General features: G+C 36.8%; 4 protein-coding genes across 4 annotated transcripts; 1 reads left to right on the top strand and 3 right to left on the bottom strand.

The window, feature by feature from the left end:
* Positions 1–12,450: 12,450 nt before the first annotated feature.
* Positions 12,451–19,934, bottom strand: LOC127947436 (actin, alpha cardiac muscle 1-like). The gene is made up of 9 exons (XM_052544554.1): positions 19,799–19,934; positions 18,598–18,740; positions 18,183–18,311; positions 16,520–16,630; positions 16,347–16,431; positions 16,090–16,251; positions 15,499–15,690; positions 13,657–13,838; positions 12,451–12,764 (listed from the first exon to the last, which is right to left on the bottom strand). Exons 2-9 carry the CDS (start codon positions 18,724–18,726, stop codon positions 12,621–12,623), a joined length of 1,134 nt encoding a protein of 377 aa, XP_052400514.1. The 5' UTR covers positions 18,727–18,740; positions 19,799–19,934; the 3' UTR covers positions 12,451–12,620.
* A 6,481-nt stretch (positions 19,935–26,415) lies between these two features.
* On the bottom strand, positions 26,416–27,782 carry LOC127947475 (guanylyl cyclase-activating protein 2-like). The gene is made up of 4 exons (XM_052544632.1): positions 27,585–27,782; positions 27,256–27,405; positions 27,086–27,176; positions 26,416–26,864 (listed from the first exon to the last, which is right to left on the bottom strand). The coding sequence occupies exons 1-4, from the start codon at positions 27,780–27,782 to the stop codon at positions 26,734–26,736; spliced, it is 570 nt and encodes a 189-aa protein (XP_052400592.1). The 3' UTR covers positions 26,416–26,733.
* A 3,094-nt stretch (positions 27,783–30,876) lies between these two features.
* Positions 30,877–51,722, top strand: LOC127947497 (transmembrane protein 263-B-like). Its single transcript, XM_052544660.1, has 3 exons — positions 30,877–31,045; positions 32,175–32,268; positions 50,014–51,722. The coding sequence occupies exons 1-3, from the start codon at positions 31,040–31,042 to the stop codon at positions 50,292–50,294; spliced, it is 381 nt and encodes a 126-aa protein (XP_052400620.1). The 5' UTR covers positions 30,877–31,039; the 3' UTR covers positions 50,295–51,722.
* A 4,022-nt stretch (positions 51,723–55,744) lies between these two features.
* LOC127946787 (carbohydrate sulfotransferase 1-like) lies at positions 55,745–58,784 on the bottom strand. The gene is made up of 2 exons (XM_052543547.1): positions 58,236–58,784; positions 55,745–57,466 (listed from the first exon to the last, which is right to left on the bottom strand). Exon 2 carries the CDS (start codon positions 57,405–57,407, stop codon positions 56,145–56,147), a length of 1,263 nt encoding a protein of 420 aa, XP_052399507.1. The 5' UTR covers positions 57,408–57,466; positions 58,236–58,784; the 3' UTR covers positions 55,745–56,144.
* Positions 58,785–72,089: the final 13,305 nt, after the last annotated feature.

Raw genomic sequence — 72,089 nt, 5'->3', positions numbered from 1 at the left:
GATAAAGATTAGCATTAGCATTAACTTTTAGCTGCAGCATGTGATTAATATTATTATAATTCCCAAAAAACATCCAAATAAATGTCTTTATAAAATAGCAGTAAAAATTTAATAAAGAAACAACTTTAGAATGAACTTGAAAATAAAATACTGGAAATAAGAATATGAATTGGGAAATAAAATGAAATATTGACCGACATGCTATAAAATAAACTAGCAAGAATTATAATATATAATGAATAATCACTTAAATATAAACTCAGCATAGAAAAACTAAATTAAACCACACAGTCAACTCAAGACCTCTAAGCGATAAAAACGTTCTTGGTTAGAAGCAGGTCGTTTGATGGACCAGCCTATTGACATCAGCTGAAAAGCAAAGTCATTTCAGATGGTGCAGCAAGTTATTATATTTTGATGAAAGATTACCAAGACAAACTTGTCTTTAATTTGGAATAATGAGATTGATGAATCATGCATAATAACACAAGGAACACATCAATAAACTGCCTGTTGACTTGAGTGCCTATTATTCCCATATATAATATCTTCGTATTACTGTCTGGTCATTTAGCTCCTATTGTTTATCTCTCTGTGGCCTTTTGTGAATTCACTGGGTTCACCAAATGTTTCTGAACAGTCCCTATCTGTCCAGACTGAGCGTGTTTTTATTTAGTCTGCGGATGACTTTAGGAGCGCAGCGGGACACTGAAATGTCAGACTGTATATCACGTCATTTTAATATTTCTACTCCATCTTTTGCGTCTTTGCTACCTTGCAGGGATAACTGAACCGAATCACCAGAAGAAAATGAAAAGGCCTTGTTTATCACAAACTTGGTTAAATGAACAAATCAGCCACATTTGACTTAAAATATACATTGAAACCTTTGTTTATTTTCGCTAATTGCTTCTAAGAAGATCGAAGCAACATTATAGTGTAACGTAAACATGCAGCGTTTACATGCACATAAAATCAACTATAATTTATTATGTAACGGTTTGTAAGCACTTTCAGCTGTAGCATATGAATGAATATAATCAGATCCTAATAGACATCATAACCCACCTTGACTGGCCTATTGTCTTTATTAAATGGAAGTAAAAATAAAATAAAATAAATACTTTAAAATCACCTTGAGTGTCCTGTTGTTTGAATAAAATGACAGTGTAAGAAACCAAACAAATTAACAAAGCAACTGAAAGAAGAACTGAAATACAAAATACAAAAAAAATATAATAAAATATAAAATAAAATATTATACACTTATTAAATAAAATGAGTTTCCTATTGTTTTTATAAAATTACAGCCAAACTAAAAAAACAAACAAAAAAAAAACAAAAAACAAATATATATATATATAAATTGTAAAATAAATTGAAATAAAATAACCAAACTTTTAAATCACCTTGAGTGTCCTATTGTTTTTATAAAATCACAGCAAAATATTAAACAAAACAAAACTGTAAAATTAAACATAAAATAAGTAAATTAATAAATGAACTGGAACATAAAATAATTAATATTCTGTTATAAATGAAATGAAATAAAATATATACAGTGAGGTCTTTCATCTTTAAACTTTGTTGATTTTGTTGCTAGACTTTAAATCCCACTTTATTGGACTCACAGACTCTTGGACCCCATTGTATATTTTATTGCTTGTTCTTTTATTATAGTGGACTTAAGGTTTCCAAAAGGGCCAGATGGAGTTATTTTCTGTGTTTTGGGTTAGCACACTTCATATTTCTGAAGTGTACACAAGCATTAGACATCACAACAGGATTTCTGAACGGCAAACAAAATGTCTGGGTGTTCGGGGGGAAGACAGTAAGCAATCTCAGACAGTGACAGAGACAGAGAAAAGAGACAGAGAGAGAGAGAGAGAGAGAGAGAGAGAGAGAGGCTCAGACAGTAACTAAAGCAAAGAGGTCAGATGAAATATCTGACTAACGGCTCCTCGCTAAAGCTTAAATCACAGCATACGCAAACAAGACGAAGATAGCTGAAGATTAATTATTAGCACTCACCACATTCCCTGTGCATTTTGACCCATGAAAGGTTTGACATTGCCATGCTAGCACATCTAATGCTAAACTAGCATCTGTAGGTGGTCTAATAACTGCTATTGTTTAAAAACACCACTATGTGATAGTTAAGGGTGCTTCATGTAAGAATATACTTGTACAATATGTTACACAATCTAGAAACTTACAATCAGCTGTGTAATGTGGTAAAATAATGTTTATAAAATATACTTTGAATACGGCCGTGCTTGTTAGCTAAACCGAGCCCAGTGATTCATACGTTAAATGTTGCATGCAATAACGCACCGGTGAAAATCAGCCACCCTGGTGCCTCTCTCCCCAGTGGCTCAGTCAAGCAGCCGTGTCATTCATCAGGACTGTCAGTGTAGGTTTTCTTGCTTGACCTTTACAATCACCCACCACCAAGACAGGATTCAAGAAGCAGGAAGCATTTGTCGACTCTCGCGTGAAAGGTACCACCAATTAAAACCTTACAGCAAAGGGTGGAAATTGCACCCACATATACGTTAGTGCTAAAAAGCTGCCAGCAGATTTAACACATAACTCTAGCGTTGACAGGAAAACACACGGACACTCACTGAAGTCCTACCACAGCCGTGTCATTGTGTGCTGGGTGATATATTGGTTTCCTATGAAGTAAATATTATCCACTTGTGGGCATTTAAATAAATTACACAGTACAGGATTTCATCTTGCAGCATTAATTAGATCATATTTGCTTGTAAGTAGTTCAAAGCAACATTACATGTGTAACTTAACCTTGCAGAGGATACATGCAGATACAATCAACAAAAATAGATTACATTTATTGCATTAGAATGCACTTTAAAATGAGTAGTCTGCTGCTTTATTAAAAAGGCAGCAACAAAAACAAAACAACACAACAAACCTAACCTAACCTAACCTAAACTTAACTTAACTTAACTTAACTTAACTTAACTTAACCTAACCTAACTTAGCTTAACTTAACTTATAATAAAGCATAAGCAAAGCAAGGCAAAACAACTACAAAAAAAAATCTAAACAAAGCGTAAACAAAGTGAGGCAAATCATATAAAACAAAACAAAACAAACAAATACTGAAAAAAAAACAGAATAAAAAAGCATAAGCAAAGCAAAAACAAAAAAAATAAATAAATAAATAAAAGACTGGAAAATAACAAAAAGCAAAACAAAAAACATGGGAAATACATAGACAATTACATAAATATGCTGGAAAATAAAATAATAAAATAAAATGAAAAGCAACCTGGTGCACTAAAATAGAAAAAAATGGTCACAGATGTGCATTCATCAACGGTTAATAATGTGGATTAACTATATACTTTATATTTCTTATTTTGAACATTATATACACGCAGAATCAAACACTAGATTACAAAATCATACACTGGATTTTCAGACTTCATTATTAGTACAGAGACAATTTTGTTGTCTTCCTATTTTGGTTATTATTTATTGCACTTGGTTATGCAAGATCCTTATATATGGCAGCAATTCTCAAGAAGGATAAAAAATTAGCACATACTGACCTAGAAACATAATTTACTGTACTGTAATAAGTTAAAGTTTTGCATTTTCCCTGTTAACTTTAAAAACCCAAAGCCCAATGTCTTTTCATTACAGCAATTATTTATTAAAGGTAATGCCAAAATATTCACTCTGAATGTCTGCCACTGTTGTCACGACAACTACTAAACACATTTGCATTGTTACCGTTAATGGAAGTGATGCATTAAGCACTGTCATAATGTTTGAGGCTTAAAACACGCGTCATGCCCTTCGTAACTTAATATCCTACGCTCATCAAAGAAAAAGAGGAACACAAGAAGGATTCAGGAGGGAATTAAGCCCCCCCTCCAATATCCTGAAAAACAACAGAAGATTTTTCTTCTTGAGATTTGTCGAGGAACATCTCATATGAAGCTTAGTTCACTTCTACAAAGCCCCTGTATCATTTTACAGCAGCAGTAGTGGTGGTGAACACTAAGTTGCTCTCTTCTAAAAGCCTGCCTGAGGGCAGTCAAACTTGCTGTTTCAGAAACATGGACAGTACTAGGAACTAACAGCTCTTCGAGAGCTCAACCTCCCCATAAACAGCATTTTTTTTAAGCATCTAATACTGTACCATTCATTAATCTATGCACAACCATTAATATTTCATGACCAATTTACTTCTCATCAAAAAGTACTGTGGAGGTTGCATCAAAAGCTCTTGGGGTCGCTCTCTCTCTTTTTTTTTTCTTGCAATATAGCAATTCTGAAAAAGAAAAGGAGCAGTGACTAGATTTTAGTGCTTGTTCATGCAAAACTCACCATTATAATGCTAGGATGGTTGCCAAGGCATTGCTATAGTGCTCTAGATGAACTAGGATGTTATTTAGGTGATTGCTGTTCAATATTTTATAATTTTCTTTGAGTAGCACAGCTGTTTTAAACTTTACTGTATAATAATAATTTTCTGAGCACCAAATCAGCATATTAGAACGGTTTTTGAAGAATCATGCGACAACTAAAGACTGGAGGATTGATGCTGGAAATTCAGTTTTGCCATGACAGGAATAAATTAGAAATAGAAATAGAATAGAAATCAGTTATTTTAGATAACTGAAATATTTCAAAAACAGGGCTGCATGACGATTATTTTGCTCGAAAAATATGATTACTTTCATTTGAGTAATTTCTTTTCACACTTCGCCAGAATGATTGCACTTTCACATGAGCACAAACCAAGAGAAATTCAACTCATATGCATGGTTTATTTTACTTCATCTAAATTCCAGTTAATTATGCAGCCCTATCACAATATTTCCATTTTAGCTGTATTAAAAAAAACAGTATACTAGTTTAAGTTAACTGATTTTATTCAAGTCCAAACATTATTTATCATCACTGAATCAATCTAAATGTGTTAGGTTCCAACAACAAAGCTAAAGGTTTAGATCGCATTGCTCTTTATCAACTCCAGGTTTCCACTTTTTAAAGTATTTAAAATATCGGTCTGCAAATATGGCTTGGCTCCCTCCTTCAAAGAGATTTCTCGCCCATTTTATCATCCACCAGGCAACAGTCCTAAGTCCAATCACTTAGAAAAAGAAATAGGACAGCTCTCCTCAACAAACTGCACGGTGTGTGCTATCATTCCTGTCCACGGCCGTTAGATGCCGTATTTGAATGAGCAAAAGAAGTGATGCTTGCTTCTGTGAACGGTCTGGAAGGAGAAGCGTATAAAGTGTGGGTTTCATCTGGGCCAATGTGTAAACCGCAGAGAAGAGAGGAGAGAAACAGAGCTGTGGGACTCAGAGTGAGCAAGAGAGTTCGATAGCGAGCAGGCGAGTGAGACGGACAGATAGACACAGAGGGAAAGTGACATACAGAGGCGAAAAGAGAGGGAGCGCGAAAAGGGGACGGGCTGGCCTGGATCTGTGTCCGCTTGCCTTACCCCTGGTGTTTTCACGGCAACAACACACAGCAGTAAAATAGGGCAAGACTGACTCAAATACGTTTGATAATACAGTGGTGTGAGACTAGTAGAATCACAGCAAAGCCGTTCCGGAGCAGTCTGAACATCAGCGTTATAAACAAGCGAGGTGAAGCTGATGAAAAATAAATGAGAACCAAGGCCCAGTTCTATCACAACATGTCATCTACGTTCAATCTGAGCTCATCAAGCAATCCGCAAGTCAATACGGGGAACAATTATTGCTCCCGGAGGACCGCCGCTGCTTTACACCATATCAGTAGAGTACAAACAATGGCAGTATATTGCTTCTCAGAGAGGTTTTCATCTTTTTATTCATCCATCCATTCAACCGCACACTCTCTAGGGAAAATTAAATCAATTCAGAGGCCCCATATAATGATTCCTTCCCCTAACGTGTTGTCAAGTACATGCCGGTCCTTAACTGAAGAGCATATAATATAATAATGAAGCCATCAGATCTTAATGAAATGCACTTATGCCCATTAATTTGATAAACGGCTATTCAGATATAGTTTGCAATGATACAATCTAATTGTACTATGAAGCAGATCAACAAAAAATAGCACTAAAGTTACTTAAGCAAAAAAAAATTTTTAATTCTCTGTATTATTGTTTTTATCTCAACTTCGACTGTTACTGCACTAAACAAAAACAAATGTTTTTTAAAATAAAACTACATCCATTTATAATTTAATATGAGACATTTTGCTGGCATAAATACAACAAGGGGTTTACAATAAATTAAGGTAACAATATTGAATTTGAAGAGGTACATTTATATAAATAAAACAAAAACACCCTAATTTTAACATAATTGAGTTTTCAATTTATGTCAGTATAGTAAATCAATGGATAAAATGCACCGTTATATTCTGTAAACAAACATTTACTCAAAAATGGAGAATCCCATTTTAACATTAACTCACCTATGCACGAGCGCCGTCAATCATCCACTCCTTCATTATGCCAAATATAAGCTATGTTTACTTTTTCATTTTGTTTCATTCCTTTATTTAAACAATATTTTGTCTAAATTTGAAGTGTCTTTGCGCCTGAGAGTTTGATGATACACTAATGTGATCATGATGAAATCTGACAAGCCGCATTTTGGTTCTGAAAACCAATGATGTTGCGTCATTTGAATGTCGATTATGATTGGTCGGTTTCACGAGAGATGCCACATTCACGCATTGTTTTTAAAACTTACCATGGGCTAACGTGTATTAAAGAAAAATAATATTTAGTACAATACACGCACACACACATACATAGTTATGAACTTCAGTGGGTAAACTTATTAAAAAGTTAACTTTATCAGCTTCAGTGTTTTGCTCAGCCTCATCTGACGAACAGCCACTGAACCAGTTCCCCAGAATGAATCGTGCTGTCAAAGGATGTGTATAAAAGAGAAAGGTCTGTTTAGGAAGACCCGATTCACTAGACTGAATCAGACTTTCAAACGCACCATGTGAGAGAATGGGCCTTTTGCAAATTTTTTTTTTACGTCAATAGAATGAATTATACTTTCAAACATTTCATACAGTTTGAGAAAGGAACCAGGACGAACCGGTTCACTCGAATGAATCATTTTCAAAAGCTACATATGAGAGAAAGAAGAATTGATTCACTAGAATGAATTAGACTTTCAAACGTTACATATGAGAGAAGGATTTAGAACCATTTAGGATGAGCCGATTCACATACAGTATGAGAAAAGGAACATTTAGGATCAACCAGTTCACTAGAATAAATCATATTTTCAAAAGCTACACTTGAGAAAAATAGCTAGAACCGATTCAATAAATGAATTGGACTTTGAAACCTTGCATGAAGATCCGTGTAGGAACCGATCCGACTCCCTGGAACGAATCTGACTTTACATTTCAATGAGAGAAGTGAATGATTCAATGATTCGATTCACTATAGAATAAACTTGACTTCCAAATGCTGCATTCATTTAGATAGTGAGAGAGAAAGAACTGTTTGGGTGAGTAGGTACATTTGATAATTCCCTCATCACAGACATGCCAGAAGTAGCTCAATTTTTGTTAAACCTATAGCCTACTACTTTTAGTTAGTTACTCTCCAATACTGCAGCTGCTATAAACCAGACAGACGGTCACAGACGGAGTCCTGGAATCATCTATTGGGCCCGCTTATGTACATAAATCGCTTAGAAGCCTGAAGTGGACAGTGTGTGGCTGCAAATCCAGTCTGCTAAAATCCTCCTCTCCGCTTCTTATCTCAGTGGGACACAGGATAACAGAGAGCTTCCAACCCCATCCCCGTAATGGATAGATTGCCACAGCCGCACAGCTGCAGCTCCTATTTGCTATAAGCAGAATCCTTGACCCGGATGCTTTAGACGCATTACAATACTGATAATGTTGTTTGTCTTCTAATTACCGTTTTCTGGAGGCAGTCTGACTGGGATCTTTTATGCTCAATCACAACAGCAATCAAACACATTGTGCTTTGAATGTCGCACGCTGGTCAAAAGCCCCAAACGACTGCCTCAGAGATGAAAAGAGGGCAATGATGTATTTATTAGGACTCTTGAGAGCAAAATCACATCTTGACATGTTGCTGAAGTACGGTAGGCTGTGATGGCAGCAGCAAAGGCAGAATTTGCTGAACGGAGCTGTCACTGTACATCAAGTTGAAAGCTGAGGTGGATTTCCTGTCTTCTGACATCTCCTGTAGTCCTAAACTTTGCCTTTGGTATACAGTTTCTGAAGATAACCGAAGAGAAATTCTCATCATGAAATTCGGTTTCATATCAAAACATCAGGACTCGAAGCAGAAAACACTTTTTGAAACCGGAACCATCACTGAACGTACTGATAAAGCCACTGGATGCTGAGTGGTTGAGTTAGGGCAAGATGTCTTTTAAAGTCTCCTGATACTTATCAAGGAAGATACAATGGATTGTGGCTCCGGAGGCCCTGAGAAGTGTCACTAGTGGAATCTTTTCCGTTGCTATGGAGTCCCAAGAGACCCGCGGTACCCAAGCAGTGGATGGGAGAAAACCTGAATCTGCGCATAATGTGGCGTGTCTGAATAACGCTGACCTAAAAACTCTTTTAAGAGGCACATAAATTACTGTCAAAACTCCTAGCGGATGTTAAGTTCCCAAAGGATGCTTGAGACACTTAAGCTTTGAATTTTACAAACATAATTTTGGGGGGTTTTGTTTTCTTTAATAAACAGAGAGTTTCCAGCTTAAAAGTATATGCAGATAAAAAGCATGTATAGCCTCCCACTTTCCATACTGCATCACTTGTCTTCCTGTAGATGTGTTTATCTGCATCAGGTAAAGAACGATACACTGGATATGACAGTAAATTGGCAACAATTTGGCCATTCTGATATCAGTAGTGTCACTTTGCATCACTAGTCTTCCTCAAAATGTGATTAACTGTGTTACTCCAAAACTGATATGTCGGCTAAACTCATAAATCGGCCACTAAATGGCCATTTTTCTGTCAATGGAAAATGGATAATTTGTGCAAATATGTTTTTGTTCAATTTGAGGTAAATTAAATTCAGGGTACATGTACACCTCAATTGCTATAATTAAATAGGTTATCTGTAAGAATTTATTCTTAGTCTATCAGTCCTTATATATTCCCCAAAAATGACCATTGCCCATGGCAACACTGTATAACTGACCTCATCTTATAGCTGTAGCCTATGCCTCTATAACAAAAAGGACATTTATAATATATATTATTAATATCCGTTTAATGTTTCATATTTATTTAGTAGCCGTCTATTAAGAGATAGTGTAGTGTTTAAGTTATTATATATATATATATATATATATATATATATATATATATATATATATATATATATATATATATATATATATATATATATATATATATATATATATATATATATCAGCCACTCTCCAGTTGGTTTCAGCAATTTAAAGTACATTTCAGACTGACCCATTACCGTCTTAGCCTGCTTCTTCTTAGCACTAAAAAGTTTCTTACAAAATAATAAGGTGGAATCAAATTGATATTTCTCAACACATCTGACTGATTAGGTAAGGTTCGCATCACACATGTCGTTGTCAAAAGGCTTTTTTCTTCTCACCTTCTTATACTGTATATAAGGTCTCTAAACTTTGGGGATTGTTTGTGTATCTCAGTAATACAGAGATCAATTAAACTAACCTTTAAGTTATCGATCTCGACAGAAGAAAATGCATTTTTCTAGTTGTGTCTAAACGTCTTTGTCATAATTCTATATGCGTTGACTATAGAAAGCAGTCCATCAAGACAACACGCTTTTATGTGTATTCTGCCTGTGATATAGAGGAGAGTTACCATGAGCCTGTCCGTCACCAGCCTCACATCTCCAGCATCACCAGCTCGTCAAGTGTGGGCTCTGTCCGATAATACAAAACTTCCAAGTTCCTTGTCTTTGCGTTTAAAGTAAAAAAAAAAAAAAAAAACTATAATGAAAACTGCGTTCGGTAATGAGGAAACTGCAGGGACAAAACGGACGCGTAGTGGAGAGAAAACAAAGGTGCGTACTTACAGCATGCAGCGCACTTTTCCCCTTCTTTGGCTCTTTATCAATTATCCTTTGTCCAAGGGAACAGAAATCTCCGTAGAATCGCTCGCGTTTGTCGAGTACTCCGAGCAGAGATGGGAGTGACCCCTTTAGCACTTCTTCGGGGGAAGAGGACTGTGTATTCCGCATGTGTGCACAGTGTTAAATGCGCAACATCGCGCAGCACACGCGCAGGAAATATTAGCGCTGGATTCAGGGGCTCTTCTGACCACCGTATCCAGCACCAGAGGGGTTCACTAATGCAGGCGGGGCCACAAACCCCGAGCGCACCTGCATCTGGGACAACAACGTTTGAATCGGATGTTTGTAACATTTACAAGAGTAAAAAAAAGTGTAAAATAAAAAAGACATTTAGATTAAAGACAATAGATTATGCATTTTTAAAGCATAACAGTCCCCAAGAATGTTAAAGTCATTTTTGCACATGCCCTCTCCTGAAAGCTGACCCTGATAAATTAAAAAAATAGATAGATAAGCATGCACAGAAAGATAGATAGATAGATAGATAGATAGATAGATAGATAGATAGATAGATAGATAGATAGATAGATTACCATGTACAGATAGATAGATAGATAGATATTTAGATATAATGTCAAATGTATAATAGATATAATGTATACTGAAATGAGTGTTTCATATGTACGAGCTGAAAATCTAAAGTGGCAGGACTGATTTCTGCCTCCTCTCAGCATGACAGATCCACTGTGTAGGAAGGGATTAATTAGTAAACATTCTTGCATTTAATCAGTACGTACAATTAGAAAGTTTGGTCTGTATCAGTCCCCACGCATACGGTGGGCTATTGAGCAACACTTCCGAACCTGAGCAAAACACTAGAAGACTGCAATGTTCTTCTCTAGTAATGAATGTGTTGCATTTTGTGCGAAATAAAGGAGCAGTGTAATAAGATTTTAATAAGCATGAATAGATTTCATAATGGATCTGAGCCGACTCTCTTTTTCTCTTTCTTCCCCTCCCTCTCTCCCCATCTCTCTATTTCTCTCTCTTTCTCTTGTTGTCTAGATGCATTAATCACTGTAACCTCCTAGATGTCTCCACCTTCATTTGTCTTTGATTTTTCCGTCAGTCAGAAGTGGGGCAGCGTCTGCAGTAATAAGTCTGGCTTCTTAACCCTCTCCTACTGTACACTCTTTACAACCCACATCGTCCAGAACCCAAAACTGGGTCTCTGTGTTATAATTAGAAACTCGGGGGTATATGATACATAAACGGGAGCCATTCACTCAACTTCATGTTGTTCTGAAGTGGTATGAATATCTTTCTTGTGCTGAACACAAAAGAAGATATTCTGAAGAATGTTGGGGATCGGTGTTGTTTTGGACAATTTCTGGAAGAACTGTCCCTTTAAAGGAATAGCTACTGGTAGATGTACTAATTTTACCCATGCACGATGAAGATGACTTTGTTTCTTAATCAGAACAGATTTGGAAAAATTTAGCATTACATCATTTGTTCACCCATGGATCCTCTGCATTGAATGGGTGCCGTCAGAGTGAAAGACTAAATAAAGATACAGGAGAAAGCAATATTATGCATACAGGATTTGTTTAGCAAGAAGCAACATGCATATTTTCACTTCACAAGATGTTGATGGATGGATGTTTTCATCAGCTGTTTGAACCCTCATTCTGATGGCACCCATTCACTCCATAGGATCCACCAGTGTACTATTCCTTTAAGGTGGCAGCGTTTGAAACATTTTTTGGTTCATTTCTGAAACTTTTCTCTCAGAAGCAGATTATAGATGTATGAACAATATGTAACAGTATGCTTCTAGAATGATTTTAAGAGTATTTAAACAAAGCTCTAAAAAATGTTTTCGCACTGATTCAATAATAGATGCTACTGCAATAGTATTCTTTACCTCCAATATTTTTGCCCTAGATTGTTGGGTTTCGGCTGTGAAACACAGTGTACTGTTCTGTTGCTCAGCCACAGAGTATCAGCTGTGCCTCTGGCCTACATTAAACTGACCTGTTTTCTCATCATCATCATAGGGCTATTGATGATTATAATAAAACCTCAGAGGGCAGGATCAAATCTGCGATGTTGTTAGAGTAAACAGGCATTTTGGTTCAGACAATAAAATGACATTATAATGTGGTTATAAGCAGGTAATTTTACAACTTAGGACACTGATCTCAAGGGTGTTTTGTGGTAATATCACAGCAGCAGTCTGCCATCCGGTGGCCTCGCTGAAGAATGATCTCAAACCTGAAAGCTGGATAACGTACTGTACTGTCAATTCATGTCTAAGAAAGCGCTTATATATATATATATATATATATATATACAAAGAGAAATTTATTGAAAATATGTTAATGTATTTATTGAACAATTTATTGTGGCTGTAGATGTGAATCCTTGTACAGGGGAACTTGAAACAAACATCCGCGGTACAAACACAAGATGGGAAATGGTGCAAAGACTAGAAGGAGAGTCCAGGACAGAGGAGAACGAGAAAAGGAGGGATTTAGAAGCACTTCCTGTGGACAATGGAGGGTCCGGCTTCCTCGTACTCATCTTTGCTGATCCACATCTGTTGGAAAGTGGACAGGGAAGCCAAGATGGAGCCGCCGATCCAGACAGAGTATTTACGCTCAGGAGGGGCAATCATCTGTAGTTGACAAAGGAAAAATGTATTATTATTGGTACTACCATTATCAATAATAATAATAATATAACAACAAATTATTGTAACAAATTACAAAACAATAATAAAATGTACATTATAATTATGATGATGATATTATTATCATTATCAAAATATCCATAATATAGAATGTTTCATTATTTTGTGAATTGTAATAATAATCATAAAAAAATCAATAATCCATCAATACAATAATACATTGTACATAGTACTACTACTGATAATTATTATTATTACATTTTGTATTAAATTTCAATAATACATATTTTCAATAATACAAAGTACATTATAAATGTTTTATTATGATCACTTACACTACTACTTGTGATATAATAAAAAAATTACAATATCCATTATTCAACGTTGTGCATTAGATCGTGATTTAATATAACGATAGAGATTTAATATATAAGATTAAATAAAATAATAGTTTTTTTTGTTGTTGTCGTTATTATTATTACTACTTAATATCCATAATGCATTAAGTATTATTGTCTTGTTTAATTGTTGTAGTCTGGCTATTATGAATTTGCTTTTGTATCTGGAAATATAACAACAATAAAAGATTGGTTATGCATTTTGGTCTGTATATCGGACACTTAAAAATATAAATAATCTGTATCTGTCATACAAAAATCATTTAGATGACAAAAGAACTTTGCATAAATAATAATAAAATAATAATTAATGATAATTTACACATTCAGTTTATCAATATTCATTCGTTTTTTTTTCTTATGATTGCTTTATTTATTGTGTCAAAAAAAAAAACAGAAATATATCATTAGAAATCGGAAATTGTACATTTAAACATAATCTAAACATGAAATAAAACGTTCATGTAAAAAAACTGTACCTTGATCTTCATGGTGCTGGGAGCCAAAGCTGTGATCTCTTTCTGCATCCTGTCACCGATACCAGGGTACATGGTGGTCCCACCAGACAGTACATTGTTGGCGTACAGATCCTTACGAATGTCAATGTCGCACTTCATAATGCCGTTGTAAGTGGTCTCATGAATACCAGCAGACTCCATACCTACAGACAATGTCATTTCGATGATGAATGGGATTATACATGAAACAGACTTCCATTTAAATACATTACATATGCAGAACCATGTAATTCATGATAACATAATAGCGCTGATTTCATTTTGGGAAGAACTTCTGGTTAGCCGTTGTCCTATCAGGTCTACTGGATAAGGAAACAGTGATTGATGTACAATGTCAAGGCTAACAATCCTGTACACCATAAATAGACCCTCAGCCTTTGGGCATATACTGAAACACTCCTAATTAGTTCCTGACAAAAAGTGATCCGTCACATGTCACCTCTCCTAAAAGTGCACTGTAATGTAAGAAAAAGCTCTAAAAATGCAGTTGGATGAATTGTTCTCAGTGGGAAAACTTGACTGCTTCGCTGTGCTCATGAAAGGTGGGTTTAATTGTGTTGCTACACATAGACTGATGTGCAAATGATTGAGAATTATTAATAATGTGAATTTTTCATCATGGGAATCTAAGCTTGGCAATGGCTCAAAATGGAGAATATATTTTGAGTGTGGGCTTAGTGTTTCATTGAAGGCCCTGTTTCAGAATTGCTAGAAACTTATATGAATAAATGATAAAAAAAATAAAAAAAAATAAGACAAAATGTAGGGATATGCAAAGCGTGTCTATCATTAAGAAGAAATCTAGTCAAAAATCCTAAAGGAATCCAAACATGATTCTATGGAACCCTAAGAGGCCATTTATTATCATTTTGTCTCGTCTTGTTTGCTTGTTAACTCGACATAACAAATGTTGTTTTTTCAAGAGCAACGTGATCATGCTAATTAAATCATCTGTGACTGACTAGCAAAATAATGAGCAACTATTTTTTTTTCTTGTGAGAAGATTAAATTGTGATCATGAGAAAACAAATAAATAAATAATTATTGCATTCATTTAGAAACATATACTTTAGATCCAATCCTAATTAATATATATATATATATATATATATATATATATATATGTGTGTGTGTGTGTGTGTGTGTGTGTGTGTGTGTGTGTGTGTGTGTATGTATATGGGTGGGTTTTATATATTTATAGAGAGAGAGAGAGAGATAATTAATTAATTAATTAATTAATTCCTGATGGAATGGGGTAAAATGATTACTCTTTATTAAATGATTTGTATTTTTAATTATTTATAAATAATCATTGGATTCTGGTTTATCCTAATAATTTAGGTCCACTTCTAATTAAAACAAATAAGAGTTATCGATTTAAGAACATTTTAATTTATAGTTCTGGAAAAAAACAAAATAGTTACTCTTTAAGTTATTTTATTATTCATTATTTTATTTTTAGAAATATTCATTAGATACCTATAATAAGATACATTCATTCTAATCGAATCAAATAAGAATCATGTGAAAAAAAGTGAATTAAAATCATTAATTTTTGTTGCTGAATTTTTATTTATTTTTATTTATTATTTTTTTATTACTATTTATTAAATCATTTATACTCTTGTTTGATTCTTATAGTTGGATATTATCTTTATCAGACTCCTCATAGGCAGCTGAAATTCACAGGTGAGTTACAACACAATATTATTTTTGACTAGGTTAAATCAAACAGAACAACTACCTACAAGGCGGTGGAGATGAATAATGTAGGAATATTCCAAAAACAAATGATAAACTGACCAATGAAAGAGGGCTGGAAGAGGGTCTCGGGGCAGCGGAACCTCTCGTTACCGATGGTGATGACCTGACCGTCGGGCAACTCGTAGGACTTTTCCAGTGATGATGAGGAGGCGGCAGTGGCCATTTCATTCTCGAAATCAAGAGCCACGTAGCACAACTTCTCCTTAATGTCACGAACAATCTCCCTCTCGGCTGTAATAGCGAGTTAGAAAGGTATTACACGCGTTTAAATTATATATATATATATATATATATATATATATATATATATATATATATATATATATATATATATATATATATATATATATATATATATATATATATATATATATATAAACAGCTGGTTCAATTCACTTTTAACTGCCGTTACTAGCGTTGACCAAGAGGTGGTGCTGTTTAGCTAATGACGATTTCATTACATCGTAAACTTTAAAACCAGAACGTTTACGCGACATATAAAAGATGAATAATTCATTGATATTTTACATTTAAACACACAGTTTATTATCTATTAAGTGAGTGCATTAGAATATAACCTTCACATCATGTATAATTTATGTGAAAGCTGCAGAGAGTGAGGTATATTACCAGTGGTGACGAACGAGTAGCCTCTCTCAGTCAGGATTTTCATCAGGTAGTCAGTCAGATCTCTGCCGGCTAAATCCAGTCTCATGATGGCATGTGGAAGGGCATAGCCCTCATATACGGGCACATTGTGGGTCACACCATCACCGGCATCCAGCACAATACCTGGAACATATCATAAGAGCATGACAAAAGCAAAGAACAAAAGAGATGCAGTTTAGAGCACCTACTGTATGATGGGCACTGTAGGCAATGCTGACCTGTGGTACGGCCAGAGGCGTACAGTGAGAGGACAGCCTGGATGGCCACATACATAGCCGGAACGTTGAAGGTCTCAAACATGATCTGAAATACAGAGAGAAACCAATATATCTTAATATTATGGAAATAATACCATTAATGTCATGATTTTAAAGTCTTCAAAAGGACTTGCCTGGGTCATCTTCTCTCTGTTGGCCTTTGGATTCAGTGGAGCCTCAGTGAGAAGGACAGGATGTTCCTCAGGAGCCACACGGAGCTCATTGTAGAAGGTGTGGTGCCAGATCTGAGAAGACAGTATTGCATTTTTTGTTATATATAGAGAAACATTGGTCACATTTACCACAGTTTGGTGAATTTTCACGAGCAAAATGTATGGGATTCCATTAGTGCCAAAAATGATTCATCTGTTTTGTACCATACCTTTTCCCATGTCTACATTCATTTGTTTCCACTGATATCTGTTTTTTTCTCTCTCTTAGTAATGAACAGCTGCGCTGTGTCCTCTAGTAGACACTATGGGGGACTGCTGCCAACAGGAATGGTGTCTGAAGCACGCGTGAAAGAACTCCAATCGCTTTGGCCCACGTAGCCTGTGATGTCAAATAAGTGTAAGAGTGCCTGCCAAATATGTCACCAACTTTTGTTGTCTTCAGGAGTCGTTTGTTTGCCAGTGCATGTAAAGACCCTATGGGGAAAGTATGTAGCGGCGGGTCAAGCTGGCAGAGCCTTGCACACAATGGCCGTGTTACAAGCTTACCAAGCTAAGAGATGTAGACGAGGGCAAGGGTTTGTCCCCTGAGGTAGACGAGGAACTGTGCCACAAATGCCTCTCCACAGATAGATCCACACCACAGCCTTGGCTCTTCACTCCAGTAAATAGACTGCTGCCAATGGGTGTGCGATGTCAGCAATGGTGATTATAGAGAGGCATTTACGGGTAAATCTTGCCGACATCGGGGAGGAAGTAGAAAGCCTTTTTGGCACTTCCGTTGAGGTGTTGGTCGAGAAGTTTAGGGAAGCAAACATGCAGTCCGCTGCCTTCAGGAAGTTCATTCCCCACAGTCCCAAGTCTTCCTCCAAAACCTAGGCAGGATCAGAAGAGCAGTATGGACACTCGCACCCCTCCTCCTTTTAGGAGTCGGTTACAGAGGTGGGCAAGCACTAAGAGGAAGAGAGCGTATACTAACACTTCTCTTCTCAACAGGGATTTGTCCATCCCTACTACCTGACACTGCGTCCCCTTGCCATGCCTAGGGTTTGTATGTTTTCTCGTCTCCTTCAGACAGCTAAGCTGGTGATGTATTCTGCAAGCACCCTCTTATACTTCCGGGCGCCTGCCTGTGACATCATGGACTATGTGGGCCAGTGGGACTGGAGTTGTTTCCCATGTGCTTCAGACACTAGTCCTCCTAGTGTGTCTCGTTCCCTCTCAGGGGAGCCATTGTTACATGCGTAACCTGATACATTTCTCACCATCTTTCTAAAACACTGAATAATATGACAAAGCATGAAGATGAACTCTAAGGACTATAGATTTAATTGTTTATTTATTAATTTTTTTGACGCCAATTGAACTCCATAGAAATGCATTAATTTCAACTGAAATCCACATGATTGGGAACAAAAAAATCTACAGATTTTACAATAGATTGAAGTTGTTTATATGAATTTTCCTCACTGACCAACAGAAAGTTGCTTTGTTTTGCTAAGTGACCTCTATATGAGTTTCGCTCAATGTTTGCTTCATCGCTACACTACTGACAATAGACAATGGACCTTTTTTCCTAATGTGACCAAACTTTTGCTAATTAAACCATAAAAATTGTATGGTCTACCTTCTCCATATCATCCCAGTTAGTGATGATGCCGTGCTCAATGGGGTATTTGAGGGTGAGGATGCCTCTCTTGCTCTGGGCCTCGTCTCCTACATAGCTGTCTTTCTGACCCATACCGACCATGACACCCTAAAGAAAGAAACAATAATGCAAGCTTTCAGTCACAATCCACACATTCAGGGCAACTTTTGGTCCTGTTTTTGATATAAATTCTGCAGCACTCACACTCCTTTTCTAGAATTAATGCTTGCTTGTTAACATTTGAAGCAAGGATCGATGCTAGCAGAGTATCGCCTTTACGGGTCAAAGGTCAAAGCTTACTGTGACTAAAGTACTGTGACTTAAGAGCTGCTTTACTAATTGGATCAAAATAACACTAAATCCCAGATGAGGTGAATGAACGTTGTCGTCTCACCTGATGGCGGGGTCGGCCCACAATAGAGGGAAACACTGCCCTGGGTGCATCATCACCGGCAAAACCAGCCTTCACCAGACCTGAGCCATTGTCGCACACCAGAGCGGTGGTTTCTTCCTCGTCGCACATGCTTACTTAGACAGCTGGCATTTTAACAGAAATGGCATGGGAAGCAAACACATGACATGTCCATTAAAAAGCAGAAGGATTTTCTCCTGCCTATAAAAAATGCGTGTCTTTGCTTGTTGAATTCATGTAGCACTTGAAGCTAAATGTAAATTATTCATCTCCACTGCTTAAAAAGAGCTTTCTGACATCTTCAGTTATGCAGACTTACCCTCCCTACGGCAGACTCGTAATGTGCAATAAATAATACATATTTTATTATTATTTGATATCTTGAGTTGAGCATAAAAAGCTTTAGTTTGTAATATTATTATAGCGCTGCTTCTGAATTCAAAAGGTTGCTTTAAAATGCAAAATATAAGCATTTCATTGGTCCACTGTGTACTGTATGTAACAAATAATTCATGAAATAATTCATTATTAAAAGGATAGTTCACTCAGAAATGGAAATTCTGTCAACACCCTCGTGTTTGTTTCTTCTGCTGAAGATAATTTGAAGTGATTTTTACAGTAAAAGTCACTGACTTTCAACATACACTACCGTTCAAAAGTTTGGGGTTACTTCGACTATAAGTCTCTTATACTCAACAAGGCTGTATTTATTTGATCAAAAATAAAGTAAAACTGTAATATTTCAAAATATTATAACATTTTAAAATATAAATTTTCTTTTTTAATATATTCTTATATATGATTTATCCCTGTGATGGCAAAGCTGCATTTTCAGCATCATTACTTGAGTCTTCAGGGTCACATGATCTTTCAGAAATCATTTTAATGTCCTGATTTGATGATGGGGAGGGGGTTCTTTTTAAGGTCAAATTTACTATTTGAAATATTCATATTTTGTATTATTATAATTGTCTTTGCTGTCACTTTTGATCAATTCAGTGCATCATTGCTGAATACAAGTATAAATTTCCTTAAAAAAATAAAGAAATCTATCTTCTATAAGAAGTATCATCACTGTTTTCCACACAAACATCCCCAGTATATCCAAAAACCAAGCTTCGCTACACTATCTGCTGTAGTCCAACAAATCATTTAATATAAACATCCATTGAAGTAGACTCACCCAGGAGAGCTCGCACAACAGGCCTGGAAAACTTGCTCCCTCAAGAGCGGTAGAAAATAAGAGAGTGAGCGGCCAGTTCACCTGTCCTGTATTTATATAAAACCTTGTCACCAGGGCTTCAGAACCTCAAGCCTTTTAAGGACACATTACAACCCTGCATCAATCAAAGGTGGGCCGTCCCATGCGAAGATGGGGTATTGGAACGGATCTCACAATGGAGACTGTTGACTGACAGTTGCATTTAATATTAGAAGATAATTTATGGCTCTCGAGGACATTGTGGACTATTGTTGGAAAGAGAGGTGGCCAATTCACTGGGAGAGAATGGCATCCCACCGGCCGTTATAAATAAGACACAGAGCATTGGTTATAATGGACGAATGACCATTTGGCTGTTGTCTGTTGTCTGTCAGTTGTGAGGAACTTCTAGCTGGCCTTCAAAGGAAATGCACATTGCCGCCCCATATGGGTGTGGACGTTCCACCGGGAACCAAAGCCTACCAAATGAGGAATGATTTTCAGTGTCTCTTCCCAAAAGAAAATCAAGGCCTCTAGGAAACTGACAGTGTGCCACACTTTGTGATGATTGTAGGGCTATTGTACGTGTGGGTGGTCTAATAATTACATGAACAACACAAAAGCAACTTGATTGCATAGTGTCAAGAGAACGGCATGGCATGCTCTGTAAGTAGTTTCGATGACTTTTTAAACTCCACAAATCCCATCTTTTACATCGTGAGAACTCTTAGACATGTTTGATAAACCATTATCTAACATGCAATTAACCTAGCATAAAAAATATCTAGTTTTAAAAACATCAAATAGTGATGTTGTGACCTTCTCAACTGTTTCTTACAATTCATATTTTGCAACAACATAATTTGAGTATTACTTTATTGGTGTAAAAAACGTATTTCCATTGTGAACTTATTTTAGTGAATGATAATATATTACATAAAGTAAGCTAAATATTGTATGTAGTGCAGCACTGTTACACAGAGTTGTTATTGTTAACTAGAACTAAAACTATTAAAAAAGTTTTTTTAATCATTGACATACAGCCAAAATATAATTTAAAATATAAATGTTAGACAAAAAGCTTAAATTTGAATTGTAAATCTGAAATGAAATAAGTAACTGAAATAAGTTCAAGAAGAGACTGGGTTGAAAATGTAATAAGAAAAACAAACTAAAGAAAAAGATGAAAGCACATCACATAATTACTAAAACTTAAAACTGAAATAAGCTCATTCAAAATATGAACAAATACTAAAATAGTTCACAAACAATACTAAAATAATACTGCCGTGTTAAAACTGTGACACCCAACAACTATCATTGATTGGTGGGAAGACAAATAAAAAGTTATTTCATTAAATTTTCACAAAACGTCTGTTGACTAGACAGATACAGTAGCTAACTAGATAGATAGATAGATAGATAGATAGATAGATACTGATATTTCATTTTTGTGTTGTTGTTATTTCTCAATATTTCTGTTGACCACTGTAGCCTTCAACCGTTACCAAAGATACTGTAAGAAAAAATTGCTTTTATATTCAAAACATGTCTATTGTTATCTACAAAACCAACATTTGGTCCCAAATTTTTTCCTATTGAGTAACTATAAATTTAGGCAATTTTTTTTTATAAAGCTAAAAATATTGTGCAATAGCTTTCCGTTTTTCAAGCATACAGTGTATATGTCTGTACTTACAGTACATACATGCATATACTGCATACTGAAAAAAGTTTTAGGCCGTTTTGCAACCCTGCAACCCTGTAGTGCCACATCGTCCTAATGCAAAATGGCCTACTGGAGGTCATAACAACAACACTGGATGACTTGTATTGAGTCTTAAGGTCAAACGTTAGTCAAAGTTTTCATTCTCAAGGGCAGCTGGCCATTTGCATTCTTCAGCTCACACAGAGATGAACCACAATCTCTCTCATTTGTCTCTCCAGAGGCCTAAAGTTTGGCAATGTGTCAACTGGAGGCCACCCAGTAATGTACAATTGTGACGGCCTGCCACTTGACCTTACATTCTGTTAATGACACACTGACAAACCCATCAGCATTGACTGTAGATGGTAAAAGAGCCACTCTCTCTCTCTCTCTCTCTCTCTCTCTCTCACACACACACACAATCACACACACACACACACACACACACACACATACTTCCACAAGGCATAACATGTTTTCACAGATACCATTCTCTCTTATAATATTATTTCAGGTTAAACAGTTATGCTGTGTCAAAAAAACCAATGGCATTCCAGTAAAGGCACAGAAACACATAATCGTTGTAAAGGTAGGCTTGTAACCTGAAATATTCATTTACATAACTGACTGGAGCTTATGATTATAAATTTTATGATTATAATTTGAGTCAAGATAGGGATTCAAATAATTTAGATAGATAGTACACTGTACTGTATACTGTATACTGTTCTAATCATAGTAACTGCATACATAAACTCTGACATGTATTTCTTCTGTTTCCCTTAGTCCAAATGTCCCTGAAGGGACAACGGTAGTGTTTGCAGCCAATCAAATGCACAAACATACCAACAGCAAGTTAAATATAAAGACTCTCGCTGCAGGATTGCATGCAATATTAAACAGTAAAAAAATGCTGCTGATAAAACTGTGTGACTGACACTTTACTTTAGAGTTGTCACACTGTCCTGTCATCTGACTAGAACGTCAGCCTCCTCAGCAACAGTGACACATGATTTGCACATTCACATGCACACATACTGTATATGGCTACAATAAAAGGTTTTGTCAAGTCTAGCTAACTTTTGATGGCAAATTTGACCCCAAAGTAAAGCTACACACTTGTGTTCAAGCACACAGGAGTCCGTTCCTGCCAGGGTTTCTCTAGTGAATAAAAACAAGCATCATTTTATAGTGGTTCCACACTGAAGCGTTTCTATCACTGTGGGATCATGTGCCCTCAGTCCTCTGCTCTTCTGCTGCCATTGCCTTTGTCTCATAACTGAAATTCCTCTTCACTAAACATAGATGCATCCATTCGCAATGCCACAATGGTGCATTTGGGATTCAGATCAGAATTAGTTTCACAATGTTATCTTCACAGGATATTTTATTGCTCAGAAGTCGCTGTTCATAGCACAGGAGTTCTCAGACATGCATCAGAGGTTTCCCCAAGCATTCCTTTTTAAATTAAAAAGATATAAAGAGAATTGTGTGTGTGTGTGTGTGTGTGTGAATATTGTTGAATATTATGAATGAATATATGCAAAATACTAAGAAGAAAAGTCTAATTAAACAGTGTATTTTGTTATATGTATATATTTTTTCATAATGCATTTTTTTTTTTGGTATATTATAAGTATCTGTACTCCCTGTCTCTGCACAGCATTTATTTTATTTTTTATTTTATTTTTTCAATGTGTTTTATTGGTACACAGTGTCTAGCATCTTCCTGGTGACTAGGAGAACGATGTCATGGAGAATTATAATGCGCTTGTTATAGAGGGCCAGGAATTTTGAACAAACTGCCAGGAACCGCTTCAGAAGGCTGTTAAAAAGATGTGTTACAACAGATCTGTTTCAAGCTCTTTGATGCTGCAGAAATGCTTTTGAAAGCAGATTGAAATGTATTTAATCCTTCAGGAATACCAAACCCCGGTGAGTTTGAGAAAATGAGATACAACAAGCTACAGTTGTTTTGAAGTGATGAGTCTAAATTTAGTTACATGTATGCAGATTGCTAAAGTGAAAACTGGAAAAATAGGACAAAACACAGTCAGACATTGAGGCTGTAAAAAGTTCACCACCATTTCACTCTATAATTTATATTCTTTAATCTAGCAACAAATCACCTCTGAAATTACAAATAAATGTCCTATAGTAAATGTTAATTAAGAGTAACACTAGTAACTTATTATTGATGTTTATTTGAAAAATAGAAATATATAACAGCGAGGTAACAGCGCTGTAAATTTAGCTTCAATTTAGATAAAGATATTTGTGTTAATTTTATGTTACGTTAGATAAAAGTGTATTAAATATGTGTAGGTCTTTTTTTTTTTACCATTGTGTTAGCATCTGTATGACTTAGGGCACTTTAGGTAATAGTGCATGATCTGCCAAACTGTAGTCAGACAGACTGACAAAAACCCAGTAAGTGCATGAAACGACATTGTTGGTATTTCACAAACATTTATGTTTAAAAATGATATTTTGCCTAATGGCTTTAAAAGTATAGAGAACAATCAATTGGGTAATTCTGGAACATGCTAACCTGGCACCAGTTAGTTAATAGTTAACTGTTCATCACAGAGAAATCAAGTGAAGAAAATAAATGAATTACAAATTAAATTAATTATAAATTAATTTGAGGAATGCAGTTTCATATAAGGTCCCTAAAAATCTGCCTAGATGATTTATTGGGGTTAATTATGGTTTGGCCAAAGGATGGACCTCCAAGGGTTAAAAAAACATAGTTTGAATTATGTCACTGTTAAAAATAGTTCATTGCTAAGCACCATCTGTGAACACATCACATACTGGGAGGCACCATGCTGGAGTAAATCTGTCTTCCAATTCAGGTCAATAAATCATAGAGAAATAAGGTTTAATTCTGTGCTGAAGATGCATGCACATGCATGAGTGGCCTGTGTGTCACATGCCCTGTAAACCTGGCATGTGTGAACTCATGCAGACATGAATTATAAATGAGCTTCTGGCTCCAGGCTGGGTTTTCTGCAGAATTTGTTTGATTACAGCCCTTATTCATGCACAGATTCTACAACCCTGTATAATAAGCTTGAGCATTCAAGCATTTTTTTTATCCTCAATATTGCTAAGATGAGCTGCTCAAGATACACATAAATCATTTGTACATTAAATATAAGCAGTTTATGACATTTACCTGATAAAAGAACTCTAAAGCGTGTACATGACTTGTAAGTTACTGCACAGAGACACAAAGGCTGAGGATTCAAATGCAGCTTTTTATTTTAAAGGGTCAGACTGATGAGGTATTCCTGTGGCTCAGTGGTAAAGCATTACATTGGCAGTGCAAATAATTGAGGGTTCAAATCCCAGGGAACAAACATACCATTTTAGAAGATTTATAACCTGAGTGCACTCTAAGTCACTTTGGATAAAAGAGTCTGTTTAATGCATAAATGTAAAGGTGAAGAGACATAGGTAAATGAAATCAGTGATGAGTCCAGGCAAAGGATTATGGTAGTCTGTGAGAATGTGACAACTGTCTGGGGCAGAGTGCCCCCAGGTGGTTCTCAAGGGCACTCCAGCTGGTGATCATAACAATCCAGTATTTTTAGCTTCCAGACGCTCCTCAACAAGAATAGACTTAAGTCCAGGAAGGCGGTGGAGCAGAGGCGGAACGAGGGAGGGATTGAGGACCAGGCCCATGTGCTGGAGGCAGAGGATCTGGAGACTGAGGCAGAGCAGAAAACCTCCAGGTCAGAGCTGACAGAGCAGGAAGCCCAGGCGGAGCTGAAGAGCACCACAGCAGAGCAGACGGGACCAAAGATCCCCACGGCAGAGCAGATGACCACGACAGCAGAGCAGACAGGTCAGACGTTCTCTACGGTGGAGAAGATAAGGCTTAAAACCACTTCAGCTGGGCTGATGGTGCAGGGGACCACCAAGATGGCGCAGGTGGGACTGAAATAGGGCGCAGAGAGACCGTTCAAGGACGGCATCTTTGGCTGTAACAGGGCAAGAAGAGAGTTAAGGAATGGCCTCCTTGGCCGTGAAAGGACAGGTGATTCGTGGACTTGAGCAGGCTCTGGAGGAGTAGTAGAGCAGTGTCCAGCCCAAACAGCAAATGCTGGTGACTGTGATATGACAAGCTCCATGGCCACTGGACCTTGGTGTGTGGTGTCCCCTCCAGAAAAAAATTTAGGGAAAGTGTTTTCCTTGATGGAAGAACCACTTATTAAAAGGGCATAGTCAATGTTCTTTTCTGAAGTCAATTAATTTATTCCAGTGGGCATGCAAGATCTTAAAGGATAGTTTAAGCCAATGCTGTAGCACTCATTGTTCAAAATATCACAGAATCGGACAATGCTCATTTGCATATTGATTATACACTGCACAATGGGAAAGCATTTTACATTGAAAAACGTACACATAGCACCTTTAAGTTATAAATATAAAAAGCACAAAAATGAAAGAATCTTCTATAGGCATTACAAGTTATATGTTATCAGTTAAATAAATAAACAAACAAAAAAAAGACATTGTCATAATATTACAAAAAAAATATTTTAATAATATAATAATAATTTATATATTGTATTGTTATAATCTTATTATAGCATAATTGTGATAAAAAAAGTAAAAAATATAGATTCTTACATGAAAATTAATTGGGTTGAATAGTAAAATTACATATGTACAGTATGAACGTAAATAATATATTTTATGGTATAAAAATCAGCACAGTTATAATACAAGTGAAATATAAGTGATTGTTTTTACATAAAATTGGGTTAAACAGTAAGATAACAGATGCACTGTAAAGACAAATAAATAATGTATAATATAGAAAAAATTATTTTGATAATAATATTAATTAATGTAATATAATATTACCAGGACTGCCTATGCCTGAATAATAACATAATTGTGAAATAAAAAAAAAAAATGCTTCTTAATTACAAAGGATACAAATGGGTTATATAGTAAAATTTACTGCAGAACATGATTATAGTTCCCTCTATAAAAATACGATTCACGCTCTTATATCAGTTTTAGCACCAGACGAAGAAGGAAATGTGAGTTGGTTGAACATCAATGAGCTCAATGGTGAGGCACACACGTCACTTGTGACAGAAGGCAAATATTTTCTGACCTCCATACCAGGTCTCTCCCATTTGCAGTCACCAACATTTGAAAGACTGTAAGAGGTCCATGGGCCTTGAACTCATGAAAACTCTGTTTTTTTCGCCCAGTTTTTCCTGAACCAGCCACGTGCATTAGTGTCCAGTTTTAAGAGGTCCATAATCGAGGCATCTTTTTTCGCCCCTTCCATGAACTCTGACAGGGAAATTTGACCTGTTGGTGAAGAGGAAGAGGAAGAGTGTTTAATGAGTTCTTTCTTCAGCCCCCACGCCTCTCCCTCCCTGACCACTGACAGGCTTAATTTAGCAACAGTCTAAGCCTACACATATGGTCTGTGTCTTTGGCTATATAATGTACCTTTAGCTGTTTACACCAAGATATTACACGTTTTAGTCTTTATCTATTTATTTGAGCAAGGAAAAACAGGCTCCTACCATCTTTGTTTTCATCCAAATGTTCAAATATCCTGTCGCAAATGTCACCGGGTGTCATGTTGATGTGGTTTCTCTGAAGTTGGCAAATAATCTCCAAGCAAAAAGCAAGAAACCCATTAGAAGAGGGGGGAAAAAAAGATGAGAACGGCGAGACTCAAGACCACTCTTACCTTTATAACACGTTTGACCTCTTGCCTGTCCAATTTTCCGTTGTCATCTTTGTCGTAAACTTTAAAAGACCATTTCAGTCTGTCCTCCAGTTTGCCTCTCAGAACCAGGTGGACGGCTGCTACAAATTCCATGAAGTCTATAACATCATCCTGCAAAGAAACATGAATGATTTCCAGCCGATTAGCAAATCAAAGATTATGCATAGAAATTGCTGCTTCGCAATCAGCACTCAATTTTTAAGGAAATTAAACATTTTCATTTTAATAATTTAAATGAAATTCTGTAAAAAATAAAAAAAATAGTTGACCTTTTCAACTCGTGCGCTTACCCTGTTTGTGTCAAAAGATTTGAAGAGGGTTTCTATGTACAAAGCCTCGTCTTCTGATGTGCTCTGAATCCCGAAGATCTTGCGGAATTCGTGAAGATGCAGGGCTCCACTTGGGCACTCTCTCATGAACTTGGTATAAAGAGGCTGGATGTCTGATAGTTCCACTTCTTTATCTTCATCGCTTTGAATCTGACCCATACTGAAACACAGTCTTTGTCCACAACTCACGATGCTGATCATATGAAAATGTCCACGATAACTGAGGTGAACGTGCGGTGCTGCATTCTCCTCGCAGGTAAACTGACATAATCTACTTACAACTAGAAACATGCTGTCTTACTATGAACACACTGGTATTTTTAGAAGGCCTAAATCTCTTTTGCTCTTTGATCTGACGTGAAGAATCTTCACAGTGAAAGTTCCTGATCTAATTTATCATATATCTAATATGAACTTACTGTACCTGTTAGAGAAAGATGTGTCAGGTCTCTTCTTAATAAATGAATAAATACTCAAAATCATTATATTCTATTCTATTATATTATATTATAAATATGCATCAATTAACATATAACAAATACTATCATGGTGTAAAAAAACATATATTCAATTTGGATATGTATTTTATTGGACAAAAGTGAAATATGACCCAGACAAACAAAACATTTACTCCAAATCATTATATTATATTATCAAATGAATAATACTTTTTATACAAATTACAGTATTCCACATATTATTATTATTATTATTATTATTGATTTACATAATTTGGTTTTGGAGTGAGATATGACATGGCCCAAAACATGTTTAAACATCCTTTGTGAGATTTGCTCATCTATACCCAGACACAGCCCTGAAACTTTCTTCCGATTAGTTGGCCGAAAATGTTTTGTCTGCCAGTTTCGCAGACAAGGCTTAAGCCTAGTCCCAGACTAAAATGTAAATCTGAGCTGTTTCAACTGAAAGAAACCTGTACTGGTTGATCTTAAAATATGTCACTGCCCTTGTTTTGTCTCAAGATGCACACCAGGAATGTTTTTTTTTTTTTCTAAGGCGTGCTTTTAAAAATTACTTAAATGTCCTAATTGAACTACAGCCTAATACTGGCTTAGTCTAAGCCCTGTCTGTGAAACTGTGGATTTAAAGGACCAAACCATTCTCACCAGTCTTACGTTTCCTCTATCTCAAGTGGCTGCCCTTACAGGACATTTCTGCCCATACTGTTGATTAAATACTTGATCTACATAGAATAAGCATACTTGTAAATAACTAATTAAAATAAATAAATCAATAATCTGCATAATCACAAGGACAGAGCAAGAGAGAATTTATGTATTTTACATTGACTGTTGATGTCATGAATAATTAATACATTATTAGGATTAGGATGCTTGATACTTGACCTATAAAGAATATGCATTGTTGTAAATAAATAAATAAATATATTCCATATGCCATATATTAAGAGTAGTTACAGTTTAATAATTGCTAAACAGGTCCACAAATACTTCAAATATAATATTGTTAAGATTAAAAACAATTATTATTATTATTTGGAACAAATATATGCCATATGATGAGAGTAGCATTACAATTTATAATTTGCTAAATAGGTCAACAAATACTTCAAGTAGCATTAAGAAGTAGGAAAAAAATATATACATATATATATTTAATGACTGGGAAAATATGCCATATGGTAAGAGAAGCATTATAATTTAATAATTGCTAAACAGGTCAAGTCCATCAATGCCCTCTTTCCAAAACATTTCTGAACACCGTTTTAACAGCAAAGCTTAATGCCTTGTCAAGTGAACTTTGGCCTAGATCACATCAATTTTACTTCCGGCCAATAAAACCTAAATCCACCCCATTTCACCTCTAGTCTTCTTTTTAATGAGGTGATACATTATTTAGCAGCAAGTAAGAGATAGTTTGTCAGGACTGACAGTGGAGAGATAAAAGGTGAGAAACCTGTCATTAATGTCACTGTAATCCTCCGCTCTGAATCCCACATGCTCAGAAAACACAGGACTGTAAGGTCTGTAGCTAGTATGCAACATGCATTTTTTTGTGTATATATATATATATATATATATATATATATATATATATATATATATATATATATATATATATATATATATATATATATATATATATATATATATATATATATATATTTGGTCAGTACAGACCAAAAGTTTGGACACACCTTCTCATTCAAATAGTTTTCTTTATTTTCATGACTATGAAAATTGTAGATTCACACTGAAGGCATCAAAACTATGACTTAACACATGTGGAATTATATATGGAATTATATACATAACAAAAAAGTGTGAAACAACTGAAAATGTCATATTCTAGGTTCTTCAAAGTAGCCACCTTTTGCTTTGATTACTGCTTTGCACACTCTTGGCTTTCTCTTGATGAGCTTCAAGAGGTAGTCACCTGAAATGGTCTTCCAACAGTCTTGAATGAGTTCCCCGAGAGATGCTTAGCACTTGTTGGCTCTTTTGCCTTCTGTCTGCGGTCCAGCTCACCCCTAAACCATCTGGATTGGGTTCAGGTCCGGTGACTGTGGAGGCCAGGTCATCTGGAGCAGCACCCCATCACTCTCCTTCTTGGTCAAATAACCCCTTGATGCCTTCAGTGTGACTCTACAATTTTCATAGTCATGAAAATAAAGAAAACTCTTTGAATGAGAAGGTCTGTCCAAACCTTTGGTCTGTACTGTATATATATATATATATATATATATATAAACAACAATAATATACAATAATATAATACAATTATAACAATAAAGTGTATTGTGCCACTAATCTTTTACAAAGTAATTTAGATCTGAACATAAATGCTCCCCTAAATATATGTGGTGTTGTAAACCTTACAAAACTACACAAAATAAAGCCTTAAACCATAAATCTTCTAAAATAAATACATAAAAATAAAGACCATTTATGTAAACATCGTATTTGTTTGCTCTGTTTTGCAATCATTGCCTTAAGTTTGATTTTGAGAAACAAAAAAGGGCCAAATATGGCACCCAAATGTATGTCACAATTCTGTTTTTTGTAAAGAAAGAAGAAAGAAGTCAGGCATAAATAGATAAATAGGCAAAAATAAAAACGTACTTTCAGTCCATTATGAATCATTTACTGTGATGCATTGTGTCAAAATACCGTAGTTACTGCAGTTCTTAACAGTCAGCTTCAGTGAGTACAATTAACGCGCTGCTGCCCCCTATCGACCAACACCTCAACGTCATCCCCAAATTCCGTAAACATGCCAACGTCACATCCGCTTAAATACGCATGAAAAAACGCAGCAAACGCTGTATTTATTTCGTATTAAGCGCTATTTCCATTCTACGTTTTTGCGCGTCCGTCAGTATTGAAGTGCAGAGACGCACTTTTTAAAGTACGTCTGTATTAATAGCCTCAGTAATGAAGGTGAGTGGAGTATTTGGTTTGTTTTGCGAGACTGTATAAAGGCAAACCTGTTCTTACATGATTCTGCACGCACAAACGGTTGAATAGTTATATTTACATACGGGCCTTTTTGATACTGTGCCATTAAACGCGGCTCCATCGGATAGATAGATGTTGTGTTATCTCGCTCTGATAAATAGATAGATTGGCAGCTGACGATAAGTCGATGCCCATAGATATAACGTAATATTTCATCAGCATGATAAATAAATAGTGCAAAATACACTGTATGAGCTATGCAATTGTACTTTTATTTATTTTTGCAGCCATAAAGTTTATGATTTTAGCTGCATCACAGGCTGTACAAGGGAAGAGATGATGATTATGATGATTAATGTTGTAATTGGGTCATTCCTGCTATGCAGTATCTTCTGCTTTCTATAACTTTGCAGAAATAAGTATGTTTTGTTTGTAATTTGAAGACGTATCATATACATTTGCACTACATAAATGTGCCCAAACATTTGAACTTAGAAAAAAAAAAAAAAATCTAATTATTACTTGATTTACACAATGACAAGAATCCCTGACAAGATGATAAATTAAAAAGCAATTGTTTAGTGATGGATTGGCAATTAAATTAAGTGAGGGTATCAACTTGAAATTAATTTTTATATTTGATACATGATGGGAAGTTTTAGAGTGGAACAAAAGTAATATTACAAAACATCACTGAAATCATTGAATGTATTTTTATTAATTATTCGTACTTGCAATGATTGCCCACCAAATTGATGTCACTTCTTGCAAGGTTAATGATGTCATTGGTCCTTGTTTAGCAACTATCAAAGTTCACATGTAGGTATGACTGCGTGTAACTTATCTTGTAAAACCAATATGGCTACTAAGAATAACTAAAATGGTAAAATAACTATATGATATAAAGAATAACAAATATAATATGATGGTCTTTTAAAATAGTGAGTTTAATATTTTATCAGATATGATATAATATTTTAACAGATATGATAAGACTTGACTTGGGGTACATGAAAATGTACAGCATAACAGGAATGACTGTTATTGTTTGTATTGTAGCGTGTGTTTTTATGTACTGACAGTGTGAACTGTGTAATCATGTTAACTGAAGGGCCCAAGTGCAGAGACTGAGGTGATCGAGGACGCACCTGTTGACCCTAACAATGAAGAACTCCCACCTTACCTGCGTGAAGAACCACCTGAGGGTATGTTCAGCTTTATTCATGCTTATTGTGTTCTGGAATATTAATTGGGATATGTTATTGAATGCATTTATTTTGGTGTAATGTGTACATGGATGTTTTTTTTTTTAATCCAAAAAGGTTTTTATGTATTTATTTAACATTTAATGCTGATGTGGCCACAAAACCTTTTTTGTTTATGTATTTAGGTCACTTCATATGAAAGTACAAAGGAATATATATATATATATTACATTTTAGACAACAAGCACTGAAGTCTTTCATAATTTGTCACTTTTCTTCCCCCATTGGTTTATTTTAAAGATTTCTGTTGTGTAACAAAAGGCTTTTCAAAAGTTCAGATGTCTAGAAATGTATAGTATATATATATTTTTTTTTTCTAAAGAAAAATGTATTTTCAACAAGTATTTTTTATGACCAAGGCTGCATTTTTTTAAATCAAAAATCCAATGAAAACAGTAATATTGAGAAAAATTCAATTATTACAGTATAAAATAACTATTTTCTATTTTAGTTTATTTAAAATGTCATTTATTCCTGAGATGGAAAATCAATCATTTTCAGCGTCCATTGCTAAAGTCTTGAGTGTTACACGATCATTCAGTAATCATTCTCAAGAAACTTTAAAAATATATATTTTATGAAAATTTTTTAATATTAAATATCAATACTGCTTAATATTTTTATCCTTTTTATTTTTTCAGGAATTTTTGACATAGAAAGTAAAAAAAAACAGTATTTATATGAAATAAAAGTGTTTTGTGTCACTATAAATGTCTTTACTGTCAATTTAAGGTGTCCCTGGTGAAAAAAAAAAAAAAAAATATTCATAAGTGATTCTAATCACTGATTTTGTCCACCTAATTAACACTGATTTTAAAATGCACAGAAATCCTCATGGAAATCTGGTCAAAAAATGAATACACCATCTATTACTTTTTAATGTTGTAGTAAAGTACAGTGATCTGCAGAGGGCCACACTGGCCAACATAAGATGAATAAAGATTTCTGTAGTTAAAAATCGCTCTTAATATTTGGAGTGCTACAATGAACGAAGATAAGTACAATTCCTAAATCCATTCATCTTTCCACTTCGCAGAAAGACCTGCAGGTGTTCTGTGGGACACACGGGACTGCATCTGTAGTTAATAACGGGCACGTAGGCTCTATTAATACCTAAACTCTACAAGTTTAAGTTAAAGTGGGCTTTTGTGCTCAAACCATGATCAATGTCCTCTCTTTGTTCTCTGTGCTATTTGATCTGTACATGCAGGGATGGCACAAAGAAACAAAGCTCTTTATGAAAAGTCTATTCGAGGTGAAGGCTCTGATGCCGCTGCTTTGCCAGAAACAACCTCTTTAGTTTAAATGGCTGATATAAATTGCTTTGAGATGCTCTGTGTCTGCTGCCCACCAGTGCATCGCAGGTGATTGCATAACAGCAGACGCCTGCTCTCTGGCCTTTTGGCTGCTACCTCAGTGCAGATTCTGAAATAGTTTATCATATCATTGAGATGCTGTCCATCTTTGATGCTGGGAACCACTATAGAAGCCATGTATATGTTTTATCAAGCCAGTAAGTTTTATTTCCTGAAGTGTTGTAGACAGAATGAGTCCCTTTAGGGCGTATGGTCGACTGAGGTCAGACATAGTCACAGAGGATTTGGAGTGGGACCAGACAGGCTAGTACACATGCTAATATTCATGTGGAAAAATGGAGCCAAAATGGAGCGGTCCTCACAGAGGCGTTCACGCTGCTGTAGACAGTGTACGGTTTACAGACCGTTTCTTCTGTTGATGCAACATTTGCACCTGATTTTGATTTTTACTTCTCAAGCTTGTACAGTTGCCTCGTCTGTAAATGTCAAATGTGAGGACAGAACGAAAGCCAGGGTGGTAATTTTCAGCAAATTATGGCTGGTGAACATAGTTGTTTCACAATTATGTCCTGTAGTGTTTTAGTGCAAGAGTGGGACGGCGAAATTCAATCAAGGTTAGATTGCAAGCACACAACAGATCTTGACACTTTATTTGACACTTCTGAGCGAACAGGCTGGAACTGACGTAAACCTGAGAAATACAACACCATAGATTCAGTCTGTCAGCTAATTTGAGCTTCTGGTTCCACTGTTTATCTGAAGCACTACTCGTTGAGGTGTCCATTTAGACATCCATACCCTGTCTAAGTGTTTTTATGTATGTCATTGATTCTGTTGATCCAAATGTGTAAAATATCAGCTAACTGAGATTTTTGACAGAGTAATTACAGTACTGCTTTGACTTTCATGGCCTGTTTTTGAGCATATGATTGGATACGTTCACACAGTCCTTGCTGGGATTGACAGCTGTATTTATTAGCAGGTGTGAGTCTTAAATTGTCTCATAATACCTGTAACTATAGCAACCTGTGACTGTAGGAAATGTCTCAAAGCACTTTAATTTGCATTTCATCCTCACAGTCAGAATGCCAAAAACTCGGTTTAGTTCAGTTTCTGTGCTTTTTGTTTTCTTTTGCCTCGCACCTTGACTGCACGATACCCCCTTTTTCTGACATTTTTCATTACCTTGTTGATATTCATCATATGCGACCCTGGACCATAAAACCAGTCGATTTTTCGAAATTGAGATTTATACACCATCTGAATAAATAAGCTTTCCATTGATGAATGCTTTGTTGGGATAGGGCAGTATTTGGCCGTGATACAACTATTTGAAAATCTGGAATCTGAAAATATCATTTAAAGTTGTCCAAATGAAGTTCTTAGCAATGCATATTACTAATCAAAAATTAAAGAGCCAGTAAGATGAAAATTCTAAGCTTCCTATCACTGTTTATAAGTCCTGTACATTAGGTTTAAATCCATCCAAGGTTAAAAAACATTGTCATTTTGTCAAAATATCATTTTAAAATTACCTCAATTCTCAGAGATCCCCAAACGGTTCGCGCGAAGCTGTTCAAAAGATTCAGTTTCCTTAAACCCCACCTTTCGGTAGCATACTGTGTTCTGATTGGTCAACTAACATAGTCAGGTTTGATTGGTTGTTCCGCACACACCTCCACGGTAAACTATGCGTTAGCATCTGTTTGGGGTGAATTATGTCTTATTCCTCTCACCACGAAGCAAACAGTAAAATAAACACTTGAACATCTCGCTGCTTTTTCTTCTGTGTGGGTGTATTCAAGCCGCGCGCTTCAGTTTGAATCTGAATAGCGCGTTCAGTGCGGGGGCGTGGTCACATTAGATATAACAAGGGAGACATGAATAACAGACATGCCATTTCATATGGATTACTTTATCACAGAATATCTGTTAGCAGCACTTGTTTAGTTTTAAAGTAGACATGTCAAGCTTTCTATAGATATCTCTCTCATATCTCTTCGTTGAGTATTCACAGAGTTACACTTCATTTTAATGACGTGTTTGTACATGACGATCAGCGCAGACAGGCTGCAGACATACTGATAAGACGCTCGGGAGAAAACAGACACATAACTTCATAATCATACTTCGCGTTGTGATTCGGAGATGCTCGTTGTTCTAAATAAAGTTGGTAATGAACCCTCTTTTATGGCCAAACGCTTTGAAAATCCCGCTGTACTCACCGAGGTTAGAAAAGCAGTCATCAGTGAAATGTTGTGAACACAACAAAAGGGATTTGTTGTACTGCTCTGGTATTGTGGTAAAAATGAATTTTAGCCATTGGTTCTTCTGATCTTCATTCTTTGGCAGTGAAAATAAAACAAACTTGCCTTTACAATTAAAAACACACTGTCTCCTCGACATGATGCTCTCACACCAACCAGAGCATCTGTGGGGGGGGGGGGGGGGTCGACTCCTTACTTTAGAAGCCAATAACTTTATAAATCGTTTATTTTTTAGTTTAATTATTTGCACATTGTTTACACAGATGGACAGCTACATCATACACTGTAATACAGGTAATTTTTGATTTCCCATCTGTGTGGCTCTTTAAGTTTTGATATACTTACAGTTGGAAATTTACAAAATATCATAATGGAACATGATCTTTACTTAATATCGTAATGACTTTTGGCCTAAAACAATAATCTATAATCTTGACCCGTACAATGAATTTTTGGCTATTGCTACAAATATACCCCAGCGACTTAATACTCATTTTGTGCTCCAGGGACACACATACATTTTGTGGTCAAATGGTTTAAAACACTAACAAAGTAGTAGTGGATTATATTCAGATTTAAAATATAATTTAAAAATGATACTATGATACTCCTATATTAGTGTAATTTGATACAAGTTATAAAGAAATTAAAATGAGAAATGTTTCCTTGGTAATTAGCTGAAATAAAAAGTATGTTTTTATTATTATTATTATTATTATTAAAATTGTGGCTTTAGTTGTATTTTTATTTATTTTTTGCCATTTTGTTATAAAAACTATAATAACCCTGTTTTAATTGTCTAAAAATAATTGGTTAATTTGTTTTCGAATCAGACTGCACTGCTCTGCTCACGGTTAGCCCATGAAGACAACTCGATAAAACAACTTTTATTGCCATTAGTTCATGAGATATGATACATATTTTTATCTAATCACAATTAATTCAGAAAAAAAAACTGTAGATTCATCGGCGAAAAAGAGATTCAGTAGAAAAGTATGTTTATTCACTTAGAAGTGCATTTGTTCAGGTACATTTTGCTGTTGTCTTTGGCAAACAAAAGCACAAAGGAAAGTATTTGAGTTGAATAACATTTTTACTAGTCTCAATAAATTATCACAATTCGGTTTTGATTTTCAAATTTACTTTACTTTGGGCACAGAATGCAGTTGTTACTCTTTCATAACCAAACTGTCTATGTACATAACTGTATTCAGCACTCCAGACAGGACCGCCAACCTGTATTTTGCTGCTGTAGCCACACGTAGCCTGATGCTGAGCTTCTCATCTAACCTCACCCAAGCACAAACCCAGCAATCTTTCAAACCGCCCTGTGCAATTACAATTCAAGGTGTGTATTTGCCTGAGAGAGCAGCTGAAATTAAATAAATCTTGCCTTTGTGTCATAAAGAAAAGAATCAAGTTAATAATAGCTACAAAATTATGTTTTATTGAGTTTGTGCACTTCTGTCCTGTTTGCTTGGAGCTGTGCGCCTGTTCCATCATCCTGACAGATCCAGTGCGCATGAGGGGCTCAATCTGATGTTGTGTAAAAGGATGATGGATGGACTATCAGCCGCACGAGGCTCCCGGTGCATCGTCCACCTGTGGTTCTGCCTCGCCGTTTTCATTAGGTCCCCATAGCCGAAAACACAGATCAACATATGCGCTGTTCAAAGAGCCCCGAACGGGATGATGGATCGGTTCGAGTGCGGAAAGAAGCCAGTAGTTTCAGGTTCAGTCTTGCAACTTGTTTTTCATAGTAAGTTATGCGTTTAATTAAAAGTAGGTTGGCGTAGATGGATTACTTAAGAATTATCAGATGTTGTGGTGCAAAATAAATTGCATCCTCCCTGTGTAGGTAAATTAAATTCCAGGTAATTTGGTGTAGATTTTATAATTTGTCTAGTTAATGTTAAAACTGATTCTATTGGACGGTTATTTTTGTTCTGCTATCCGACACCTGCTATATCCATCATATCCATCATCATTTTAAGATGGAGTGGGTCGTTTCTGCACAACTAGTGTCAACAAATTGCAAAAGTAATGACTTTTCAAAAAGGTTTCCTTCCTGGTTGGCCCAACACATGGCTCCGCCCCCAAACTCACACTATTGATTGAGCCAGTGTTAACATGTTGGGCAAAGTTTTGATAACATCGGAGTCTAACACTTTTCAGTTAAATCAACCTATGAACAGGGAAGGGTTATTATAGTTAACTATAACTAAAACCATTAGAAAAAGTTTCTTGAAATAAAAAAAGATTATTAACTTATAATAAACTTTATAGTATTTTTTTTATTATTATTATTTCAGCTAGCTGTCAAAGCAAATTTTCTCATTTTTATTTAAACTTGTTGTACTAAAATAACAAAAACTAAGCCTGAAACAAAAAAAAAATGAATAAAAACTATATAGAAATATTTAAAACAAAACAATACAGTGAAGAAACAAAAATATATATATAGTGTTAAATGCAGTCAGATGGCAATCCAGTTTTATAATACTAATATATAATTAAAATATATATATATATTAAAGGGATAATTCCTCCAAAAATAAAAATTCTGTCATTTACTCCATTTCAACTGAAGAAAGAAAGTCATACAGGTTTGGAACGACATGAGGTTGAACAAATGATGATAGAACTGTCATTTTTAAGCTTAAACCTTTAAGCTTGTATAGAACAAAATTATTTACTAATGAAGAAAAAAAAAACATTACCTTTAACTATATGTGGCTGCCTTTGTTGTTTTATTCTGCTATTTTTTTTTGGGCACAACTACAGTTGTTCTCTAAGCTCCTGCCCCTCGAGCCTCTGAGCTTTAATGGCCAGAGATTAATGGAACCTGTCCAGTGTAACAAACCAGAAATGCATACCAACTAGGCACCTAGGTACACACAAATAGATATTGTCAATTTACTTAGGACAGTGGCCGTGGGCACCATCTGCAGTCGACGGCTCTCCATGCTTGTTTGATCACAGGGAGACTTTTGTCACTTGAACAAACCAAATGAAGTGTGAAGTTTTCAGGCCATTATACAGTATGCACACTAATGCTGGGCCGTCTCTTACGCTCAAAACCGAAACTCAGAAGCCATCAGGAATGATGCACATCAGCTAGTTTTACAGGCCATTTCATTATCTGTAAAAACACAGGCCAACCTAAAGATTTTCTCAGAAGCTTTTGCTCTATAGCAAAAGGACTTATGACTGCTCCAGGGTGAACCTTTTTTTTTTTTTTTACAATGCGATCTGAGATTTTTCTGTCTCTTTCCGCAATGGCTGACTTTAAAGGGGACATAGAAAATCAATAGGTTTCATTAGATCAGTAAAAAAAATATTTTGTTGTCCTTTATGTCTTTATGGGGTGAGGATTCATGTCATGAAAGCGTCCTCTCAGGAAATTGTGGGTGGAAGGAACGGACCATTTCTGAAAATGATAATACGAGCAATATTCAGAAAAATAATATGAATATCCAGCAGTACAGAAGGAATGAAAAAGGGACAGGCAGAAATTTATCACATTCAAACAGTTTGGATTTAATTTAAGAAAGGCAAAGGCTGTCTCTGACCCGAATGTGACCACGCTTTTCACATCCAATTATTTCTTCTGCCATGACGAGCAGAAATCATTTTTTTTTAGAACGGGAACATAATGGTGGGTGAAATGACAGGTTGAGTGAATGCATCTCTCTCTACGGCTGTTTTCAAAGGACTGACAGTTGCTCTCCACCAGCTCTTTGGCAAAGAACAATGAAAAGCAGCAAGGAGCCGACTTGCCATCTGTAGTATGACTGGTAAATTATGACACTTCATTACAGCTTCCTCTTTACATCTCTCTTTCCCTCTCTCTGTTTCTCTTTCTCGCTTTCTCTGTTCTTTTCCTCACTAACTAACTCTTGTCATTCTGGTTTTTACTCATTCTCTGTCTCGCTGTCTCTGTCTCTCTTGCTGACACCTGTCCTCAGCACTGTGTTGCTTACTATGAAAGATTAAATCAGGACACCGCAAAGCCCATGGGTCGACTAAAACCCCGTTTCTTGACATGAAAACCGGTCATTAATATGTATCCCAAGTCATAAGATTAAGAACCCACCCACAGGTCTCTATGATAACCTGGTCCTGGTTCCCCCTCAATAGGAATTATTTTCTTTATTTATTTTTTTTGCTCAATGTAATCATCCACCAGGTCCAATAATTCTGTTCTTGCCAGGAAAATGTTAATTTATTCATCATTAACATTACATTTACATTATTTTATAAATGCATTTATATGTATAGTATTGTTTTAATAAATGTAGATAAATATCGGCCGATAATTAATGCACATCTCATCAGTAAAGCCGTTTTTTTTTTAATCAGCGGTAAATTCCGTCAAGTGCATGATTTCACATAGAGCAGCGGTTACTACACAGAGCCATTTTTAACTGACAAGCTGCGCAAATCAGCGCTGATAATAAACGTGGATTTGCGCAGTTTGTCAGTTAACAACGTCTCTGTGTAGTAAACGCTGCTCTAAGTGAAATCACGCACCTGATGGAATTTACCGCTGATTAGAGAACCGGCTTTATTGACGACATGCGCATTAATTATCGGCCGATATTTATTGTTCACCCCTAAATATAATGTTTAATTTAATATAATGTAAATGTACTATATAATGTAAAATATACTATATAATTTACCACTTAAATTGCATTATTTTATAATTATTTATATACAGTATAGACTAAACTGTACATTCGACTAAGGATGACTTGGATCATTGTCAAAGCAATTCCTGCATTTCCATGCAATCATGTTGGTGCTTCAGTCAAAGCTGCTTTTGATATTGAGACTCCTAGCATAAGCCAGATGAAAAAGGAACATCTGTCCTCTCTAATATGAAAGCATAATAAAGTTATTTTGTGCATGTCTCACCCCCGGTCAGCAGAATCTCTCATTGGGGTGTTGTTGCACACTGCTATCATTGCAAATCCCTGATCGGAAAAACGGTAAACAAAAAAAAAAAATGCAGTAGGAGGTGAACTGGGGGTTTGCCTGCACTGAATTATTTAAGGTCTTACCTTGACGATTCTGCACACCATCTGCTTGATGTATAATTCAAGAGACATGCTCAGGGTGGGGATGTCTTAAATGAAGCGCTCTGCATTGAATGGTCACAGTGTTGCAGGTCCAAACATTATGCAACCTAAACCCTTTGATGTGTGTGATATGAGAGATCTCCACTTTTAAAAGCTTCGCTCTTTGATATATATTTCAGAGTCTGTACCGCAAATTCCAGTTACACTTGCTGTTTCATCTACGGATGGTAAGGTCCAATGTACGTGGCTTCTTTCAGCATGCTCTGAGACTTTTCCTGTGCATTGATGTGTCTTTCTAAATCCCCAAAGCACAGAGTCTGACATGAAAAGCAGGACAGGGCAGGAACCGCAAGCCAGGTTCTCCTCCAATAAGCTCAGCAGGAACAGGCACGATTTTTTCCCTCCATCTGTAGCTACTGAAGTGCAAGCGTGTCTCATCCGCCTGTCAATCACACACTTTATAGCAGCAAAATCCATCTGGGGAAGATAGAGACTGTTTGAATTATTAGTGTCACACTGCTGAATCTAGATGGGTACTGTTTTTGCTATCCTCTGACTATAATTTCTTATGAAAGAGGGATGTCTGATCTGAGATCAGTGTCATAACACTGAGATAAAAATGCAGGCCTTGGTTTGAGGGTCATAGAATCACAATTTCAGGCACGGGGTGGCTAAAAGTAGAGCTTTTCCACCAGTTTTTTTATATATAAGCAAGATCGAATGGTTATCTTTTTTGAAGGAGTAAGATTGTGTTTCATTTCGATCTGCTGCTGCGGAGGACTGTGAACTGAAACCACTTGGTTGTTGTACTGTAAAAAGATTTGTTTGAAGGCTGTTTAAGAGAATCGATATTAAAGAGACAGTTCACCTAAAAATGTTGTTCCAAGCTCATAATTATTATTTTATTTTTTTCAATGGAACATGAAAGGAGATATTTGGCAGAATGTCTGAGCTGCTCTTTACAATGACATTGAACGGAAAAGTACACTGCCACACTTCAAAACAGACAAAAAACACCAGAGAAATGCCCCAAAAATAGTCTGTACGGCTATATTCCAAGGTTTCTTTAGTAGTCCAGTACTCTTGTTTGACATTAAGGATTTGTTCTCAGACGTCTTGTGACTGATAGCAGCACATTTAAATGTTTTGATTGGAGGATAACTGAGAGCTAAATGAATTGCACAGTCTGTTTGGCAAAGTAACATTTGCTTGCTTCAGCCTCTCTGAATTTGTAAATTAGCAGAAACCGTAGCAGCTCATCCTTGAAGTCGGTTTGCTAGTCCTTGCATTCCACTTTTCCTTTTTGGTGTGTGTATTAGCTAATACATTTTCACTTGTCGCATTAATGTATTTCTACTGAAGCAATAAAGTCTAATAGGCTAATGAAGATATCATGAGCAAGGTTAATAAGCTATTGAAGATATTGTGAGCTATAGGTTAAAGAACATATTATGAGCTATAGGTTAATATAATAATGAATATGGAGATGCTAATAGGTTATAAATGTTAGGGTAATGGTGATAGTATGAGCCAGGCTAATAAATCATGACAAAGGCCATTGGTAAGCAAGTGAACTTCATAGGAACTCTCCAAGGCATGTTTTCATAAAAACAGCTTTTTTTCTTCTGAGAAGGGACATGTTTATGCATCTTTTAAAGGTTTTATTAGGATTTTCAAGGCAGCGTCCATTGGCTTCCATCACAGGCTTGTGAAGCAACTACAATACGCTGACATTTGAAATCACACAATAGTCTCCGTCATCGATATAAATATCAAGGCAAACGACATGAGTGACTCATTTGCACACATTATCAGATCCTGGCACAGCGGGATTGGCAAACCTACATTGGGAGGACTGGGATGAGTAAGCGCAAAGGTTCAAGTGTCATACGTGTCTGTCCTGATAGGTCAGATGCGCGCAAGCTTGCGCAACCGGTGGAAACATTGACCTTTCCAATAAGTGGTTCATGGTACTTAGTTATTTATTTAATGCAGCTGTATCGAGCCAGCAGGGAAAAAGGCCACATTCAGACTCCATTTCAGCCCACTTTTTGTCAGTCCCATAATTGCCCAAGCTCGTCATCGAATTGGAGCTTCTAAACATAGCAGCGGTGGGCTCTTCAAAGCCGGCTACCATTGAGTTTTGCGAACACTCCTCCAGGTAATTTTTAATGCGTATTTGTGTCAACATACTGGTGCGTCAATGTTTGTACACTCCATTTTTGAATTTTTCCATGTTTACCCCCCTTTTTTCCCCCCATCTTCTCTTGTACTAACACCATGTCCAGCAAGGTCCAATGGTAATTCAGTACATTCCCTTCCAGGCCGTTCTCGCGAAACCTCATTTTAACTTGACCCTCCATTGTGTTTTGCCCTAGGCAACACGGGCACAGGGATTAAAAATAGAGACCTCAGAGAAAAGGAGTTGACACGGTTCTTGTCGGTGAGAGGACTGGAGCTGCGGAGAACAGAATCCCGCTGGGGGTTTTTATCACTGGGGAAGGTCCGATTACCCCCTACATTCTCTCACTACTCTTTTTCTTATTTCTTTCGCTCTCATTCACTCCCTCGCTCGCTGTAAATCTCGGTGCCAAGTGAGGAGAACAATATTTTCACCATTATTTCTCAGCACTACAGAGAGATGATGTGGGTATTGATATAGACTCATAAATTTACAGAGGCGACAGATTTACGCCGGAGGCTGGCAGCCCTACTCTCGTTCAGGAACAGCTTTGATTGGTTGGGAATGGATTCTTGGCTATCCAATTCAGCTTAGGTCAGGGAGGTCTAAATCACAGGACTATATCACTGGTTTTTATAGTGATGGCAGTTTGGTACATACAATAAGCTCAATACTTTAGTCATACATCTCCCCAAATGGGATGTGCGTCATGGTGCATAATCCCTGCTACAACAAACCGTACTTTATTTATTTGTTTGTTTTTATCTGTATTGCTTGCTAATACTTCTACTTCTACGTTCTACTGAAATAAAGATATTGCAAACCAAAAAACAAGCTATTTTCATGTTTCTCGCACAAAATTCTGTTTTATCTACGAATCGCACACTTTTCTCTCTTTCTTTTTCATAAAAACTTGCACACATACAGCACAGTCCAGCACACGAGCGAATCAAACACGCACCGAAACTTGTCAACCCTGCCCTGCGACTTTATCAGTAAAGTAGATTTGCAACTGAAAAGCCTAAACATGGACGTAACAACAGCGACGTTTTTGAAGCAGTTAAACTTACAGTTTCAATATTAGTATAAACGCTGCTGCCGAACACCTTTGAGGGTTGCACAGACTCAGATTCACACACCCTTAATCTCTCTCTCTCTCTCTTTAGTAACTTGTTTGCAAATTAAAGGCTCAAGTCTTCATTAGTAGCCCTAAAACACAATTAAGTTTTGTAATCATTCTGACATAGAGAACACTGTAATGATTTCCATGGATTATAATTTTTGTTTGCTGTTTTGAGGAGAGAAAAAAAAAATATTTTGCTGAGTGACTTAATTATTATATTAAAAGCATTTTTAAATGTATTTTCAAGTTATTTATTTTTTTAAATAAATAAAATTAATTATTAATTCATAAATATAAGTTATAGGAGACTCCAGAATGTTTCCAACCTGAAATTATACTTGTCTTTTTTTTTTTTTTTTTTTTTTAGAAGGTGAAATTCTCATTGTTTAATTTCAATTCTACATGTTTATGAATGATGGTTGGACCAAATGCCTTTCGTTTTGTGGATAAAATATTAATAAGCAGGGATTAAAAAAAATCGGATTTCATGTTGTTGGTGTGAAATATAATAAAATATTAATTATACAAACTACTCAGTTTTCCTTTCAATGCTTTATTTTATTTTATTTTTGATATTAGTACACTTGTGATTCACTGACATTTATGCGTTTATTCCATTACAATGTGTATATTTTTTACATAATTTTAAATCCACATTCAAGCATTGTGACGGAGTATGCAACACTCAAATTACAGTAATAATGCAAAAATGCACCTCTTGGTTGGCTTTTTTGTACACCCCGCCATTAGATGAGATCTGTTCCAGGAGATGCGGTCTTGGTGTTTCCTCCACGATTGGTTGACTTTTTTATGCCCCCAATGACCCCAGCATTCTTACTACAGACCTATTTGTTCCTCTTTCTTTTACAAAATGTTCCTGTCTGAGTGGGTTCCTGGAGGAAAACGCAGTTCATCTGTCTCTTCTCTCTCAAACATTATCTCCATTCTCTGCCTATCGGTTTGTGAATGCAGCATTGTTGGTGTTATCTAAAGGTGCCCTCGACAGGAACATATTCGAGTTAAGGCCAGGTTTCAGACACCAGCAGATCTTATGAGAATGTTCAAGTGTGTGCAGATAATTTCCTCAGCTCGCTCTGCGCACCAAGGAGACCACTTATTTCACTTCAGGTGGGGCTTTTTGGAACCTAAAACTTTATTCATCTAAGTTTGCTGCAGGCTTCTTACTCAAATTAATGTTTAGAGTGACTTGGGAAAGGAATCTGGGAAAAATGAGTCAATTCTTTTTTTTTCTTCAGTTCTACAACCTACTCAATTTGATTTCTGGTTCATCAGAGACCGTGGAACTCCATGGCTCATTTAAAAGCATTAGTGACATGTGAAATATTCTACCCAGTATTCGTTTATTTAGCTGTCAAGACCAACATGGTAACCTTTGTACCGGGCTTGTTGAGACGTTTTTTAGCTACTGATGCTCACCCTCCACAGAACTCGTGCCGGCTCTCGAAAGAGCTCAACTTGTCTCAGAATATCTTAACCTTTCCATCTAAGCCTTCAAATGTCACTGTTCTCTTTCCTCCATCTAAAGACAAATTGACATTTTCTATGTGCTATATAATTGGATTGATCCCAAAGGCTCTGGTCAAATAGAATAAATTGGTAATTCTTCCAAAGCAAGCAAGCTGTTTAGCGTTTTGTGGTTGTGTGCGTTGATTCGGTCATTTTTACATTGTTCATATAGTGGAGGATTAATGTATTTCAGTGTAATCTCAATGCTGTTTACTGTGCAAATTGTAGTGGATATATGATTTCATTCTGAAGAAAAATAAATATAATATTTCACGATCCGTACATGTGACCGGTTACGGGATGCTATCAATTATTTAAGTCACAGACAATAATTTAAGTCTTCAATGTGTAAAACATGCATAAATCATGTTTGCAGTAATGCTTTTACATTAAAAGTCTATAGGGCATTGTCCTGAAGAAACATTAAAATGCATATTGTTTTGAAAACAAAGTCACGACTCTAATATATGCGTTAGCATGAGATTTGTGTCCATTAAGAGTCACAGAATTACAACGATTCTGTCTAACTAATAACTTAAGCTGATGAACCCGGATCTATATTATTTAATGTTGTTATCCACAGCAGCGATGTGATTAAACAGTAAAAAATGATTCATCCAACACATCGCTGTGGTCTCTCTCCTCCCCTGCAGTCAGATCCTACATGTATTATCCCATTATTTTGGTCAGTAATTGGGTTAAACCAGATTAGGCCGAGGTCTTTCCTTTCTGTTCTCATCAGAAATCATGCATGATGTGCACAGATTTGTTGTTGTCTATAATGTCTATGAGATTCATATGACGTATATAATGTTTAACTATGCAGGACGGATGTCTTCTGTATGTTGTTGATGACTTATTATTTGGCTGCCATATTCTATTTTATTTTGTGGGTTATGTGTTGGACTGACAATCCAGAATTTTTGCATACATTGCATTGTCACACGATGCTATTAATGACCGTTATTTGCATGCAATATATACAAATTATAGACTCATTTGTTTCACATTTGTTATTTTAGTATCCATGGGCATGTAGTCAAGACAATATTTACATCTTGTTAGTTTAATGGGACTTCATTCATGGCATGGTACTGTAGCAGAGTGTCTTTACCGGTTATCTGCAGTGTTATTGTACATCTTGTACTGAATTTTACTGAATTAAAATGCCTGTCATTTGCAAACTTGATTATGTCTCTTTCCAGTCACAGAGCACTTTATTTTGAGAGAAAATGTATAACAGTCCAGATTAGGGAAATTGTAATGTTTAATTATTATTATATATTTTTTTGGCATTGAAAACAAGTATTTTTGTTTGTATAAGCTGTCAGTTATATTTTTTGAAAAAAAATTGGCAAAGATCAGAATCGGTAGGTCACTTAAAAAAAAAAAAAAATCTGAGCTTGGAATCGACTAAGAAAATTGCAATCGGTGCACCCATATTTAAATTAGAATGGATTTACGACCATTTTTGGTTTTGCTTGTCACTTGAAGTAGTTTACATTTGAATAATAAAAAAAAAAATTATATGCAAATTACTTGTCATATGAATGAGTTTACATTAGCATGCATTTAAAAACAATTTATATGAAAATCACTTTTACAAACATCCATTCTTACATTTTCATCATATGAATATGAGTTTACATTAGAATGCACTTATGAACATAAGAGAAAATTGCTTATGTTTAGAATGTATTCTACAAACAGTTCGTGCACAAATTATTTTTTTTATTATATGAATTTCGCATTTTAAGTTAGAATGGTTTTTATGAACAATTTAAACAAAAACTGCTTGTGATATGAATTTCACTGTTTATATGACAATGGATTTGCGAAAAATAGATTTACATTAGATTGGCTTCACAAACAGTTTTGTATGAGAATTTACACAAGAACGAATGATCAGTTTTCCTTGAGTTTTATGAGGCACACCATGTGGAAAGATTCTGTACAGGCCTACTTATTATCCTAAGAGAAACATAAGCCACTATAATTGGTCTACCCTTCTTTAATTGGAAATAACCTCATTCCTTTTTTGCAACATGCGTCACTGATTTTGCTTATTTGGGCTTAATATAAAAATGGTTTGAGGTTTGGTAGCGTGAAAAGCGTAATTGTATCTCCCCAGGCCCAGATGGCAAGAGTTAGGTCTTAATCACATGTCTGGAATCAGGAGGAGCTAGTTATTTCTACTGGCTAACATCGTCTATGACGGCAGTTTACCACTATTATCTTGACCTTCTCAACAGCTGCCTTGTTTTGCCAAAAAACAGAAATCCAGATTAAAATTGCTTCTGCATACCAGTTATCATACATCATTAAAAAACATCACACAGTTCGTAATCTACTCTGAAAGTGAGAAACTCACAGTATAGAAATGGTGTTGGTAGAAGCAAGAGCTTTGTAGGCATGTTTCATACATATTAATACATTTCCACATTTGCGAGAGGCTGTTAAAAAAAAGGAAAGCAGGCATTAGTTAAATCTGTTCATCTCCTGTCTGGTCGCATCTCACAAGTGTTTCACATCAAGGCTTGTTCTGTTGATCTCAGCATGTATCAGTTGTTGTTTATCCGCGCACGCACGGACTACGTGTGGGGTGACCTTGACTGTGCCGCGAAGTTTGCCGTCCGCCGTCCCGTGGGACTCATCTGAAGACGTGCTTGCTTGTCATTCACACGGCTTCTCGCCGGCACATCGATTCACCGGGGAGCTCATCGTGCAACCCAGCCATGCCGTACTAGACAGTATTGATCGAATGTAAAAGATATCATTTCTGTTCACAATCCGCAGAGGGGTGCGTAAATGCTAGTTGTCTGCCGGAAGGAAAGGAGTGTTTTTTTTCCTTGTAGTCTGCGAAAGGAACAACAGAGGGGAAAGATGATGCCATTTAGACAGTGTGTGTGTGTGTGTGTGTGTGGGCATGTTTTTGTGACATATCAGGACACAACTCTGTATAATGACATGGGTATGACACAGGTATTACAAGGGGAGGGTGACTTATGAGGACATAACCCATGTCCCCATTTTTCAAAACGCTTATAAATCATACAGAATGAGTTTTTTTGAGAAAGTAAAAATGCACAAAGTTTCCTGTGAGAGTTAGGGTTAGGTGTAGGGTTGGTGAATGGCGATAGAATATACAGTATCTACAGTATAAAAACCATTACGCCTATGGGATGTCCCCACTTTTCACAAAAACAAACATGTGTGTGTGTGTGTGTGTGTGTGTGTTTCAGAACACATCTGCTCAGTGTATTACTCCGTGTCAGGCCTAGATGTGAACTGATTTTTAAATGCTGCCCTGAAGATTTAAGTCTCACATAACCAACTAAGTGAGAAAAAAAAAAAAACTTATATAAAGGCTATTATTTGAAAATCATGGCTTTAGTTAACGCTCTTAACTGAAAAATTGCACTGATGCATTGAGATGATAATTATGTTTGCTCTGGATTTTATTTGTAAAAGGTGTTTAATGAGCCATCGGAAGGATGGATTTGAATACATTGGTTTTTTTACATTGCCAAATAAGTTTTGCTTGGTTGTTTCTGGGTAGTTGCTTATTGGACAAAACCTTGGGGGGAAAGCCATGTGGTTTCATTTGTTGTTGTTGTTGTTGTTGTTGTTATGAATATTACATTTTATAAATAATAAATAACTATGCATAAGTACTGTGGATATTATTTTGATTGTTGTTGTCTAATTATTTACTCATTTTGTCAAAAAACTAAAACAAACAAACTTTTTTTTTTTTTTTTTTTTGCATATCTACTTTTAAACACTTAAACATCGAAATACTCTTCATCAGTCATAAAAAGACAAAATTGGTCTATGTCTGGTCTAACTTAATATTCTTAATGCATGCAAGAATGGCTTTCATGTAATGTCAGATTTTAATATAAATAATAATAAAAGCATGCATTAAAGGTTTGTACTTACATTTTGTTCAATAAAAAAGGATAAATAATACTTACACAAACACATATAATAACATAACATGATAACATCTTATTTTTATTTTCTTGTATTCTAAAAATTATTTTTGTATTATTTATTTTACAATACACATTTTTATTATTTATGTTTTACCATGCAGATTATCAGTATTTTTATTGAATAATATTTATTGTAATTCTGTATCTGAAAGCTCGTTTACACTTCTGTTTACCCTAATATTTTTCAGAGTTGGAGAAAGACCACCCTAAGACTGAAGCAGGCGTGGTGTGGAGAGTGACGGGCGGGCTGTTCAACCTCACCAGAGGAGCGGTGGGTGCCACCCTTGGGGGAGTGGCCTGGGTAGGCAGCAAGAGCTTTGAGCTGACCAAGACGGCTGTGACGAGCGTTCCTGCAGCTGGAGTGGGATTGGTCAAAGGCGGTGTCTCCGTGGTGACGGGAGGTGTCGGGGCAGTGGGGTCTGCAGTGGCTGGTAAAGTTACACCAAAGAAAAAAGACAAGTCGGATTAGACTCGCTGACTCGCTCCCACCCTTTGTTCGATTCGGTGTGTCTGTGGTTGTCTGCCTGGATCATTCTCACTTTCAAGAGTGTTGGAAAGCAAGGTGGCAGGTTCATTTAGCCCATGGGAAAATTACTGGTTTGGATTCACCAAATACATCCCTACCTAGTTAAGTTAATGTGAAGAACTGCAACATGGTATATAAATACACTTCTAGCAACATTAGAAAGCTACTGCAGAGGTACATGAGATAATTGGGATCTAATGCCTTTTGTTTGTTTATGTTTGTCTGTACTTGTGTATTTTGAGTGTGGACTGAATCTGTATTATTAGTGCGACAAAGACTTACTTTGGGATAAAGAGGGATCAAATGCTGATATCAGACATTCTTCATTAAATCGACCACTTCTTACATAGGAAATGTTAAATACTAATATATACCAACAGTTTTTCTTAAAAAGAAAACATGGTTTAATTAAATGTTTCTGTAATATCAGTTCAAACACTCCATGGGTATGCAAAATAAGATCGAATTTAGCTCTACTATCTTGTTTCAAGCCCATCTTTGAACAAAATAATGTGAGATTGTTCTTCTTCTTTTTATTTAACTCATTAATTTAATACACGTGGCAGTAGATTACCTTTGTCCTCTGATAATGTTTGATAACAACTGATAACATTTGCGTAGATTACATTTAATGCTGAGTGTCAAGTGTAAACACTCCATTTCGTAAGACAATGTTTGAATCTGTAGCCAGGAAACCAGTGTCTGGAGTTGAGAAAATAAATTATTCACATCTAAAAAAGGACGCAAGGAAACAGAAACTACAAATCTCTTTTTCCAGTCTAAACTACTCATTTTCTGTTTGCGAAGCATCGCTTGTAGTTCGTAGAGATGATGTTTTATTGGCCGTACATGTGCCTGAATGTCTTGGGAGTTCTTAAAGCTCACTGTGCAGTGTTTAGTGTTTCAGAACAGTAAAAAATAACCACAGGTGTTTTTCCGGCTACCCTTTTAAAGCTGTTTACATCATAGAACCAGCACAATCGAAAATTTCCACATTTGAGTGTTTGTTCGTAATATGTTTCTGTCATTTTTCCCCACTGCTTAAATGTTTACTTCCTTTTGTAGTTTATTTATGCAAAAATAACATATTGCGTATTATTTCAATTGTTGCAATGCATGTTTGAAGCTCTAGTTCTCTGTACAACATCCTGTTGATTATGAGTACATATGTCAGTTTTTTTTTTTTTTTTTCATGTTAATTTTTTTTTTTTTTTTTTTGCTATCTGCACACTTTCTGGCTGGTACCCATGTCTTGAAGATGCTGTTACTATAAACTGTACTTTTAAGACGAAGTAGATTTTGTCTATAATAGAACTATTTTTGCTAAATTGATGCTGTATTCTACAAATAAAACATTCTGTATTTTAGAAATGCACGAGTTTGTAATTTCTTTTTTTATTTTATTTGATGTATTTGAAATATTATGCCTCAGAAGAATGTGAGCAAAGAGGAGAATGACTGTTCTGCAATGATCCTGTTTCAGGTAGGGATATTTTATTTGATCCATTATTAATTTTTAGCTTTAATCATTTATGTAACATTGAATGCACTAATTTACCAGATCTGGATTGCATAAGCAGTTTATAAAAACAAGTGACCACATAATTAAGGTCACATAGTAAAATACCCATAATGCTGCTTTGCCCTTTTACAAGAAGTAAACTTTTTAGACTGCATCTACTTTTATAAGCTTATAAGGGATTTTCATCAGTAATGGGTTACATGTTTATTTTAAAAATAAAAAATAGCTATTCGTTTGATATGGCAGTACACTAGCTTTTTAGATCTTATGTCCGGTGTCCAGTATGGGCAAATCCAGGTGCTCATAAACCTTCTCGGTCATTTCATGACATACTGAATCAGCAGAAAAAATTATTGAGCCAGTCAGGGGTTTTATCTCTGAAAACAATTGCATGGCTCAACAACACCATTGTTCCACAATATTAACCAAGGACATTAGTGATTTTAGTATCAAGTATTAAGTGCACCATAAAAGGGCACGTTGTTTTGTGGCTTTTTTAACCTCACACCATGTCATAACCAGGTCAAATGCAATAAAGTGATAAAAGCTAGCTCTTCTGTTAAGTGTGAAAATCGTGTGTTTTCGTCTTTACCCACAGCCAGTGCAGTTAAGTTTTTGGCATCCATACTGGACATGTGAAGCTGATTGAGTAATAGAACATTGATATGACATGTGACCTCTCATCTGAATTAAAAGAGCACAAACTTTAAATCTGAGGATTGCAGCATTGAAGTAAAGTGCTGTAGATTACAGATTTGTTACATTTAGTAAAGTATTGTACACTTAATTCTTAAAGAAAAAGAAAAAAGTAGTGCAGTCAAACAATTAATCGTGATTAATCACATCCAAAATAAAAGGTTCTGTTCGCATAATATATCTGTGTGTACTGTGTATATTTATTGCATTGTTTTAAGGGTAAGTTTAGTGTAAGCAGGGCCGTTTGAAGGAATTTGGGGGCCCCAAGCAAAATGGACATAGAGGCCCCCCGACCCCCCGCACACACGCAAAGCCTACAGCAACCACAGCATAGCCATACAGTTTAGGTTCACCCACACTTTATATAAATAAAAAAGGTTTACAGTGCAAATACTGCTTGAAAAAATAGTTTAGTGGGAATTCAATATTGATTTGCACTGTTTTTTTTTCTAATAATATGACAGCACACACTTATCAGTTTAAACTCTGGGCTGTGCAGGATATCAGCTATATTTATAGAGCTTGTGGTACCTTGTGCTATATAGAGGAAACATCAGCACTGAGAAGTGATGCATCTGTTGATGTTGAGGATGAAGTTGATGGTGTAGATGGGAAAATAATTGTGTAAGGGTACATGGACGGGAATGTTTAGGCTAGGGATAGGTATGGACATTAAAAAAAAAAAAGCCTCAAACTACATGAATAAGATGCTGGTAGCACAATCTGATAGCTAGCATTTTTCGCTATCGATTTGTGCTACTTGTCTCTTTTAATGGGAGCTAACTGTAACGTTAGCACAAATCATCAAAACACCGGCTAAGCAGATAAACCAGCCTCGACTTTGAATATTATCAATAACTTTATAAATGTTATTTATAAACACAAATTTACAGTTGTAAAACATTTATGCCACGTCATATGTTGGCTACGTTGGACGTCGTAATGAACATAGCAAGAGAGTAGGCCTAACAAAAAAACTCTGCATTGCTGCCATTCATGTATAGCCTATATAATCTCGAAAAACCAGAATCAGCTTCTTGGCGTTTGGGGGCAGGAGACTCTTGATGAGCGGGGGAAGTTGTACCATTAAACATCTCTGAGGCCATTTTTTATTCATCACATTTTCTCAAGGATTTGCTCCCATCACTGTATGTTTAAGAAAATAAGCTTCCTCAGCATAATACAGACTATTGGATGTGCAAAACAAATGTAAGTGGGTAATTTACACCATCGGCCTTGAAGTATCACTAACACCCTTGTTTTTAAACTTTGGTTTCTAGCTAGCATATTTTTTTTTTAGCTGATCTCTCCAGTGTTGCAGCCAAATTATTGGTGGCTTTTTGGCAAAGGGTGATGTGAGATGACTCAAAGATCCATTTAGTTGTGCATTTTGATGGGGTTAATGTAAAAAAATGTTGAAGTTCGCCAAACAAATGGTTTAAATGTGGATAGAAACGTGTGATGCTTTCAAACCTCAGGTCACAGAATAAGCCACCTGCCAAGAGAGTGCCTTGAAAAACTCTCAGCCAATTTTCAGATTTTCCTGAATTACAGATCGTTTTTGTCACTTTTATTGACAGGGATAGTCGAGAGGTGATTGGAAATAATGAGAGAAAATGGGATTGGCAAATGACACAAATCAGATTGGAACTCGTTGCCTGCATTAGCACTACAGAATCATATGTCAGAGCCTAGACTCTACCACTAGGTCACGGATTCAACTTAGTGTGTCTGTTATGGCTATATTTATTGCAATACTGGATATTATAAGCTAGGTAGTAATAATTGTCCATAATAAACTGTAAAGCTCAGCTAAGCTTGTGCACAGATTTTCCATGACATTATTTAAAGCTTGCATAATTGATAAATCACACTACTGTTCATTAGGTTCATTCTTTTCTGCTGCTTTGTAAACATCAAGGCTGATTAACTAGCACTTCCACCATCTCAAGACATGACTTTAGTGCACAATCATTAGTTCCTGAAGTAGTTCCACTTGAAGACGTTAGATTAGTTCACTGAACACATAAGTGCTGTTATTATATAAGTTTATATGCACCTTATTGTACTATCATAGTTATCATTGTACGTTTATATCCTGTTTTGTCCTGCAATGTACTGTTTATTGTAATCACTATATTGATCAGTCTCACACATAAAAAAAGCAAATTTTCACACCACAAGGGGGGGCTATTTCTCCTGAATATCTTGAAAATCAAGGGAACATGGGAAGTCTATACAATGGGACCTTGTATGTGATTAAGATAGCAATGTCTATTATGGTACATAACTGTGGAGAATGTATATCTGATGATTCCAGTCTTGTGGAAGGAAAGATAATTCATCCTCGCACCCTCTTCATACTCTCTAATGCTGCTGACATTAATCTTAAATTGAAGATTGAACCATTAATATTCCCCATTAAAATGGAATAAGGGTTAGCCGTTGAGATTTTTTTTTTTAATTCTGGTTTAACAACCTAAATGTGAATCCAGATTGTCTAGATTATGTAAAATCCATGAAGGATTGAAACAAATTAAGGCCATTGTTAAAAGCCAAACAAGAAGCATGCACACAATTTTCTGTTAAGCTGAAAACATTTGATTTTCATCTATATCTGAAAAAAGCGGTTTTGCCAGTGATTACATCTTGTTTATGCTTCTCTACATTTATTAAGATTTCAAAAATAGCAAAATTCTCTTTCACATACATTGAGCCAAACAATGTTCCATGATCTAAATACAAATCTGTGTCCACTGAATCAATGAAAAGTAGTGATATGATGACTAGGACAGCCACTAAAGAATGAATAATTTCATGCATGAATCTCTAAATTACATTAAACTACCAAACTGTCCACTCCAAACCTTAATACACTGGATTGCATTGGATTTCTCTGAAGAATCATCATGGCATTTCGCAAAAAAAAAAAAAAACATATCATTGTGATGTCATAACAATTGATTGAATTTTACAACTTATTTCATATTTATTTAAATCATAACCACCCAAAGCAAGCAGACTGAAGTGCATGAGTGTACTTTAGATTAGCTTTTTTACCCGGATACAGCACCGATGCATTATGCATTCTAAAAGCGAACCAAACACAAGCTTAAATCCCCAAAACTCTATGGCAGACAAGACTTTACACGGAGAAACAACCTGAGAAATAGTCTGACTGTGACATTCACGATTTTATTGCACGCTGTTATCATACATGACAGCATTTCAATCCCACATTAAAGATTTCTTGAGAATAGTCTGAGCTCTTTGACCGACAAAAATATTCACATTCACTGTTGTCAAATCAATGACCAGCATACAGAATTTCTATGTCAATAGTGTGTTGCTCTGCTCGAATATATAAATAATGAACAAAGCAATCACTGCAATCAAGGTGAAGTTGAGATCTCTTCACAGCTAAGTGTTTTGGTTCTTGTGCTGTTCCGAAAATCATGGGGTTACTGCGAGGGAGTCTCCGAAAGTAAAAAGAAGTTCATAGTGCAAATGTCAATCACATTAAGGCAAGAATATAAATGTAGAAAAATAGTTGTGCGAGCACATGATTAGCTTTGTTACAAAAAAGGTATGAAGGTTTTGTCCTCAATGAGCGAAAGCGACATGTTTTTCAGCTCCTCGGGGGAGTTGACAGCTTTGTAGCCGAGCTCGTCTAAAATGTGCTGACAAACAGTTTGTGTGTAATCAACTATGTCATGAGACAATTTCAACCTCCAGCTCTCAGCATTGGCCGCTGAGTCCCTCAATGTGCCGTACTTATGCTTTGCTGACACGTCGTTATTGCCTCTTGTGTTGTTATGTATCCAGTCCACCACACTTTTTTCCAAAGAAAGGCCAAGGAATTCATAAACCTCCTTGGTTTTTTGGAGTGGATTCCTGGCCAGGTCCTCGTATCTCACCAGCATGTACCGTCCACGAAGCCACGGCGGTCGGCTCAAGCCGGTGGACACCGAGTTCAGAAAGTCATCGCACACTGTCGTGAGCTGAGTCAAGTCCAAGTTGTACGGTTTACGACCTGTGGCTCTCCAGATCCGCCATAGGCGGTATGTGTCCCGAAAGGTTTCAATCCGAGAAGATAAAATCCCACGCGGGTCCCTCACCAGCTGGATAACTTTCAGATTAATCCGAGGGTCCTCGATCAGTGCCTTAAGATCACTGACTTCTGGAATACGCACTGTTTTAATGGCCATGTGGCGCCTTTCCCGACATGATTCGGTGGCGAGGGTCAAGTTAAGGGAGGCACACTTTCGAACACAATCGCCCTCTTCTATATTGCCATCACTGGGGCTGAAAGCATCACAGACCGGCATGGAGCAGAGGGCTTTGCTGGCTCCTCGTCGAAACAGTTTATCCGTGGTATGGTTTGCCGGCTGTGGCTTGATGTAGCTCTCTAAGAAATACAAGTCGCAGTTGTACAAGCTCCTAAGAAGGTCACGACTGGCTCCCAGCATCACTCTGCGCTCAGCAGCATATCTGCTGTGAGATAGGTGAGGGATAAAGGTCGTTTGGACATGATAGAGTGGTTCAAAGAGATAGAACACATCTGAGTGCTGGTTGAACAACTGTCCAACGAAAGAGGAGCCGCTTCGGGTGGTCGCCAAGATGAGGATGTGAGTCTTCCTGGAGGAATTGTAATTAAAATATGGGTACTCATCACACATCCGATCGAAGGACTCCACATCCTGCCCCAAGCCACAGTTCAAAGGGTTGGGAACGGAGCACATATGAAAAGGCTTAGCTGTGAAAGTCCTGATCGCTGTGTATTGGATCGCTATGGACACCAATGCAAGCAGAATCACAGCCTTCCAGGAACATTGCATGGCTGGGTAAATTCATTTAGATGATGCAGTCCGATTTGTTCCTATCAACAAAGACACAGCTGGGGGGGGGGGGGGGGATCTCAGAGTTAGTTCAAAAATAAAATAAGACATGAAGAGATTTTAAAATAGATATAACATTTGATTACATTTTAAACCAGGTCTGAATTAAAGGAACTCATCTTTTAAAATGTGATTTATAATGCATCAGTATTAAGAGCACATTGAAACTTCAAGTGTGAATGACTAATTTAAATAAGTTTCTTTCTAAACCTCTAGCAAATATAATATTGCATTCTGCACTATGCTTCACAATGCAAGCCTTAATATGTCTTTTAATCGTTTTATTGCAGTATGACACTTTGATAAAACTACTTCAGGTTTTAATGCAGCCAAACCCCTACAACTAAAGTGCTTTCTAAAGGCTTTTTCACAAGCCTGAGGTATTTAGTTTTTCCCTTGGGGAAATCAGCCAAGGCTCATGCAAACCAGCATCTAGAATGCAGACAGGTTACAAAATCAATTCTTTTCAGAAACTGGCACCGGTTCAGGCACCTGTAGAGAGATAGATGCATTAATTGCAATCTCCCACAATACTATATGAATGCTTTTTATGATAGGTTTGAAAGGCAGCCTTCGACGACCGCGCGCGTCGAGCTCTGATTTACCGCAGTGCAACACAACTCGGTTTTCAGTTGGAAATAAAAAAAAATAAGAAAAAAATTTAGACTATATCAAACGGTGACCAACTTCTCCCTTATTCCAGCACGAACATTTCAAACACCTAATATGGTCGAAAACAAAGTGAAATAAATACTTCGATATACTTGCCTCATATAAAGCTGTATGACAACATGACGGAAATTGTAAAAATATCACCATATACCGCGATGGTTTTGCCTAGTCGTCCCGTAACGCCCGTCATAGACGTTTTATCGCTTTTATTCATGTGTTCAGATGGCGAGTGGGTTCTTAATTCCCTAAAACTGATGAAAAGGTCGTATTTCCTCAAGCAGCTCCATTCATACTCGGGGTAAAACATTCACAGGAGGGCTCCGTGGCGAGACAACGGATGAATAAGGTATTGAAGCGCATCCTCAGACATCTCTCTGTGACTAAACGCCGAACTGATATTTCGTTCGTTCGACGCGAGAAGACGACTGAAAAGAGGTGTGCCAGTCGGTCCCAGATTAACCTATGCGAATATTCATCCCCTTCCCTCAAAACCACAGCTGACAAAGGCTGAGGAGGACAAAGCAGAACGGGGGGAGGTAGATTCGGTTCATTATTATAGCCTACGCGTCCTCCCTCCGAACATGTCTGTGCTCGACGCTAAAAGCCTTTGAACATGGAGTTAGTTTGGATGAGGTGAACTGGTGGCATCTAGAAATTTCAGCTATTTTTCTCAGTCATTCGTCGCTATATCTTTGAGGAGAGCAGGAAATATATATTTAAGAATATTCTAAGACAGAAATGACCAGCTGGTGGATTTCAGTAGCCTACTGATAGCCGACTGAAAGGCTGAAAAATAATTATGTAATGGCAAAGTATGTGTAGAAATATTGTGTGTTCCACATTATATGGGGGTGTGAAACTTTTTCAAATCACGGTTCATACAGTACACATAATGTTTTTCCCCCTTATGATCATATGTTGGTTTTAACTATTTGTGCATTTTTATTTTGTTTATTTATTTATTTATTTTGAATGAGCATTTCACATAGCTATAGAGTCATAGGGTAATATAAATCTAAATCTATAAATCCGCAAAATAAAAAGTAGCATTTTCTCACCCTTATATTGTAGAAAATCTGACTTATATTATTATTGAAAAAAACAAAATAGGTTGTCTTAAGTGTTAAATGACAAAAAGAACCACAAATGTGCCATAACAGGATCCATGTGAGTGACTGTTACGACCCTTTAGTTGTCTAAGATAGGAAGTAACATTGAGAATATTGCTTAGGAGTGAGCAGTAGAAAAGATCAGGTCAAACACAATTGCAGTTCACGTGATTTATTATTATTGAAAGCCGAAGCCATTAAAATGGCGTGTGTACTATTTACAGTGTTAAATAAAGAGAAGAAAAAGATAAGCAACAAGACCCAATGGGGATCAACGAACAAAGGTGGCGCCAAATTAAAGAAAGGAATAAAACAAAACAGTCCGTAAACTAAATTCCCAAACCCTCTAAACTAACTAACCAAAACAAAATGCGAAAATGAAACCCGAAATCTTCAGCGCGTCCGGCGCCCAGACTAAACTATGCTAACTGATAAACAAAAAAACAAAAGTGGCACTCACCGCTTACCTAATGTTTCTAACATTCGTAGCTACGGGCGATATGTAGGTCGCACGACATGCTTCCCTGTTCCTTGTCCCCAAAAGGATAAAGTGAACAGTAACTCATAACAGCCCTTGCCTTAGGGTTATCATCAAGAACGAAAATGCTAGAATCACGAATACAAATCATATACAAAGGCGAAACAAAAGTTCACAACAAACTCAAAACTCCAAAACCACACACACTGAGCTCCTGATCAGAGTGAACTGGGAGGCTTTTAAATCAGCAGGGCAGCAGTTGATTGGCTGTCAGTTGATTAATGTCACTGATTAAGATTGGCAGTCGCCTCTTCCAATCAGCGGAGACCTGGCAGAAATGATAGGTGGAGAACAGAAATAGACACAAGAAAAAAAACAAACGCAGCACGTAACACTCCCACCCTTAAAAACAAACTACATGAAATTACATATATTTGTCTCATGGTAGAATATTACAATTACCCTCTAGAAAGAGCATCTGCGAACACGTTCTCCACACCTTTCTTATGTTTAATCACTAAATTGTAGTTTTGTGCAATTAAAGACCAACGCATTAAGCGTTGATTTTGATTGTACATGCGTGATAGAAAAACCAACGGATTATGATCTGTGAACACAGTAACGGGATAATAACTAGAGCCAACATAAACATCAAAATTTTGAAGTGCCATCAGCAATGCTAATGCCTCCTTCTCAATTGTTGAATAGTTAAGTTGATGCTTATTAAACTTACGTGAAAAATAGCAAACGGGATGATCAACTCCATTTTCATCCTCCTGCAAGAGTACAGCTCCAGCGCCAACCGCACTAGCATCCACCTCTAGCTTGAACTCAGAAGACAGGTCAGGTGCCCTCAAAACAGGAGCGCTACACAAAAGAGCTTTAATCGAGACAAATGCATGCTGGCATTCGTCAGACCACCGAAACTGACAAGATGGGCTAAGTAGAGATGTCAGAGGTTGTGCAATGACAGAAAAGTTCTTACAAAAACTGCGGTAGTAACCAGCCATACCTAAAAACCTACGAAGTTCTCGTCGAGTAGTTGGAATGGGGAACTCTGATATGGCAGTTACTTTCGCGTCTATCGGACGCACTTGACCTTGACCAACCTCCTTACCGAGATATGTGATAGTCGCTTGAGCAAATTCACATTTGGCCAAATTCAGGGTCAGTGATGCTTTAGCAAGGCGCTCGAATACGGTGTTTAACAGTGACACATGTTCTGACCAGTCTGTAGAGTACACAACTAGATCATCTAAATACGCATTGCAATTCGGAATACCTGAAAGAACGATGCTAATGAGCCGCTGAAAAGTAGCAGGAGCATTGCGCATACCAAAAGCCATAACGGAATATTGTGCGAAATTGTCGGGAGTCACAAATGCTGATATGTCAGATGCACGAGAAGTAAGGGGCACTTGCCAGTAACCCTTTAAAAGATCTAACTTGCTGACATAACGAGCAGTACCAAGATTGTCAACGCAATCTTCCATGCGCGGCAATGGGAAGCAATCTGCAATTGTAACTGCATTAACCTTTCGGTAGTCAGTACAAAACCGAACTGTGCCGTCACTTTTTGGAACTAATAAACATGGTGAACTCCAAGGACTATAACTGTATTTCGCAAAACCATACTTAAGCAAATAGTCAACCTCATCTCTCATGACAGCTCTCTTGGTTGCATTCACCCGGTACGCATGTTGTTTTAATGGGGTGGCATCCCCCACATTAATATCATGCTCCAAAACTGTGGTACGGGAAGGAACATCATTAAACAGATTCGGGAAGTTGTTAATCAAATGCATAATGTCATCTCGTTGTTCATCGGATAAGTGACTTAAGTGAGCTGGTAATTCACTCAATACCTCAGAATTCTTTAGTCTAGCGCATTGTTGATGGGTATGACGAAACACTACACCATCATCCTCAACATCAGCACAGGGAGTAGACACTCCACTACAGACGGTAGCTAAAGTATCTGGAACAGAGGTTGAAACAGCTGGAACTTCTACATGAGGTGACTCTCTCTTGTGATATGCCTTCAACATATTCACATGGCACACACGAGACTTTCTCTTTCTGTCAGGCGTACAAACGACATAGTCAGTGTCACTCAACTTCCTCAGAACGTTGTAGGGACCTGAGAATCGTGCAGATAGAGAAGAGCCTACAACAGGGAGTAAAACCAACACTTGATCTCCTTCTTGAAAATAGCGCTGTACGGATTTTCGATCAAAGTGATGCTTCATATGTTCTTGTGCGCTAGCTAATGATTCTCTCGCCACAGCACATGCTTTATGTAAGCGCTCACGAAATTTACTAACATAATCCAACACGTTCGTCTTAGAACTCAATTCAGTGGACAGAATTTTCTCCTTGAGCATCTTGAGAGGACCTCGGACAGCATGTCCGAATACAAGCTCGGCTGGACTAAATCCAAGACTTTCCTGCACAGCCTCTCTAGCAGCAAATAGAACTAATGGTACCCCTTCGTCCCAATCTTTACTCGTATCCAAACAATACTTTTTAAGCATTGCCTTCAAGGTTTGATGGAAACGTTCAAGAGCACCTTGACTCTCTGGATGGTAGGCACTCGCAACCCTGTGAGAAATATTCAAAGTAGTCATGACTTGTGAAAAAAGCTTTGATAGAAAATTACTGCCTTGATCGCTTTGCACAATCTTTGGCAAGCCAAAGGTGGAGAAAAATTTCACAAGTGCTTTAATAACCACTGGTGCTGTAATCTTTCTCAATGGAATCGCTTCAGGGAAACGCGTAGCACTACACATAATCGTCAAGAGAAACTGATTACCATTTTTCGTTCGAGGTAAAGGTCCTACGCAATCAATAATAACATGCTCAAACGGTTCTCCTACCACTGGAATAGGAATAAGTGGCGCAGGTGGAATTACTTGATTCGGCTTTCCAGAGATCTGACAAGTGTGACAAGTACGACAGAAATGAACGACATCAGTTTTCAGCCGCGGCCAAAAGAAATGCCTCAAAATGCGATTATACGTTTTCGTAATCCCAAGATGTCCAGACAAGTCGTGATCATGAGCTAGTGATAAAACATGTTGTCGGTAATTCGACGGAACGACAACCTGATACACCACGCTCCATTCAGAATCATCCTTAATATTAGGACACCAATTACGCATTAATAAGTCCTTGTCAACAAAATATGCAGATTTTCTTTTCTGTGCTTCCTCCAGGGAAACAACTGCAGAGAAACATTTTTGTAAAGTCGAATCAGCTTTTTGTGCAGAAATTATTTTCTCACGTGTCACAGGTAGTTTTAGACAGTGCAAACTGACAGGAGAGGATTCGTCAATAGCTTTACCTTCGATTGATGGTAAAACGTTGGTGGTAAATATAGGTGCAATAAAAGAGTTTGACAAATCAAACACTTCTTTCTTAGCTTGAGCTCTGGTAACAGCACAAACCGGAAAGATTTCTGGGTATCTTTCAGTTAACTCATCGGCCTGATCAATCACAGGGTTATCAAAAACCTCCAAAACAGGAAAAACCTTTCCTCCAGCCAGATCATTGCCGAGAATAAAATCTACCCCTTTCACAGGCAAACATTCGCGAACACCTACTTTAACCAATCCTGTACATAAATCAGACTGCAAATGCACCTGATGTAACGGAACTTTAACGCAACCCATCTCGATTCCCTGTACCAACACATTACTGCCACAAAAGGTTTGCTCAGAAAATGGCAGTACACCTGCAACTACAAAAGACTGGGTAGTGCCAGTGTCACGGAGTATCTTAATTTTGATCTGTTCTGCAGACTTACCCATAATAGAAATTAACCCTTCTGTCACGAACGGTTCATAGCTAGCATCTAGCTTATACTCACACTCAACATTATCACCGTTAACAGCTTTCACGAAACCAACGCTTTTTGTCACAGAACTCTGTTGCTTTCGTTTCAACACATGACAATCGGCAATTAAATGACCAAACTTATGACAATAAAAACATTCTCTGTCTTCCTTTGGTTTCGGAAAAGTTGTTTTAGATCGTGACTGATTAACCAAAGGGACAGATGCAGTTTTATCAGAACGGACGGTGGTAAAAACATTCTTGTGTGTCAGCGCAAATTCATCAGCACAGACAGACGCTTGAGATAAAGAACTCACTTTTTGTTCGTTTAAATAAACAACAACACGTTCAGGAACACAGTTTTTAAATTCCTCCACAAGAAGTAACTCTCGCAAGGTTTTAAAATCTGTTACCTTACTCGAAGCACACCATTTATCAAACAAAACGCCTTTTTCTCTGGCGAGCTCAACAAACGATTGGCTAGGGTTTTTTTTATGACCCCTAAACCGTTGTCTGTATGCTTCTGGCACTAACTCATAGGCACGCAAGATTGCAACTTTCATGATATCATAATTCAAGCTATCCTCTAAGGATAGAGTTGCACAGACCTCCTGAGCTTTGCCTGTTAACTTAAATTGCAAAAGTAAAGGCCAAACTTCCTTAGACCAATTTAATGCAGACGCAATTCGTTCAAACACGCCAAAGTAAGAATCGACTTCTGCTTCTCGAAATTGTGGTACGAGAGAAATCTGTTTACTTACGTCAAAGGTGGTTACTGCCAATTCAGCCCCTGATGAAGTGCTAGCAGATTGCACTGGTGGAACAACTGGGGTATTTGCACTTTTAGTTGCATTTAATTCCAATTCACGCAGTTTAATCTGCGTTTCAGCCTCAATTTCTAGCCTGCGAATTTCAAGGCGAAAATTCATCTCAGTCCGACGACTCTCTGCTCGTTCGTGTGCTTCCATTTGGACTCGCGCCAAGCGAACCTTCAACTGGGCACCACCTCCAGACCTAACAGAGGTCGGAGAAAATGGTTCAAAGGGCGGCAAAACAGCTTTGGTCTCAGACCCCTCCACCTCAGCAGTTTCACCATGCTCCTCATCACCAGACACATTTGAGTGAACATCAGCACCAAGAGAATCCTCCTCTACTCCAGGCAACACCAAAACACCCAGTTCCACTAATCTTCGCAACACAGCACTTTTCACCTCTCTCTTAAGCTGTTGCTTCGTAACCACAATTTTGAAATGAGCAGCGATGAGCAGTAGATCATCCTTCCTACATTTCTCTAGCTGTTCAAAAGACGGCGCTTTAACAAAACTATCCAGATCGAAATCTGCCATCACGAAGCAATGATAAATATTACCACCTGTTCAATCAGCCACGCCCTACTACAATCAGCTACCAAAAAGACATGGTCTTTCCACTTTCCACTCCAGCAATATTTATTTACGGGAAATTATATTATCCCGGATGAGCCCCCATTAAATGTTACGACCCTTTAGTTGTCTAAGATAGGAAGTAACATTGAGAATATTGCTTAGGAGTGAGCAGTAGAAAAGATCAGGTCAAACACAATTGCAGTTCACGTGATTTATTATTATTGAAAGCCGAAGCCATTAAAATGGCGTGTGTACTATTTACAGTGTTAAATAAAGAGAAGAAAAAGATAAGCAACAAGACCCAATGGGGATCAACGAACAAAGGTGGCGCCAAATTAAAGAAAGGAATAAAACAAAACAGTCCGTAAACTAAATTCCCAAACCCTCTAAACTAACTAACCAAAACAAAATGCGAAAATGAAACCCGAAATCTTCAGCGCGTCCGGCGCCCAGACTAAACTATGCTAACTGATAAACAAAAAAACAAAAGTGGCACTCACCGCTTACCTAATGTTTCTAACATTCGTAGCTACGGGCGATATGTAGGTCGCACGACATGCTTCCCTGTTCCTTGTCCCCAAAAGGATAAAGTGAACAGTAACTCATAACAGCCCTTGCCTTAGGGTTATCATCAAGAACGAAAATGCTAGAATCACGAATACAAATCATATACAAAGGCGAAACAAAAGTTCACAACAAACTCAAAACTCCAAAACCACACACACTGAGCTCCTGATCAGAGTGAACTGGGAGGCTTTTAAATCAGCAGGGCAGCAGTTGATTGGCTGTCAGTTGATTAATGTCACTGATTAAGATTGGCAGTCGCCTCTTCCAATCAGCGGAGACCTGGCAGAAATGATAGGTGGAGAACAGAAATAGACACAAGAAAAAAAACAAACGCAGCACGTAACAGTGACCCATGCACTACACTGTAAGTCTTCTGATAGCTTTGTTTGAGAAACAGACCAATATTAAGGATGTGACATGCTTTTACATGCTTGTTCCTCTACCATAGTTTTAATATTTAATTTTGTGTTAATGGTAAATCTTGTGCAATGTATTCTGGCACCTTAACACGCAATAATTGAGTGTATGTGAACACAAATGAGATTTGAGAGCTGTAAAGGAGGGAATATTTTTAGGCAATTAATGATTCTTGAATCATTTTGTGAATGTTTTTGACTCATTTAAAACGACTGCTGCATAAGAGTCATTTGTTTGTGCACAGGAAACACTGTGGTATAATGACATAACATCTGACTAATGTCTTTGAGAAGCGACAATATCTTTTGCGTGGAACTAAGATGGGACTGTTTTCAGCTATCCATGTGTTGTTTTGATACTTCCCACCCCCAAAAAAACCAAAGTACTGCCTCCCAATATCAGCATGGATGCAGATTTTGGAGACTTGTGTAGTTCGTTTGGACCACAGGCCGCACTCCCATTCTTGACTTCATATGCTGTGTTTTTTCTATCTATCCATTCACCTGAAGCCAGACATTGGAATTTGAAATGGGGCTTTTCCCCAAGTTCAGTGTCTTGAAATAGCAAAAGCTGCCAATTGTGAGATAATGCTTTGCTTTTTTTGAAATTAGTTTTATCTTTGCGTGCTCAACGCAACCCCAGTTTCAATCAGTGTGTGCGCTCAAGCATTTGAAAACATCAGCCTGGATATTGGCATGGCATAAAGTGTGCAGTGCTGGGTTGAAGACGGGTGCGTGTCCCCTTTATCCACCCGTCTGAGAGCCGGTAATAAGCTTTAAAATGCAAATGATCCTCCCCTCTCTGTCCACCATACACTGCGATGCATCACCGATTCGCCAGTTATTTTCTAGTGCTCAGAATTTACAGATCCAATGACAACCATGTCCAGAGAAATGAGGAAACCCAAAGCATGAAACATGATTTCAATATGCGATTGCACTGTGTAAACAGACTTATGACATACTCTGAAAGACCTTGTATACTCTAGCCGGATTTAATGAACTAGCAGGAAGACCTACAATTAAAAAAATGTTTTAGTTGTTCATAATTTCCCATCGTGTTCAGTAAAGTATAGCTAAATATTATGCTTTCTATCGAGTCAACATGACATATTATTGATGGGTAAAAGGCTTGTTAGGCTTACAGCCAAATTTTCCCATCTTAATAATCCAGACTTCACCTACATGGACATGAATATGAGAACTGTCTGAGCTGTGTCTCTGATGGTTCATACGTGAGTCAGGAACATTTGGGTCTCGGGCTGGTCAAGGTTGTTCCTCTGCCGGATTTGGATCAGCGCCTCCAGACGAGACAGCTGACTTTATTTTCTGTCATGTAAAAGAGTTTGTGTGGATGAGGAAGGGCTGGAAAACAGTGGGCCATACATTACACCAAACAGCTTCCTGGATTTGAGAACAGAAGCCGCATAGCAGACTAGCTGTCTTTAGAACAACCCGGGATGAAAAGAGACCGTCAGTATTCCAAATAATAAGCATCTTTTATTTATGTTTACATTTTCATTTTGGTTTCTCTTACAGAGGCGTTTGTTTTTTATTGGACAGATGCTGAAGGGAATATGCCAGTTGTTGAAAATATGTTAAAAGCACTGTGGGTAGTGTTGCATATAATTGCGTTGTTCTCCGTCAAAATTTGATAAATTAGAGCTCTTTGCTTAAGCATTTAAAAGCAAAAAAACTAGTCATGATTAGCTACTGTATTGTTCCAGACCACAAGGGGGTGTAATTTCTCCTGCATGTAATGAAAGTTTAAAAATAAATCAAATAAAATAATAGACATCCAAACTTTTGCCAAACCAACACTAACAACATAAATAAACATCTGCTTGTAAATATTATCTTTATCGTTGCTTACTCTGCAATATTTACTCATAAATGTATAGTTTTTGTCTTTTTCTAATGTTCTTTATGGTGCTATATCCTGTTTGTATTGCATATAGGTAATTACTGAATAAAAAAGATGAATGTCAGAATGTTTGAACCTATTTTATATTAGTATGTGTGACTTAAAAATGTGAGCTTCATAATTTCAGAATATTCACATTTGCTGTTAAGGTAATGACCAGAATATTGAATATCTTTGTGATAAGTGTAGCACTCTGTTTATTATATAAATTGATAGATATCCATGTGCATGACAGTTTTTATTGCAAAAGAACGATCTGAAGGTTTTGTCCTCTCAGAGAAAGCAATGTTTTCAGCTCCTCGGGGGAGTTGACAGCTTTGTAGCCGAGCTTGTCTAAAAATTGCTGACAAACAGTTTGTGTGTAATCAACTATGTCATTAGACAATCTCAGCGTCCGGTTCACTGCGTTGGCTGCTGAGTCCCTTGATGTGCTGTACTCAAGCATTTTTAGTAGAATCCCCCTCTTCCAATTTCTTTTCGCAAAAACTAACATTCTGTCCCCTTTAGTGTGTCTCCTTCATCCACTGATGGAGCAGGTCTGGAGGGGACTGGCAGAAATGAAGGGCCGAGGGTCTGTGTGGCTGTCAATCTAGATGGCATCTGTTTGCACAGAGAGTACTGTACATGCTCAGGTCTCAGGACAGGAATATCAACTCATTCCTTCTTGAAGATTTCGGACCCTGTTGTGCGTAGGAAAAAAAGCTGGACATATTTAATGGCCTCTTGTAATGCATTCTGCCTTCCTTCCAGTTCCAGCACAGTGTGTTTTGGGGAAGCACAGAGAGCATTTTAAACAGCCTGGAGCCCTAGACGAGGGAGTAATTGCCCAAATGTGTTTTAATATGCATTTGTGGAGATTTTTGGCGGCAATAAATGACTACACAATTTTGTAATATGTCGGTGAAAAGTACAGGGTCAAGAGCACGGTTATGAATAATTCACAATGTCCTCTTCAAGATGAGGCCTGCTATTGTGATGCCTCCATGGAACATTGCATATCCCACCAAAAATCCCAGACTGAATAAAATCCCCCATAAATATGACGTACATGCTTTTTGTACCTTCACATGCCTCTCAAAAGCATCATGGTTAAAAGTATTTATTATAAATATTTAATTTCGCTGATGCAAAATCACTGAATACCAGATTTAATATTCAAAAGAGACTGAATAGTCAATTGCACTTAAACGAGGGACTTGATTACACATCCTCTAGATGACTGTTGAAGGCTTATCCCTGTTTCTAATTAACCCCACACAATCATCGTGACTCGGAGATCTCATGAATTATAGACATCGGAAATATTATTTTTGCTCAGATGTGACCGTGATTTCAATCTGCATGACTTTTATGGGCCACTAATAATGATGTATGCCAAACAAATCAGTTTGAAGTGAGGGCAACCACTTTTTCAGCCCACTGCTCTTGTGCTTTGTTTAATTGAAAGAGAGTCATTACAAAAGCCATATCAGCCCTAATGCTACAAGAACAAGAGCTGTAATGATTGCAGGTTATACTGAAAGCATCAAGTAGACAGTAAGAGAAAAAGTCTTACTTAAATCCCATGGTTTTTTTTTTTTTTTTTTTTTTTGATATCAATGTTTTTAATTTTCCAAAAATAGAAGTTATCAAATTTAGCTATCACATTTGATTCATTTGATTTAGAATAAAAAAAGAAGCAATAATCTTAACTTAATTTCATTTATGATAACTGCATTTTTATTTTAGCTTCAGGACATTGAAGCTAACAAATTGTGATGGATTAAATTAATGGAAAAAATATTAGACATGGAGGAACCAATCTGAAACCTTACATACTTTAGAGTTTATTTGGAGCTGCATTCTTCCATTCTTCAGCTCATCTGCTCTGTTTTTTCTCTCTATCCGTTCACCTGAAGCCAGACACTGGCCTTTGTAATGGGGCTTCTCCCTCAGTTCAGTGTCTTACGATCTCAGAAGCTGCCAAATGTGAGATTATGGCTGGCATTTTTCGATTGAATAGTCATATGAGAAAAAGTCTTACTCAAATGCCATGCATTTTTCTCTCTTGGTATCAGCTTGTACAATCTGAATGTTTTTCATTTTCAAAGTATAGAAGTTATCAAACTTGGCTATCAATTTTGATTCATTTGATTTAGATTAAACAAGAAAGAATTTCTTGTTTAATTTCAGACTGCTGAGTCACTTTTTATTCTTCTACACTATTTTTCATATTTTGTTTCTATACAGCTGAACACTCATGAGAAATCAATAACAAATATTGCCCATGGATGTTTAATAATTTAACTTAGGCTTTATAGTGACTTTAATAAGGGAGCAATTTAATAACCTTTAAGATTATATGATATAAATGGCACAATACTTTAATACAGTATTTTTGCTATGTATGAGTCGTGACCCAAATTCATGTAGCCAAAATCTTTAGGGGTCTTATTTTTTTATTTTATTTTTTTATTTTTATGAAAGCACAGTTGTTTCCTTTGTTAAAGGAAACATACAGGAGCTGTATATGTGTGTCCAAATTCCTGTTCTTTCAAACACAAAGGCCAAATATAAAGATGACAAATTAAGCAATGAACTTGTTAGGAAAAAAATGAACAGAAATAGTGAAATAATATGAGAGAACATGAGGGTTGTGGGCAGCTTCAAAGTAATAAGTCCCCAAAAGTATTGATAACATGATGTTGATTCAGTAGCCATGTTCTGACAGAATCATCTATTTTTTATTTCTAACTGACTGTATCAAACGGTAACTTTTGTTTGCGAGAATTCCATGTTCAAAAACAAATCATTAAAAGGACCGGCTAAAAAGAGCCATTTGTTTGTAAGCAGACTACACTGGTTGTGTTGTATCTATTTGATTCACTAAAAAGAACTGGTTCGTAAGAGTCATTTGTTCGTAAATTGGACTATGCTGGTTTTGTTATCCATATTTGATTCACTAAAAAGAACCAATTCATAAGAGTCATTTGTCCTGTATTTGGAATACACCGACCACTATGTTAAAGGCCTGGGACACACAAGATGATTTTCAAATCTTAACTGATTTTAAAACTAGTGGAGACCACAGACAGTTTCAACACTGAACCAATGTATGGTGATCTTCTTTATCAATACTCCACTTACGTGGCATGTTTGTGGCTGCCAAGTTTCAGTTATAGAAGACTAAAGTATAATAAAGATGTTGCTGTTTCTTAGGGTAGGTAGACTTTAATGTAGAGTTTGTTTTTCATATGTATTTTTGAAAATGCATATCTGTGATAATAAAAAATAAAATAAAAAATTATATGAAAGGATAGTAATGACCTCTATAACAACACAATTATACGCGTGTTATTTAGATTAAATAATGTTACCAAATAAATAAATTCCAGGTCAGAGTATGTGCTTTCAGCATCATGTAAATCGAAAATAATTTCCCCAGAATTGTAGCGCATCTCCTCCACCTACTGAGTGAAGCGGTCTGAAGGGGACCCTCATGATTGGCAGAAATTAAGGGCCAAGGGGCTGTGTGGGCGTTGATCCAGATGGCTTTCTGTTGCTTAGTGTGCAGAGCATGTCAAGTCCAGGCTACCTGGAGGACATGCTAAGGTTCGGGACAGGAATATAATTCTGTTCCTACCTAAAGATTTTGGATCTGTCCTTGGTGTGCAAGAGAAAGGAGGAGCCGGACATTTTTAATGGCCTCTTGTAATACATTGTGCCCTTCTTCTAGCACAGTGTGTTTTTGGGGAAGCACAGAGAGCATTTTAAACAGCCCAAAGCCCTTGGCGAGGGAGTAATTGCACAAATGTCTTTTGATATGTATGTGTGGAGATTTTTAGCTGCAGTAAATGACTGCATGATGTTGTAATAGGTCATTGAAAAGAACAGGGTCAAGAGCACGGTTATGAATCATTCAGAATGTCCTCTTCAAGATAGCTTGCTATTGTGATGCTCCATGTAACGTTGCAAATCCCATCAAAAATCCCAAGCGGAATAAAAATTCCTATTAACATGTCTGTTATATATACAGTAGCATACACATTCTGTAGCTTCATATGTGCCTCAGGTCTAAAAGCATTTGCATTAAAAGTATTTATTTAAGATGATTTAATTTTGGTGATGCAGAATCACTGAATATGACATTGAGGATCGAACGGAGATTGAATAGTCATTTGCACTTGAACGAGAGACTTAATTACACATCCTAGATGACTGTTGTTTGATGGCTCATCCCTGTTTCTAATTAACCCCA

The sequence above is a fragment of the Carassius gibelio genome, chromosome A25, assembly GCF_023724105.1.
Source record: "Carassius gibelio isolate Cgi1373 ecotype wild population from Czech Republic chromosome A25, carGib1.2-hapl.c, whole genome shotgun sequence".
Lineage (NCBI taxonomy): Eukaryota > Metazoa > Chordata > Actinopteri > Cypriniformes > Cyprinidae > Carassius > Carassius gibelio.
This window is presented reverse-complemented; position numbering and strand designations above follow the sequence as displayed.

Coding starts and splice junctions, on each gene's coding strand:
- LOC127946787 (XM_052543547.1), bottom strand. CDS start 57,407: ATGCAATGTTCCTGGAAGGCTGTGATTCTGCTTGCATTGGTGTCCATA.
- LOC127947436 (XM_052544554.1), bottom strand. CDS start 18,726: ATGTGCGACGAGGAAGAAACCACCGCTCTGGTGTGCGACAATGGCTCA. Junction 16,631..18,182: donor ACTGGGATGATATGGAGAAG/GTAGACCATACA, acceptor CTGTCTTCTCAG/ATCTGGCACCACACCTTCTA. Junction 13,839..15,498: donor CTTCCAGCCCTCTTTCATTG/GTCAGTTTATCA, acceptor CATTGTCTGTAG/GTATGGAGTCTGCTGGTATT.
- LOC127947497 (XM_052544660.1), top strand. Junction 32,269..50,013: donor GCGTGAAGAACCACCTGAGG/GTATGTTCAGCT, acceptor AATATTTTTCAG/AGTTGGAGAAAGACCACCCT.
- LOC127947475 (XM_052544632.1), bottom strand. CDS start 27,782: ATGGGTCAGATTCAAAGCGATGAAGATAAAGAAGTGGAACTATCAGAC. Junction 27,406..27,584: donor AATCTTTTGACACAAACAGG/GTAAGCGCACGA, acceptor GTTTCTTTGCAG/GATGATGTTATAGACTTCAT. Junction 26,865..27,085: donor TTTGGATGAAAACAAAGATG/GTAGGAGCCTGT, acceptor CTTCACCAACAG/GTCAAATTTCCCTGTCAGAG.